The 72,089-nt window shown below is 43.5% G+C and overlaps 1 protein-coding gene across 2 annotated transcripts; it reads right to left on the bottom strand.

The window, feature by feature from the left end:
• Positions 1-19,470: 19,470 nt before the first annotated feature.
• Positions 19,471-67,899, bottom strand: SIAH3 (siah E3 ubiquitin protein ligase family member 3). 2 transcript variants are annotated; one of them, XM_013948439.2, is made up of 2 exons: positions 67,409-67,899; positions 19,471-20,272 (listed from the first exon to the last, which is right to left on the bottom strand). In XM_013948439.2, exons 1-2 carry the CDS (start codon positions 67,541-67,543, stop codon positions 19,679-19,681), a joined length of 729 nt encoding a protein of 242 aa, XP_013803893.1. In that variant the 5' UTR covers positions 67,544-67,899; the 3' UTR covers positions 19,471-19,678. The 2 variants fall into 2 exon arrangements, 1 of the variants encoding a protein (XP_013803893.1); XR_001293364.1 differs by lacking the exon at positions 67,409-67,899 and adding an exon at positions 43,637-43,756 and having other exon boundaries at positions 20,209-20,272.
• Between the last annotated feature and the right edge of the window lie 4,190 nt (positions 67,900-72,089).

The raw sequence follows: 72,089 nt of genomic DNA, 5'->3' as shown, positions 1-72,089 counted from the left end.
ATTTGCTTTTAGGTAGAAATTGTTGGAAAAATTAAGTTGCAAGCAGCCAAGCTTGAAGCAACGTTGCAAATGGCACTAAAGGTTCCTTACAATATGGTACACCTTTCAGAGTAATATACTCTGGTTTAAAGGGCAGGTGACAAACAATATCGTTGCTGCTTTTCCCTTCTACTTTAGCAGCTCAGATAGATAGATAAATTATAACATCTCCTCCACTCCTCTCCCCTCAGAATAGAACTTTAATTTTAAATTTCGTAGTGTGTTGGAAAGAAAACAAACAAAACCAAATGACAGAATGAATCCATTGGGGAAAAGAAAATAATGGAGAATCACTCAGGCGACTTCTGAATGTTAGAGGTGTCCACTTGATTTCATGGGTATTACAATTTTGAAGTGGTCAGAGCTATTTCGGTGTATTACAATCATTGCAGTTCAGGCATGAAGGTTCAGCATCCAATTTTCATTTTAACCTTTTTAAGTCCAAAATAGAAAAACATAAAAAAGAAAAACTCAGGTAATAGCATACTGCTTGGACTTTGGCCTGCCAAGGTACAGAGCCCACATTCTGTGCTTATACACCATTTATCTGAGTAAGTGGTAACAGTGGGGAGAGAGCACTGAACATAAAATTAACAAATCATTTAAGTCTGACAGAGCCTAAGTTTACTTTTGCTGCAAAGTGTGACCAGTACTAAAAAAGAGGGCACCATAGCAACGCAACTTCTGAATACTCTCACATCTTGTAGTCTTGCTGGCAAACTCAGAAAGCAATTGGATGTCTTTCTAAAATGTATGCTCTAGCTTGGCAAGGAGTTTTGAGCTCAGTGTAAGAATTACTGAGTGGAATCGAATGGCACTTTATTCTTTGAAGGAGCTCAGACTAGACAGTTAGCTCCCTCCTGGCCTTAAAATCTATGAATCTCATCCCAGCAGTCGCTGGCACCAGGAGCTTTGAGCCAGGAGGAGCTCTCTGCCACAGGGGATTTCTCCACTGGCTTTCTTCCATCATCCGGCACTTTATGGGGGACCAGAGATTATTTGCCTAATTAATAAATTATTTCTCTGTAACAGCTGCAGGACTGGAAGTGGATGAAAAGATATTTTAGACATCAGAATCAGGGAAAGGCAAGAAATGTCTTTTTTGAGGCTATGTCCTTTAAGATGTATATGACTTTAACTATGCTACTTAGATATAGCTTCCCAAACAGTGATTTGCATTGAGTTCAGGGAGACATGAACCAGGCAGAGGACTGCAGTGATACTCCACCATAGGGAGAGATAGGGCAGACTCAAGCTATCTAAGTTGCAACTGCAGTATACAGGACGGAAATGACTCAGGTCCTTCCCTGAAAATATGACTCTCTTGCTCTCTCCTTGGGAACCTCAGTGGCAAAAAGTGATGTGTGCATATACACTTGGCTTTACCACAGAAGGATCTTGTGACAGATCCTCTGTCAGATTAACTACATCTGGATGGATTCATCTTGCCATTTGCGAAGTAGAGCTCAGACTCTGAGATGGTCACTTTCATCCTCTGTGAAGAGAAATAGGCACCTTAAGGTGTGAGTCATCTCCTCCTAGTGTCCAAAAGAGGTCAGCTGAGTCAAAGGCTAAATGTGCCCATTTCTCCCTAAGGACAGTACAGGGAGCTGCGAGTGGCTAGCTCAGGTGGAGACGGCTGCTCTGTTGGCATCTCAAGTTAGAGGAGATGAATCTCTTATGATCCAGGCGAAAACTGGCCCTCCTAGCCTTATTAGCACCATCACATCTCTTCCGTTTCCAAAACCCTTCCCTAACCTTCCCTTCCCTAACTCTTCCCTTCCCTATTCCCAACCCTTCTCCAAATGCTTTCACTCCTGAAAAGCTGTGACAGTCCCCCTGTGCTGGCATGTCACAGAGGTGAGTAACTTCATCAGGGTGACCAACTTCAACTTCGATTGCTTCATAGCAAAGTAGAAACATCTAAAAGGTGTGTGTATGTGTGTGCAGTAATAAGATCTGATGTCTTATTGGGTCTATACTGGGTGCCTAATTAGATGCTTAATAAATAGGCACACAATCCTAGAGAATGAAGTGCACTACCTAAGTCAAGAGCCTCAGCTCCATCTCCAAGGAGGAGTGTAGGTGACTCCAAGGAGAGACTGAGAGAGCCAAGGTATGAGATCATGGGTGACTGGCAGCCAATTGCCAAAGCATGTCTAAGATCCTTCCCCTCTCCTCGGGGGAAAAGATCTGGCCAGGCTCTAGCCTTTCCTCCAGGCAGACAGTAAAACCCCCAAACATGTTTCTTTCTCAGGACTGTCACAGCTGTGGTCTGTAACGCATTGTTCACTGCCTTCAGGAGCACACCTTGCAAATGCATCCCACCAAAGACAAAGCTATTCAGGTAATGGAAATGATCATTACTTGTAAAATTACTGCAAGCTGATTTTCTCATTAAAATTTCATTAATGTCTTTTTTTTCTGACTGTGCTAAATCCCATACTTTTAAAAGCATTTCATTCTATTATATTTCCATTAACATTAGCCATTATATTAATAGCTTGAAAACACATGTTTGTACATTTGTGCTGTTAATGAGCACCCCCTCTTCTCAAAACATAGATATACTGTGCAAAATAAATGCTACCATAATGCTTTGTATTCCTCCCATGGATGTGTTTTAAGGGATCAGCAGGGTTTCCAGTTGATCTCAAAGGTCTCATCCGTGTTTGGTTTGGAAACAAAATGACATCAAGTTATTATTGTCTCTATCTGAGCACAGTCAGAGCCTGGCTGACAAAAGAAAAGTGTCACATTAGTGCAGGCTACTTCTTTGTTGTCTTCTCTTGGCTCCTCAACTGGGAGCCGCGTTGCAAAGTATCGTTTCACAAGCGCAGGGTTCATCCTGGTGCTCCTCAGTGGGGCTTGCTCTTCTGAGCAGCTGGTGTGTGTTTCTGCCAGGAAAAGGCAGTGGGTCCCTGCCTGGTGGCTGGGGGCATAGTCCTTGCTGGGCTTCATCAGGAGGGCTCCTCTATTTTCCACCTGGTCCTTGGAAATCGTCCTTTTCCTTCTGAATAACAGCGGTCCTTTACAGAGGCACTGCTGAGCCTCACTTGTCTGTGAAGTGGCTTGAAAAGTTGAGCGAGGGAAATTCATCAAGGATGTGTCTTGCTGTGAAAAGAAAACCTTGACATCAGTGGAAGCTGGAAAAGGGCCGTGCTCTTTGTTTTTTCCAGTATTGAATTGCACAGCCGGTTGTGTATAGAGGCTTAATACCCCTGCCACTGAGGTGTGGACTAGGAATAAATTCATTAGGGGCTTAATGGAGTGAAAGACTGCAGCAAGACTTCAGAGGGGAAGGGGTTCAAGCACGTGCTGCATTTAAGCATCTAAACATTTAGCCCACTGACTTTTGCACGTGTTACAAGTCTCCCTGTGCTCCAGCCCCTGGAGGATGTAAGTCATCTCAGCCCCTGACTGCAGAGTGTGGGCTTTTTATTCCAAAAGATGTAAATGCATCCCCTTAGGTGTGTTGAGCTCTGATGCTCCCGCCTGAGGGGCTAGTCAAGAAAGCAGCCTTCACAGCCAGTCCTGTTGACATTAAAGCAGGCTTTTATGGAAGTGAAGATTTGGCTGAATCAGGAGCCTCGGTGAGATCAGAATCACCTCTGGTGTGTGCAGATCATGCAGAAAATAATCCCATTAAAAAAAAATTGCTCCTAATGACCAGAAAGTTGATGGAAGGGGGAGGCGGGAGGAATGTGCAGGACCAAAGGAAGCAAACCAGCCGGTGGTGTCCAGGCACCCAGGCGCTCTGCCGGGGCAGGCAGCCAGCTTGCTGCAGATTTACACTGGTGCAAACGGGAGAAGCTAACAGATTGCTACAGCATCTTGAAAAACACCATAACCCCCAAGGAGTTGAAAAGGCCTCCTTCATTCAGCCTCCTTAGCTGTGTAGGTAAGCTTAGCGTGCTGATAAAGCAATCAGATAGCACAAAGGCAGCCGGCTCTGCTATTCAAGTTATTATGCAATCAGCAATGTTTACTTCCTTATACTTTCCTAATTAGAGTGAGAGAAAAAGCAATATCTGTGCACTCTGTCTCCTGGGAGGAGACTGAATTTTAACATGTAACTTAAGAAGAAGATAGATAGAGTTATCTGTTCCGGGATCCAGGCTAATCTCCCCTTTCCACAGGGCGGGGGTTAGGGTTAGGGTTGTAGGATTTGCAGTTTTAATCAGAGGAGCCTCAAGAACGTTCCTCATCTGCTTCAGATTACTCTGGCGACTCCATATCTTCCCATCCCTCTGAATATTGAGGAGCCTCAGACTGAATCCTATTCTGATGATGCTGCCAGACTTCTACGGCTTTATGGAAATTGGCAGTAATTTAGGCTGCTGCCTCTCTTTTCAGAACAAAACAAAGGTTTCCGTGGCATGGGACTCTCGCCCTGTTCCTTCCCCTTAATAATCCAAAAGTTCGAGGAACTGAATGAAAGAACGTTGCTCTACTGGCTGTGGGGATGGCAGTTCCAGCCCTGCCAGATCTGAGCAAATGTCCTGTCCCATCCCTCAGGGGAGGTTTGGCATGAAACAGACGCAGGCACAGACAGGACGAGAGGAGAGCTGAGTCCTCATCAATGAGTTCTGCCCCTCGGAAGTGGTAAGGGAAGATGAGACAGCAATTTATTTGCATTAGCCACATCAAAAATCTGATTTATTGTGCTTTCTAACATGAAATTCCAGCAACGAGAACTGTCAGTGCTCAGCATTTTGTAGGATCAGGCATATAGCTGTATATCTTGCTGTCTCTTACCTTATTTCAAGATTTTTGTCCCTGAGCATTTGGGGCCTGGAAGGGTGCAGACGGAGCAAAAACATCAGGGATTATTTTAGCTTCGTTTGGTGGTTTGCTGCATGTGCTCTGGCTCTCCTTCAGTCAGCAGGGAGAGCAGCTTGCCCCACGGTGCTGGGGAAAGCTGCCTGTCCCCAGCACGGCTCCAATGGGCACCTCTTGCCAAACGAGGCTGAGCAGTAACGAGAGTCCTTCCCTTCCCTTTGCCTTGCGCTTTCCTCCTTGGAAACGCCTAGGCTAAGACAACTGGCAATATGGGCTAAGAAGATTCTCCTGTGCAGCAGAAAGGATGTGCAAGGCAACAGTTAACTTGGGCTTTTGTCTTCTCAGGACCTCACCACCAGTTTATGCTCTCTACCTCAGCATGCCCAATGGCTTCAGAGGAAAATAATAGCATTCTTCTGGATTAGATGATTCAAAAACTGGTAAAGGAATATAAAAGGTTTTCTGTTTTGCTTTTCCTTTACCTAGAGGAGTGATGTCATTAATGGAGGCTAATATGTTTGGGGCAAATCACTATTTGTTTACAGAGAATGGAAATTAAATCCCATTCCCCTTATCAAAATAGAAACAAGCCACATGAGACATTTTCCTTGCCCAGAAATCCCACTCCAGTGACTTCTGTGATGAAGAAATATTGTCTCTCTGTTCACACAGATCCTGCCACTGCTCCTGCCACTGCTCCTCTGATTTTCTGCTGCTGATGCCCTTGTGGGGCAACTCTGGCTTTTGCAATCAGAAAATCCGATGACCCTCATGAACCGACACTGATCAGACCTTGAGATGAAGATAATATTCTTGGGCAGGAGCTAACAGAAATGGGCTTAATTTCTTCTCCCACTGGGATGTCTGGGAAGAAAAGATGCTTAGGATTGTTGCAGAATGTTTTCGTGATTAAAAAAATGTATTTTTGACAACTTGCAGATTTTTCCTGAAAAAGACATTTGTGCTTGTATGTTCATTTTGACAGTGTTTTCCCTTTATGCTTTAGTGAGGTTTGAAGTGGACTGTCTGGTTATATCCATGAGAAAGGGAAACAAAGGGGGAAAAATAGAGAAAGACCTGAAAGACCTGACCTTTTCAATCTTCTGAATGACCTTTTCAATCTGTTTTGACATAATCCCCTGTTGCAAAAACATTCAAAAGCATTGTGATTTAGGAAATCCCATCGTGATGGGAAAATAAAGCAGATTTCAGAACCTCAAAAATTCTCATGACACTGAAGTGAGTTGTCACTCTCCAGCCATCCCTTGTGCCTAGCATAATCATGCAGTTCAACCAGACCTCTGACTGGCCTTGGATCAAAACTCACCTGTGGGCCACCACATATTCCTGTCAGCCTCACATTTCTATCCACCTTGAAATGCATCTTTAGCTCTCTGAGAAAAAAATGAATGACTCACTCAACATTGTGGCATTTATATGGATTGCACACAGATAGGTTTATATTCCTGTTGGACACTCTCAGCCTATGGGTGCCAGGATCTCCATCGGCTGGTGCATGGGGGCTGCTTTGTATTCCCTGAAGTGTCCTGTTGCAGCCAGAAGGGCCCTGAGATGCTTGCATAGTACTTTCTGAGAGAAAATAAAATTTGCACAAGACTCTTGTAGCTGTGCAAATTGCTTTGGCTTAATCTCAGTCATGTTAGTGACCCTGGCTGGGTGATAACTGGCCTTTTTCCAATCTCTCCTGCATTGTTTGATGTAGGACTGAACAGCATTCAGTCAAAGCTGACATTTTTATAATAAATCTGGACGCAAATTGAGTTTACATTCAGTCTCTTTGCCTATAATGCAGTTTTCATTGATGCAATAAGTTTGCAGAATGAATATCTTCTGAGAGTCTTTATTATATTTGTTAACAAGAACAAGGCTGTTCCACTAGAGCATTTCCAACATTGTGTTTTAAATACTTAGATATTCTAAATACAGAGACATTTTAATTTCTTAGTTGCTTTCATTACTCCTAGTGGCTTCAAAAATCATGACTCCATAAGAACAGTTGCAGGCACAAAGAACTTATCAACTATTTGAAAAGAAGCCCTGCTTATATCCTTCCTGAATATATCCTAATTTTGTCTGTAGCTCTGGGAAAACCACTATTTTTTCTACAGATGTCTGCAGCCTTCTGCATTACACTGTCACTTCCAGAAAATAGGATTTCTCACCTACAGATGGCAAGGAGAGAAGAGGATAGCCGTGAACATTAGGTTGAAATTACTTGTCAAGTTTGATCAATTCACAGAAGGACAAAATCCCTTTTGAAAAGGCACAGTTGATTTCTGAAGATTAGTAGTGGTGTTCTCTCAGCTCCATTGTTTGGCTAAATTATACAAAGATGTGGTTTATTACCTAAATGAAAGATACGTTAGCATGTAGAAGGTACAGAAATTATTTGATTCTGTGCTGGACAGTGCAATAAACAACCCCTCTTCCCTACATACACACACAAACACACACATGCATTCACCTACCCGGGACTGATGACACAGAGGGTCTTTCTGTGTGTGTGTGCTTTCTTTTTATTGCTTTGTAAGTATTATTACTTAACAAAGCACTAGGGAAGGAGTACATGAATCTATTAGAGATAACAAAGCTCCATTATGACCTGAAACTCAGGAAAGACGACAAATAAATCTTTCATAATGTGGAATAGCTGGTCCCCAGCTCTTCAAGCAAAGAAAGAAGAGTCAATCTCAAAGTGAACACTAATCTGAAGTCTGCTGCTCTTGTGGTGACTTCTAGCTGCAGCAATTTCTTCTTATAATTTAGTCATGTCATGATGCATTAATTACCATCTGTGTGGCTCTGTTTAATAGGGACGTTAAGAGACAATACCTGGTTTGCTCCATCCTGGAGTATTATTTATAGGAGACAAGTGTGTGTGTGCCAGAAAATGGCTTCTGATCTGTTGTATACTTCATGGTCTACAGATATAGGTTGCCAGAAGGCCGGTAGTTGGCTTTCTCTGACAGGAAAAAAAATATGTTTCATAAACTAGCTTCCTGCTCTTATTTTCAGCCTGGTTTCCTTCAGAGATGTGGCTTATGTAGCCCTGCTGCACATGTATGTCCTACTAATGCCTGAACCACTGGGCAACTTCTCCCTGCTGCATCAGAGCTGGGGGAGGCTCTGAGTTTGTGCTGGCAGCCGCATCTGAGGCTGGGTTTCAGCTCGGTTGTGTTTGTGCTGCTCACAGACATGGGGCATAAGGGTGGGCAGGTCCTTCCCTCTGCCCTTGGCCACCGTGGCTCTCCCCAGCGAGAGAAAGCCCAAGAGGGACCCACACACATGAACTGCATGGGCAGCTGGGGAATTGGGAGTCCCGTGAAAGCTCATGTCCTGGGCTAACGGGGACCTGCCAGGTGGGTTTCAGGAAAATTGGTAACCAAATTGAGGACCAAAACTCCTAGTGGTGCCCACAACAGAGGCAAGTCTGCATCATGTGCACGCTCCTGCTGGACACTGGAGAATCCGGAAAAGATGGGGCGCTGCAAGACCACAAAAAATGTCCCAGGCTTGAGTAGACATTCAGCTGCAGCTTGCAACCCATCGCTTATGCAAGATGCATGTTTAAGCTTCTGGCCTCAATAAAGGAAGTGTGGACACTTGGACCTCCAGCACTTACAAATTGGGTAATATCAAAGCTTTTCTGTATGAGAAGTACCTGGACCCCCCCATCTTGGACAGTGTGAAATTCCTTCTGAAATGTTATAAAAGCACTGTCTAATCCACTTTGTTTGCTGATCACGTGCGAGCAGCCTCAGGAAAAATAAAACAACTCTTGCTTTTAGCCATTTTCTCCTTTGTCCATTAACATTTTATTTTCTGAAGATTAAGGAGAAAATTTGAAGACCCAAACAGCCTCATGTTCCTGAACACTTTGCAGCAGCAGACAGAAACAAAATGAAACAACCCTTTAGATTATTGCATTTTCAAAAAGAATCATAATCTCGTTGTACAAGTGGTGCACACCAGGCCCTCATTAACATGCTGGGCTATTTTTAGCCCTTGTTCTCGCTGTGCATGAAATTTGGCTGTATTAAAGGAAGTACCACCCTGCCTTCCCCAAGCATTATTTCAGTCCATGAAATGTACCCTGAGCCTTCCTGCCTCGTGTTTTAAGTCACAACAGTCTCATCTGCAAACTAGCAATTGCTCTGCAACGATTAGCGTATTCATTCATGGGGAAGTGGAAGAAAATCAATTGCCTGGTCTTCCTCCCCCATCATCAGCTCATTCTTTCTTGTCTGCTACAGAGTCTTGTTTATGCTGAAAGAGGCTGAGTCTTCCCTTTGGACCTTGTTGAAAGAGAGCCTAAGGTTGTGCTGAGTGCTCAACTGGAGACTGATGTTAACTCACAGCCCAGGATGCTCATCTGGAAACCTCTTGTTAATGCCAGCTGTTCAATGAATGAATTTCCCTGTTTGGTAAGGGGAATTTAGTCTTTTTGGCATAAAACACAAGGAAAAGCACATGGCATCATTCATTCCTAGTCTGATGTGCTTGAGGCAGGTTTCTAGTTTTCCTGGAGATTTGAGTCCCTATCAAAGAGCGGAGGTTGATGTAAATAATGTAAGACATTGTTCTTTTCCTCCCGAAGTAGGTGTCTAAATAAGTGAAACGAGTCACAGCCCCAAGTGCCTTCCCTCCACTGTCTACAAAGGAAATTAAGAACGACCTGTGCAGATGCAGGCACTTACCTTCCAGATATCTAAAATCAGGTGAGACGACATCCATGCTTCATGTCCAGCGTGAGAATTTGGTTCTTCTACTTTCTTCAAGTCCACTTTTTGTATGCACATATGGCAGGGAATTTCAGGTGCCTCCAATCTGGAGCAGATAAGGTTTTCTTATACTGTTTCACTGAATTGTTTAAGACAACCTTGATGTCTTTCACAGCTAGAGTCTAGGAGGAAAGAGTTGTAATGAGGAGGAAATTCATATGAGAGATGTCAGGTCAGCCGGAGATGGCCTGCTCTGAGAAGAGAGTCAAGGTTGCTCCGATAGACCATGAATATTCGTCTTGCACATCTGGTCAGTTTTGATCACTCAGGTCTATTCTAGGCAATTTCTATCAAACCTCATGCAAGCCTGAAACAGGTTTTGGCAATAAGAAAGCAAAAAAAAAGATTGATGTTAAAAGGAATTGACAGGCAATTGGGTTAGAGATCTTGCCTAGTTCTGAGCTTGCAAATAATCAGCCTGAAATTAAAGAATTAATCTGTGAAGGTTCTTGACAACTGATTGGGTAGCTCTAAAGCATATCCCAAGCCCACTTCCCTGTTAGTTGTGACCTGAGAAAAAAGTGAAGAAAAAAATAAACAAACCTCAAAAGCCTGCAAGCCATGAGGAGCAGCCTCATATTGTTTCTCTTTAGGCAAATGACAGAAAGAGCAGAAAATTCAGATAACCCTTTTCTTTGTTTCCCCACATTATCAGCTTTGAGTTAGACACAGAACCAACCTGCAAAAATTAGATTCCCACATGGGTTTTCAAGTGTCTTCCACCAAATGCAGGTGGTGCTGAATCCAGCTCAGCAGCAAAACAGGGAACAGGCCAGGCTGGAAAGTATTGGGTCTTGTTTTTTGCTTCTGGCACATATTGTGGTGATGGTGTTACTATTATTTTCAAACTGATTGTGACTGTAGAAGATTAAAGGTAGATAATAATGAATTGTAAGGCAAGCTTTGGTAGGCAGCACACTTTGGCAATTGTTCTTTCTTTCTAGTATTTCGTTTCTACCCTCTCATGATGCACTATCCTCTTCATAAAAGTAGCTTTGCTGTAGTAAGGGTCTCAGTTGGCATAGCTGTACATCGTTATGGAACAGATTTAGTTTCTTAGAGGACTGCTTTTCTAGAGGCGTTACCAGAGTGATACTGCTTGAATATTAGAATAAAAAATGGGCTTTTGAAGATACTGTCATTGATGTTTAGAGATGGGAACAACTCAGCATTTTGGAAGTTAAGCTAATTATTTGGATTAAGTGATCTAAACTGTAATCAAATCACAGAGTCCTATGCTCCAAAAAACCCTCTCTTCTCCTCTATAATTTTCAGCTAGCTCCAGTGAAGGCCATGCTATCTCACCAGCGCTGTTCCAAGCACCCACTCTTGCACTCCTTGATGCTTCTTTCTAACTAAGAGAATCTGGAAGCCCATCTCACAGTCTCTCACCTGTCTTTTGCCTGCTGCATGCTTTGTAATCCCTTGCACTAGTTTGCCTTGGGGTTAAATGTGTCTGTCCTGGGAAATGACATAGTGTTATGACATGTGGCAGTTAATACAAGGCTGAAAAGACAGCCCTCTAACCCTGGGGGAGTGTGAAGTCTTGTGCAAGAGTCAAATGCAACCAGTTCCCCGAAAACGTCTTGCAGAAAAAGCAGGGACAAGTGTCACACAGACAAGAAAGGCATAACAGTGCTGCTTGCCTAGAAAAGGCTTTGATGAGAGATGCATGAGCGAAGCAGGCCTCCAGTTTAATATTGCCCTGGGCTGTTGGGGCTTTCTGCATACCTGCAGTGGTGCAGTTTTGAAAATTTATTAGCACTCAGTGTAGATAAGCTCTGTCTCAATGGTGAAAATCAGACTTAACCATGAATGACTTGAAATTTCCTTGATCCCCGTCTACAGCAATGTACATTTAACAGGTACATTGTGTTAGTTAACATTAACATTTTTCTACTGGGGACAACAGGCATTTGAAATTTTCTCATCAGCAAAGACCTGCTAATGCTGTCCCTGCAGGAGAGGTTTAGGTACACTTTGTCAGCTGGGAAAGTCCATTTGTTAGAAGAACTGATCTGAGGGCTTTTGAGTCAACAAAGACAAGTGCAGAGTCCTGCACCTAGGGAGGAATAACCCCATGCACCAATACAGGTTGGGGGTTGACCTGCTGGAAAGCAGCTCTGCCGAGAAGGACCTGGGAGTGCTGCTGGACACCAAGTTAAGCATGAGGCAGCAATGTGCCCTTGTGGCCAAGAAGGCCAATGGTATCCTGGGGTGCATCAGGAAGAGTGTTGCCAGCAGGTCGAGGGAGGTGATTCTCCCCCTCTACTCAGCCCTGGTGAGGCCACATCTGGAGTACTGCGTCCAGTTCTGGGCTCCCCAGTACAAGAGGCATGTGGCACTACTGGAGCAAGTCCAGCGAAGGGCTACAAAGATGATTAGGGGACTGGAGCATCTCTCTTATGAGGAAAGGCTGAGAGAGCTGGGCCTGTTTAGCTTGGAGAAGAGAAGGCTGAGAGGAGACCTTATCAATGTATGCAAATATCTAAAGGGAGGGTGTCGAGAGGATGGGGCCAGACTCTTTTCAGTGGTGCCCAGCGACAGGACGCAAGGCAACAGGCACAAACTGAAACACAGACACTTCCATCTTAACATGAGGAAAAACTTTTTCACTGTGAGGGTGACAGAGCACTGGAACAGGTTGCGCAGAGGGGTTGTGGAGTCTCCTTCTCTGGAGATATTCAAAACGCGCCTGGATGCAATCCTGTGCAATGTGCTCTAGGTGACCCTGCTTGAGCAGGGAGGTTGGACTAGATGATCTCCAGAGGTCCCTTCCAACCTCAACCATTCTGTGATTCTGTGATTACAGTCTATATGGTAGGTGAGTTTGTCATAACCTGCAGCCTGGCCTATTAGTGTCAGCCAGTACAGATCTCACGTTTCTGGAGAGCCTGGGTTCAATCTCTGCTGGTTTTCAACACAGGAGGTATCACATGCAATTGCTGTGTAACAGCAACTGCAATTTAACAGGCTGTCATGTATCCAGTCAATCTTCCTCAGACTTGAGGCTGTCCCTGTCTTCTGTCAATCCAGCAGAGCAGCCATTTGAATGCTTATCCAGAGGAGGCTGGATAAATCTTTTAGGCAGCTTTCACACTGGTCACAGCTTGTAGTGGATATTTATCTTCTTTTTTTGCAGTCCTGCTTAAATGTTTCTTTGCAAAAACTCTAGAAGTGACTGAGTGGGGGCTATGACATACCTAAGTTCTGCTTACTGGAAGTCATTTTCCAATAATACATTTCACAAGAACCTGCTGTCTAAAGGCACCAGCAGTGTGTTTCTGCTTCACTCAGGACTCCCCTGGCTCTTTTTATTTTTTTTTTGCCTCAGCATTTCTTTGAGTATACAGGGTAGGAGTGAGACTGCCAGTCTTTCGGATATCTTCCACATCTCAGTAAGGCAAAATCACAAGCATTACCTGAAGTTCGGATTGAGTAATGATTGCTTTTAGTATCAGTGCTAGTTTTAAAGATGCTATTGGCCCTAAAAGTACTCACTGTATTATTATTTTATGCATTTCTATTATTTATTTATACTTCTGTAGTTCCCAGAGGCCTTTCTGTGGATCAGGGCCCCACCGTGGTAGGTGCTGTATCATCCATAGCAGCCTGCTGTCACTGCCAGAACCCAGAAAGGAAACTACATCTGAAACCAGGAGTCCTCTCATAAAGGTTCAAAAGGATCTGAAGTTTCTGTGCAAGATCCTGTTTTAATTCTCAAAGCTCAGGGAGGGACTCACATTGATTTCGGCTTCTGTTGGACTGAACACCTCTAGAATTAGTGGAATCTAGTTCTGTGGTTCAGTCATTTGCCAAGGTTTTTCTGGGAAAGAGCTAAACTGATTCCTGTAGGTAGATCTAGTGTTTCTGATGTGAAAGACAGGGGCAAAGACGTAGGGCTTTCCTGTATCCCTCCCATGCATGCACACCAGTGAGCCTACTGGAGTGTCAGTGGCTCATGCCCTGAAACCAGCTCTGCCTACAGTCAATATTTGTAGGTTCTTAAAGAACTATCTTATCCAAGGCTTCAAGCTAGCTGTGTGACATATATTATCTCAAATAGATGAAGGAGGGATCGTAACATGAAGAAAGGGTCTACATAGGTAGTGCCTGCAACTTCATACCACACCTAGTAATGCTTTGGCTTCACCCTTAAAAGTTAGGAGATACTGTGCTCTTGCAACAGTCAGCTGGCCAGGCAGTCTGTTCTGAAGAGAAAGATCCTTTCCAGGCTTGTTTCACACCTAGTAAAGTGTTTAAACAGTGTTTATTTTACTTTTTAAATTGATCTCACTTAATTGAGAAAGCAAGAATATGTGAGCTTCTCTTGAACTTAAACCAATAGGACTTCACTGGCCAGTGAAGTGGCTCTTCTGCTAAGCAGACATCCAGTATTTGGTAGTAAGGAAAGTGGTTTTAAGACCACATGAAAACTCTGTTCTGAATCTCACATTTTCATTTGAATATATTTATTGCTTTGTCTAAAAGCTCTGATTTTTCAGCCTGCACTGCATGGATGTTAAAGCAGTTCATCATTGTTGCCATGGAAGTTCAAAACCATTTATCTTCAGTAAGGTTACCTGATACAATTTCTAACAGCAAGAACCCCTCAGTCCTGGAGCTTTCTACAAGATTAAGTGATGTATTCAGATAGGCAATGTCTCAGGAGGAATTTCAGTTACTGGAGGATATAAAACTCATTCTAATCGAGGGACAGCAGGCTTTGTAATTGGTGTTTCCCATTTGCCTCCCATCAGGGTGTTTTAGGCTCTTTTTTGGAGCCTGGCACCCCGTTATGAAGGTACTGCAAGAACAGCCATCTTTCTTTGCAATGAGTATTAACCCTCAACCTCTTCTTGAAGATTATCAATGCCTGCTAGTCCTTCACACTCATGTTCTGGAGGGGCCTTCCAAAAGGAGGATAAAAAAGCAACGTACTAATCTGTTGCCTTTGTGAAGACAGAAAGAATGACTGAGTGGTCAGAGTGCTAACTAAGGATATGAGATATGGGTTTAATTTGCTGTTCTGTCAGACATTTCTTGGGTGGTTTTCAACAGACACTTTCCTAGCTTGGTGGGAATTATCCAGGTGAAAGATAGCAAAACTGTTAGGTGCCATGGCACCGAGGGACAATAAAGAGCTGCAGTTAGATGGGAATCCACTGACTCCCCTTTTTGGCTCTGGGCACTGAAGGAAACAAGAGGATCTGTGGGGCAGGGAAGGGGCAGAGCTTGTGCGCTTACTGTGCAGCTTCAACAAGCTGTGCAACAAGACTCCCAGCAGAATGGACACCCTTGTTCCCCCATGAAAAGTGTGAATGCAAAGTGACACTGCTCTGCACAAAGCATCAGCCCCCTGATGGTTTGCTACTTTCAAGAGGTTTGATCATTTTCCTGATGGTCCCCCACGCAACCTCACTATGGCCAGTTACCATTGAGTAATATTTCTGTCTGCCGGTGAAGCTCTGCTCTCCATTGTATGTGTACGCCTTTAGCGGCTTCAGGTGTTACCCTGTACTACTCTGCTGCGAAAATCACTCCTTTTCTGTGGGGTCACCCAGAAGTTGCTGAGGGGCAGACTTTTGTGTTAACAATTGTGGCAATAATATGTGTGGCAGAATATAATCTTTGTCTTCTGCCCTTCACCTAGCTGGTGTGAATGTGCATACCTAACTGGATTTTTTTTTTGAAAAAAGGAAATTAAAAACTTATGCTTCTGTCTGAACTGCTCACAAGCTGTGGCTCTTCTGTGTGAGAAGGTGTCTCTGGTGCAGCTGGAGCAGAAGTGCATCTCTTGGCTGTTCTGATGGACCATTCTCTGATCAGACAGTTCTTCAGGTGTGTTATGTGCTGGAAAAACAGATCTATCACCTATACTACAGTACTGTCAAACAGCCTTCATTCTTCTGACACCCAAAAGAGAGCATTCTGCAGCAGCACTGGGCAATTTATTATAACCCTTCCACTTTATTATAACTCTTTCATTTTCCAGAATTTACCATCCTTCCTATCATCAGTAGCTTACTTACCTGCATTCATAAAGGATGGTATGGATCAAACTATGATATCACAGTCCAGTGGGAAGAGAACTACTACCCTACTTCTCAGCAAACCATCTGACTGGCACTGTTATCTTGCACACAGAAAGTTCCGTTGTCATCTTCACAATGATGAGACTCAGGATGCTTCAGCTGATCTGTAAGGAGTCGTGGATGTATGATGTGAGCTTAATTCAGGATGGGATTGAGCTAAAAGCATCAATTTTGTTTTACTGCAGATCCAACATTAGCATTCATGGTGCATTTTAATAGATAGTGCAGAAGAACCAAAGTAGGTTTTCTCATGGGCCTGGTAGCAACTGATCTGGATCAGTCTTATGAAATTATTGTTGAAATTTACTAAATAAGGCACAAGACAATTCATCCATAAACACAAATATGTTAAACCTCCCTAAAAAAACAAACGCTATTTTCTTTATATCAAAAAAAAAAAAAAGGAACACTGCTCTGAGGCAGGCAGGAAACAGAATTTTGCCATTTTTTTCTATACCAAAATATGGGTACTCTCTTACTTCACAGCGATGTAGGGCTGAGTTCTTCACCTTTTCTGAAGCAGTTTGGAGTCCCTTAATGAAATACCTTGTGCAGATGCAAAATACTAGAGTAAAAATTAATTCTAGCAACAAAAAGTTTAGAATCTCATTTGGGAAGCCAAGCTACAGTTGCCTTTTAACCATGATCCGAGAGCTGTAAATAGTGTTATATTATGGGCACTGAAAGGGTGCATATAAACAAATTTTCATTGTTGAGCCTACATGTCAGCACTTTAGGATTTATGTCACATCATGCTGAATATTTGCTTCACCTTCACTTTATGGCAGTGAAGGGCTGCTCATAGGCTTTGAACTTTGAGGGGATTATGATGCCATCCATGTCAGAAAGCCCTTAAATGAACCTTTAAACTTTTGAATTTTATGCTGAAATGCTTATGAAGGCTGGTTTTAGGTACCCCTATTTCCATTTTCCTCGAAATGTGTCCTCTTTTTCTGTTCTGGGAGTCTTACTGGGCATATTTTCATGAGTACCCCAACATATCTGGATTTATGAAATCCTTGCCAGAGCTGAGGCTCTGCAGCTGTGGAAAAAGCCAAGCAAGGAGGTTACCTGGTTGGCTGCAAAGAGCAGTGAGAAAGATTTGAGCAGTGGTATCCAAGAGGCAGAGTGGGAGGAGCTGAGCAGCATGATGGGTTCTGCAAGCCAGAGGGCGAATCTCAGGCTGAGAGCTCAAAATTGGACTGAGAGGGGTTGTCACAAGATCAGGGGGAGGATTTCAAAGGGATTGGAGAGAATGAACTTTGGTGTCATGAGAAAGCTTTGGGAGCTTTTGGGGGGAGGGCATGAGGGGCATGAGGAGGTCTGTGTCAGGGGGTTCAGATTTCCACTGTCCCATCGAAACCAGAAAACCTTAAGCCAAGGCAGCAGCAATGGATGGAGATACATGTCCCAGAGAACTGCTGCTGTCACTTTCATCCTGTAAGAAATATATTGGTCCTTGGGCAGGGACATGTTCAAAAATATCGACAGTGCATTCTTCATTTCAGTAGATATTTCAAAAGCCATCTAGCTAGAAACAAATAATTTGGAATAAGTGAATACCTGAGGAACATGTCTTGCCCTAGAATTGGTCACGACCAGAAAACAAAAGCAGTGTTACTTTAGGTCCAGGATGTCTCTTACCTTAGCATGCAAAGAGCTGAGCAAGTTTAAGCTACTGGAACAGTTTTTCTTGTAGTTTTATGTTGTTGATTTGTTTTAATTCAGCAGCAGAATATTTGCCAGAGGAGCTAGAGAATCCAGTTTCAGTCTGCAAAAATGCCAATGATTGATTTATTTATTGCTGTCATTTAGGGAAAGGGCAGTAGTTGCTGGTTCTGAATATTTAACGTTACAGGGAAAAAGCAAGCCGTTCTGAAGCCTATGTGTTCCAGTGAAGTGCAACAAACCAACACGTTCCCCCCAAAATCTGGAGGTGGGAGAGCTGTGCTGGCTAGCCCCCGGCATATGTTTATGGGGACTGATGCTTCTTTTTCAGACCTCAACCTCCATTTCAATCCAGTTACGAGCAGCCTGTTGAAGAAATCCTGACATGTCCCTGTTATGAAAGCCCAGGTAAGGAGGTGAGGTGCGTCTGCAACTCAGACGCATACCCGCATAGCATTCATTTTGGGAAAACTGCAATTTGTTTTATTTCATGCACAGTTTACAATAAATCCTAGGAGAGCAGCAGGTGGGAGAGATTAGCATCAGCGCTTTTCTCTACCCGGAGCTAGCTATAGTGAAATGCTTTAGAAATGTTGAAGGACTATTCTTAAGTAGCTTCTTCCCTTTCTTTTTCTTTTTCTTTTCCTTTTTCCTTTTTCCTTTTTCTTTTTCTTTTTCAGGGGCTTAGGCAATTGGCCTTAGTGTCTCCGACTACTAATTGACACAACCTACCCAGCTACTTCTCAGAGAATTGCTCAATGTTTGGGTAACAGACAGGCCACAGCCACTCACGGGCAGAAAGGAAACCAGGAAAAGACAATTTTCCAGGCTTCATCACGTTTGGTCCTCCAGTAGAGCTCTCTCCTTTCACCCGTCACCCTGCTGCAGTGGGATTTCACTGCTAATGTTTGCTACCAAAGAAATGTTCCTGATTGCAGATGTGACTGAATGCTTGGAAAAGGCCAGCACATGTCTCCGTGTTTCCCCGAGAAGTCATCCAAGAGAAAAGCCCTTACAGAAGCCCATGCCCTCTTGTGATCCATGGTGTCTGTGAACCACTCCCAACAAAAGAAAGGGACAGTCCCCACCTCCTAAGTACATGGAAGAAAAAAAAATGATGTTATTTTTAAAGGAGAATGTTTCAAATCTCATAGCCAATTTGCAGATAGATATTCCAGCCATGTCATTGTTTTAAACCAGTATTTATCAGCATAAGCTGTGGGGCTAAGGAGCCCAAAATTCAACAGTAAGATCAATACACAACTTGGGACCTTCCTGATACTTTATTTTCTGAAAAACTCCTTTGAATGTTTAAGGAAATAGAAGCTAAAAAAGTGAATGCCCTGAGGACTGGTTATCAGTGATCTCCATCCTGGGGCCAGATCATCTAGCCAGCCTGTTACTCCCCATCATGATACAAGAGTACAATTTAATCATTTGTGACTGTCCACTAGCTGTAGTTGGTGATCTATTGCAGGATGAGGCTTCCCAGGTCCCGGCTCAGTGGAGATTTGTGAAGGTGGTGAGTTTTTCTTCTGGAGAGTTCATTATCTGGGTGGCGAATGTTGCTTCCTCATCCTCTGAAGATGAAGGGAGCTTTGAAACTGTGAGCTCCCTGGGGCAGGCACTGCCGTTCATCAGAGGGCTTGGTCGTGACTGCAGTATAAAAGTTAAATCATTATTGCTAGCACGGAAAAACAACCACAGGGCAATAAGCACTCAGTGCCAAGGGAAGGAGGGAGGGTAGTCACAGACACCCTCAGGCAGTCGGAGGCCTGCTGCAATTCAGTCCGTCTGAGGTCAATTCATCACAGTGCACCACTTTCTCTGAAGTTGCTTGTGATCAATGAACCTGCTGCAACTCGGGTGTTTCCGTCCCTTAATGGAATATTTTACCTTATTTCAGGCACCAAGGCCTCCTTAATACCAGGCAATTAGGCAGACAATGAAGGAAACACATTTTCATAGCATATTCACACCAAAGGTTTCTGTGAGTCACCCCAGGAGCACTTTCAATGAGAGCAGTATCAACTCAAAAGGCTGAGCAGTGTTGCTTGGAGGGAGACAACAAATTGATTAGCCTCTTTAAAATTTCTCATAAAATTGTATTAACAAAACAGTAAATACATTACACAGAGACGGTGACCACAGGATGTTTACATAATGCCCACTGTGGACGAGTACTAAATACCATAAAAGACCTGAGACCCCCCCGAAAAGTCTACAAGTTCTGGCTCTCACAAGGCATTTGGAGCATCATATTTCTCCTCCTCCACTTCCTCCTCTTCTTCTTCATATTTCAGCCTCAGCATTGTGCACTTTGCTGGTAGTTATTGCAATTCCTATTGCTAGGCTTCCATTATCGGAAAAGAGCTGAGCCAGGGAAGTGTTCAGCACAAGGCAATCCCCATCCGAAATGACAGAGTCAACACACTCCAGTACTGATCTGGGGGTTGCTTCCCACTTAAGTCGCCTCTGATTCCTGTTGAGCTCGAGCCGGTAGGTGAAGTTATCGGCTTGGGTCGGCGTGCCGATCAGCATCATTGTGGCAAAGAACTGGGGGTGACCTTCATACTTCTCCTGCTTCCTGAGAACCAGCAAAAACTGGTGGCCAAGGCAAGAGTGCATGATGATCCAGTCTGTGGGTGCTGGCAGGTGCATGTCCGTGGCCAGGAAGACAATCTCTGCTCCCTGAAGGATGTTGATGTGGTGTGTCTGTCTCAGATGAGACACCACCACCTCCAGGTGCCCTTCCCATTGGCAAGAGAAGAGCGGGCACGTGCAAGGCACCAGCTGGGGGTCATGCACTGCTTCGTGGTGGTGGCAGGGAGGAAGGCCGCCTTGCTCTGTGGACACCCGGGCAGCTGTGCAGCGATTCGACACATACTACAAGAAGAGAGAAATTACATGTAATAGCTGGTTGACAAGGAACCGGTGCAGATATACAAGGTGCAGTCCCAACAGATGCCAGTCAACTGAAATCCCACCTAAATGACACTGGTGAGAATGCCAGGAACTCATTGCTTTTGAAATCAGCTTGAGACCGGGGCAATCCAGGCCTGGATTTGCACAGCAAGGGTGCTGGCAGTTGCCTTGTTCTCCAGGATGAGAGAGAAACTGGTTGAGCCTTGATACGTCACTTTAAATGAAAGTGATGTATGTGTTCAAAGAGCAATTTCATTAGTTCAGAGAGAAAAATCTGATTAAAAAGAAAAAAAGTGCAACAAAACAAGGACAGCATGGGGCATTTTATAGAGTTACGGCTCTTGCAGCTCAGAACAAGGAAATGAAATATGTATAGCTTTATTATTCTTTAATGAAACACACTAGCGAATACAGGCATTTTTTCTGAAACAATATGCTTTATAACACACATAATTTGTGACATAAAAGTCAATTTTTATTGTATACGATGCCTTCATTTTTTTGGTCAATGTATTTGTTGCTTAATTGTGTTTTCCTCCATAAATCTGAAATGGTTCTCAAAGGTGGATAGATGGCAAATTCAGGGCATTTTTATGCTAAAGTTAATTTGGATTAAGGTAGGGTGGTTAACGGAAAATGCAGTAGCTCTTGCAGAATGGTTCCACGTGAGGACTAGGAAGCAAACCACTCTGTTTCTGTCAGGTGGATGTTGTTGAAGAGAAACAAGTAAGTCTTACTCAACCCAAAGTGTATGCACATGTAATGTTATTCAGGGAGAATAATGGCTCTCCTGAAATAACTCTATGCGTAGACAAACCCTAAGGCACAGGCATGATGGTCATGCTTCATCCTACCTAATTTTAAGCATTTACCACAGCCATATGAAACAGAAATCTGGTTACCTTAGACTGCCTGTGCAGTCAATAGAGGGAGGCAGGCACTTCCAGGGGTTGATTCAGATCTTAGGTGGAGTAATTCACCTCCTAACTGGGGTGCTGCTGGCAGGCACAGGTGACTAAGGATGGGATCCAATCTGTCTAGTTGCACCTAAGTTTTAAGCACATAAATGTAGGAAGACTTTTTCTCCCTCTGAACTCCTTTGAAGATGCTAATAGGAAAAGATATATTTATGTATAAGAAGTAACAGTATATGCATATATGTACCTATGTATACATATATACACATATGTGTATATATATACACGTGTGTGTGTGTGTGTGATGTGTATATATATACGTGTGTGTGTGTGTGTGTGTGTGTGTATTTGCTTAAATACAAGTTTTAGGAAAATTTAGGAAATTCACCTGGTACTCAAATGAGAGTGACTACACTCTACTATGAGTTTATAACTTAAGCTCTGTGGTTAGGTGGGATAAGTCGAGGCTTTTATGCCCATGCATCAGCACTGCCTCATGAAACCCTGTAATACGTCAGCATCTTTCCTCAAAAGATAAAGCAAGTTTCTACACAGGTGCTTGCAAAGGACAGCTTGAAAATACAAACTGGACATAACCCTGGGGCACCTGCTTCAACACAGCCTGGAACAGCAGATCTAAGAGGTGCAGACCACAGGATGTATCCCAACCAGGGCCATTTCCAGCACCACCACCTGCAGTGAGCAGTGTGGTGAGCACCCGGTAGGGAGCAGAGCAGGAGGGCAGTTGTGCAAGTTGGCAACTCAGTACCTGAGGCCCAACTCTTGTTTTCTCACCTTCCACCAGTGCAAGTATTCACAAAACAGCAATATCACAGAAAATCAGAAAATCCACTGCTAACGGCCAACCCCTCCCTTGGAAGCAAATAACCTTAAAGTTGTGATTTGAGGTTTTCTGCCCCATGTCTATTCTTTTTAACACATGTACCCAAAACAAGGGGAACATTATGGATCTAACATCTACCAGCCATGCTTCTCCTTACCATATCCAAAGTCATAGTGGATATGAGACTTTTTTGGCCATTTGGAGTCTATAGGCAATGAGACTCAAAGGCCTGTCTCTCACTGAGACTTATTTTCAGCAGACATTTGTTTTCACTGGAGACAAACATAATCCAGTACAATAGTAGCTAGATATGTTGCAAATTGTGTGTTGTCACATCTTTCTGTGGATACCTGGATGCCATTCATTACAGCTTTGACACAGCAGAGTAAGTGTCCTTACTGCAGCCATTTTTTTCCCCTCACAACTTGTACTTTTGCTTTCCATGACATTTTGGAAGGCAATCTCTTGGGTGAACTGTCCCAGTACTTAAACAAGCAGAGGTCCCTGGCCAGCCAGGACTGTTAAGTCCTGGATCTCCATTCAGCTATCCAGTTTGTCAGTAGCTGGCAGGGGAACACCATGGCCAGGCAGGGTTATGCATGCTGCTACGTGCATGGTTCTTCCTAAGACACCAGGAGTCAAAGAGCGGCATTTCTAATTCCTCTGACATTTGGTACAAGGAATAATAGACTGTTTAAGCACAATAATTGAACCATCTAGCTTTTTCTTTGGAGAATTATTACTTCAAACTATTATGTTACTGCTCTTTTTTTCCCCCCTTAGTTTTTTTTTATTTTGCTGTATAAAACTCAGGAATGTAAGTTTTCCAAACAGAGATAATGAATCAAGGACTGAAAAATGACTAGCATTATCTGGGAAGTAAAGCAGGTCATTATAAACTAATCAAGGTTTGTGACTTTGGCTGCCTGCTTATCGTGGTGGGACTGCTGGAGAGGTCTGGTTCCCCCTTAATTCTACATTAATTTTTGCATCCCATTAGGATGAAAGTTATGGTTAATTTAAACTCTTTTGGTGAAAGAGGCTACTGGAATGGCAGATCATAAAAGCCTTTTAAGAAAATCCCTGAAATGCTAATTGCCTCATAAAATGAATTCTAATCTCCCAATCTAATACAGTGGGTGTGAGCAATTACTTTCTCTCACCAAATTGTTAATGCAACATTAGTGATTATACTAATTAAAGCTAATGAACTCATACTCACATGCTGATAAACCTCTCAACCACTCGACAAGTTCCAGCCTTCTATCCATTTTATTTAACTCCTCTTTTGGAAGATGAATCTTAAATTAACCTCTTGAAAAACATTGAAAATTAGATTTTGAAATGTGAAGCTTTATAGAGTGTGTATAATTCCTCTCCAAAGGTTACCAGAGTCAGAGAAACCATTTCCACTGAGGATGTAATTGAATTTAAAAATGCATTTTCCTAATTTGATAAGCTACCCTAGCATGGAGTGCAATGGTAGCTCATCCATCTGAACTGTATTCAAGGTAAGAAAATACAAGTCTCTCCAAAAATCATGTTATAACAATCACATTTCAATAGGTCAGGAACTGGGAAAATAAATTACAATAAACAATTTAGTCAGTGGATCTCACTTCTTTCCTTCATTTGTGATTTTTTTGTGTGTGTGAGAAAATAAATCACAGTTCCCTTCAGCATACTCCATTTTTGAAACATTTTCATGAATCATTTCAGCAAAGAATTTTTGTTCTAAATTTTTTCAGTTCAGGTTTGTTCAAAATATTTGATATTCCAGCACAGACCATGTGGTCTATTTTTATTCTCTGACTAGGTGAGAGTAATCTTCAAAATCTAGTTTCTGAATTTTTGAATATTCCTTTTCTAAATTCTCAATTTTGTAATATTCTGACAAAAATATTTAAAAATTTCTGGTCTCTGTGAAGAAAGCCTCCAAGAAAATTCTATTATTTGAATATTCACTTACACTTTTGAAGTATAAGCATGACTAGTGGGATACTGTGCCCTTGCTGTTCTTTTGCATGGCTGTGAATTGAACCTATAAAATTGAAATGCAAAAGAGGCATAAAAATGATCGCATCAAACATTTAAATATTTAAATAAATATTTGTGGGCATTTTTTCATGTTTAATCTGTTCCAGTGTTTTCTTTTCATCATTTGTAAACTGGTTACCTAAGAAAATTAGGCTTATAATATTGTTCTGCCAGTCCAGTCCTTTTCTCAATAATCTTTTAGCCTGTTAGCCAATTTCAGTCAAATTTAAGTGTGATAGAAATCTCAAAGATATTAATTTTCAACCAGTTTTGTGAAAAGTGGCACAGGGTGGAGAAGAATTACTCTTTTGTGTCTCCAGAGAAGAATAGCTTGCCACATGAACAAGATTACATTGTCAGATATGAGAGAACATAAACAACTGCAGCTAGAGCACAATTATATTATTAGACACTAGAGAATCCACATGAGACAGAGTCTTTATGAACAGGAGAAAAGGCTTCAGTCAGAGTGCTCTTCATTAGACACAAGATAATCCAGCCACGAGACACAAAGCCACAGGAAACCAGGCTCTGCTGCTCACAGAACAATTTTCTCTTAATGATGTGGCTTATTCTAGTGTAAATCTTTGTAAGAACAATTCATTTGGCAAAGAGTAGATTTATAAATACCTGGTGTATTTTTTTAGGAACAAAAAAAAAAAAGAAAAGCTCATATTCAGACCTGGGACGCGTTGCTTCTGGGTCCTGCCCCAGCCTTTCTACGGACTTTTTTCTAAAAATTGGACAAATCACTCTAGGTATGATTCATCTGTTCTAACTTTGACATCTGAGGAGTAGATGGCTAAGTCTGAATTACATCAGCTCCTTTTATAGTCCATGAAGACCTCCAGAGTTCAATTCAGTTCATCCCAAGAGAGATCAAGTGCACGTTCCTCTGGATACCGCTCTTGAAGTGCAGGTGGGATTGACCCCATCCTCGGGGACAGATCTGCTGGTTTCCAGCTGAGGAGGAGAAGAGCAGCCCATTTCAGATGGGAAGGAGTTGCATGGCCATAGGGTGCTTCCGTCTTACACAACCCAGGACGGTGAGTAACATACTGGCGACAATGTAGTGGGGGAGAGAGAAGAGGTTTACACCTCTTCACACACAGGTGTAAACCTGTGGCTCCCTACCATTGTTACACCTCCAGTCACCAGTGACTCGATAGAAACTGGGGGGACTCGATAGGGGAGGGTCAAAGGATAGATCCAGTAAAGGAGCTGAGCAGCAAAACCAGGCTGTGGGTGGACTGCAGGGTTGGGATTCCCTCAAGACAGTTTCGGAAGTAGACATCCTATCATCCTACCTACCTATAGGCAGATGCTATCTGGTAGACACCCATATCTGAGTAAGCCACCCTGACTCCCTCTTGAGTTGAGATTTCAGCCCTCAGGGACACAATGTTTTAGATGTCCACATTTCCTAGTCTCGGTGCCTATGTTCATCAGTGCAATGAAAGTCTCCCTGCTCAGCTGCTGTCTGCCCCTGAAGATGCCCCACCTCAGAGAAGACCTCACTCTTTGGCTGACCATTCTCCAAGCTGCCCAGCTCTGTGCTTCCACATCCAGGCAGAGCTGCCATCTCTTGCCTGACCCTGACTGGGGCACGGCACAGAATGCAGGAACACATAAATCCCGTAGTACCCAAGCCATAGAGCATGTCTAAAGCATATGCACAGAAGCATTACAGAAGCACAGCTGTTACTCCCTAAACTCGTTACTCATTAAAAACATGGCAGTAATCCCATCTGAAGGTGTCAGCAGCCCTGGCCAAAGTGAGAAATGGGGTGGACAAAGAACTGAGGCACAGAGGGATTAAAGATCCAAATATACTGACCATATCTAGTTGTTCAGCTTGTATCACACAACTCCCAACTTTTCAGAGCAAAATTGCCTCATAGAGCACTTGATATCTTCCAAATGCAGCCTTCATTAACCTCAGATGCAGCTGCAAGTGAGAAATGGGATTGTGCACTTGCGTAGCCACAACCATATCATAGGACACACAAGAGTGCACTGTGCTGGCTCATCCTGCTGGGAATGTTTAAGGCTCATTAGTCCATCTAGCAAAACTGTGAAAAGTTCTAGTAAATCTAGAAAATCTGTGTGTGCTGCCCACTTTTCAGAACAGTTTCCTGGTTAAAGGCTTTGACCTAAAAAGGTTTCAAACCAACATTCCCCTGGGAATCCCTTAGTTGCATGCAGGATGTGGGAGAAAAGGTGGGACTTACACCGGCACTAGGTCACTGCGAACCCCCAAATTCAAGAATGGCAGGGCCAAAAAGAGGTGGAGAAGATATAAGTATGTCCCTGCCCCCAGAGTTGGGGCACCCAGCTGGGAGAGAGGGCTTTGGTATTGCTTCTCCCTCTCAGGACACCTTTTGTATTTTAGCTAGTGAACACTTCAGGTCAACTATGGTGAAAGTAGTGGAAATGAGGGCAGCAATGCCCATTTCATGGGGCATGCAGGTGCCAGCTCCCTCATAAATGCCTCGAGCCCTGAGTTCTCTGTTGCTCATCAACACATCTTCAAAAGGGAGGGCAAAGACTGCTGCTACCCCAAGCAGCCTCATAATGAGAGTCCTAATTACTGAACCGAGAGTGCTTCAAAACCCTCAGGAGAAAAGGAGGGTTATATCCTGGCCTCCGACCTCCTGGGAGAGATCTCAGACCCTGAGACTGTGGTGTAAGAAGAGGGTGAACCTCACCGCCACGTCTCAGAAGAATGACCTCTGCTCAGTTCTTTGAAGGAGCGCTTAAATGTCACCATTCTGCAATTTCCAGTGTTTCCCAGTGTTATAAAGGGAGCCTAGATGTTTGGTTCATACGTTTACTTACAGCAATGCACATAATGTGCAAAAAAAGCAGCCTTTTATATGTTTACAAACACTGCAGTGCATGCTGAGGAAAACGACTCACTCACTACCCAGTCAATAAGGCTGTCTGACAGGAAAGCAAGTGCTGTGAATAATCATCTTTTTCCAGACACTTCACACTTGTGTAACTGTGTTTTATTGGTTGATCACACACAACTGCAAACACTCATTAATTCACCCATGGCCCTGGTTATTTGCTTGGGGAAGTCAATGGTGTAGTCTGAAGGCCATCAAAGTGGAGCTTTCGAATGGGGTCATGCAGAGAAGACGATAAAGCTTGACAGGCAAGTCAGACGTGAGACCCAGCTCTAACCAGGAGACAGTACTCCTACTTTCTACCCCTACCCATCTTTTGTACATCCTGATCCACTGCAACTTAACCTATCTTCTGAGAGGGAACCCACATCTGCTCCTTTTGTGGGTCCAAATTCTCTCCTCCTCAGCCAGAGCTTTTTTGCTAAATTACAGGAGCCCTGGTAGGAAGTTGCTTCTGGGTTTTCCTCTGTGAATTAAAGCAGATAAGACTGTGAATTCTCATGCAATTCCCAGTTCCTGAATGCCTCTTCTGTGGCTGAGATTGCATGTTACTCAGCTGTAGTTTCCTCCATCAATGACTGCTAGTTTCAAAGTCCCATATGAATGAATTTTCTTCCTTTTTGCTCTCTGCAAACCTAGAACCATACTTCAGATTAAACATATCCAAAACCAAATTTATTAAATATAAATGCTCGATACCTTGACTCCAAGGGCTCATAATGCTCTGTTTTATCTATGGTGTAAAGTCCCTAGATGTCCCATTTTGGGAAAAACAGGTTGTATGGAGGACATTCCAGCACCACTCTGGATGCTCACTGTGCTTGTTGACAGCAGCTGGGACCTTCAGTGACGGCCAGAGGCTAGGAAGGACTCTGCTCGCCCCACTATTACAAACCCACCATTACCTACCTGTGCTAATACTGCCTCTGGATAAGGTTGTTCCCATTCTAAAACCTGGGTTCCTATTGTGTATAACTTTGTAAAACTTAAGATGTTTGGGGTGACACCTTTCAGAGCGGGTTCCTGATTCAGGCTGGCTTAAAAATGTATATTAAATTATATATGCACCCACACATGCACATACACATTTATTTATAATATAAACTCATAACAATTGCTGACCTGGTTTGGATGTCTCTGAGAATAATACAGTGGGGGTAAATGTGTTGTTTTATCCAGGTTAAAGCATTCTGGTACTCTTTCTATTTAAAAAAGTACTCTGAGGGTGAAATTTGGTAGGGGGAGAGGGAAGCCCATGCATTTTGAAGACAAGAGTATTTTTGCTGTCCTTGTGAAAATAGTCCCAAATTTGAGACCATTTTGAGACCTGCACATTTTTTGAAACTGGCTCTGAGGAGAAGGGGGTTCACTTTGTCCTGTTTTTCTTCTGTGGAGCTCATCACTGTGGCTGCATCTGTTGGAGCATCACAGACATCTGTTAATACCTGTGATGTGCTAAGATATAATGGCAGTATTATTTCCCAATTTAGGGACAAAGAATTGAGGCACAGAGGGAATAAAGATCCAAATGTACTGACCATATCTGGTTGTTCAGCTTGTATCACACAACCCCCAACTTTTCAGAGCAAAATTGCCTCATAGAGCACTTGATATCTTCCAAACACTTCTTTAACCTCAGATGCAGCTACAAGTGATCAGATCTAAGGCTTTACATTGAGCAACTCAAAAGCAGAGATCAGATGGCTGGCAGCCATCCACAAACAGTTGGCTGTAAATGACTTCAGTATCACACAGGACTTGTCAGGGGGCGGCATGAATGGAGTCCCGTTCTCCAGGGCAATGTGATATCCCCCTGCTACACTACCCTCCAGCATGCCATCACTTTTCTCATCTCTAGTTACCTTCCATCTTCTGCAACAGGGGACACAGCTATCCCAGCTGCAGGAGATCAGCCTTGAAATGTGCCATGAGAGTTTGATGCATTTTGCCTTTGGGGACAGCAGAGTGAAGATTTCTATAGCCCACATCTTATAGTTTCCGGCTGTTATTGCTTTGGCAGCACATGGAGAGAAGGTGAGAGGGCCCTGGGCCTGCAATTTTGCAAGAACGTGCCCATGCGTGCAGAAGAGGGTGGAAAGGTTCCAGCTCCCACCTTGGCCCCCTACCTACAGCAGATGCCTCTTGGCAAGAGCCCCACAGTGGCATTCAGAGTTTCTACTGAAACAATTTGTCTTTTTCTTTGTCTCTGCAACGTGCTACTTCTACATCTTTTCTTACTGTCATCCTCCTCTTCTCTGGCTACTCAGGGCCCAATCCCTTCTTCTCATCTGTATGGAAACTGCCTCCAATAATTTTCTAATTCTTAGCTTCTTTCTGCCTCATAAAAGCTTTACCACCCACTGGCATCCACCTACGTGCTATTTACACCCACCACACAGGGACTGATGCTCCAAAGAACTATAAAGGTAACATGAACAAACTAGTGAGTCTTTTAATTGTGGTCTTCATTAAATTTCTCTTCTGCTATTTTTTAGTATGCTAGTGAGATTTTGAAATCTCTCAAATGAAAGAAAAGAGAAGGAGGGGGGAAAAAAACCCTCAGCCTATTTTGTCAAAAGCTGTATTTCCGTATCTGAAATTAAGAAGTCCAAACCAGGGCTCATGTTGGAGATATATTTAAAATTTTAATTACACAAAATCCTATTCATTATGAATGCATCAGCTGAAATTTCTTAAGTACTGAATAATAGTTGCAGCTTTGGCAGTGGAAGGAATTATTTTCCCCACGATCAAATGGCAGCAAGAGTCCAACTTCAAGCTCATTTTGCTAATCTCGCTTTGCAACATAATCAGGCATGACTGGGTAACACAGCGCATGGGATGTGTTAATGGCTCTCCTCATGCTAATGACAAACCTCTGCACACACAGAGAAAATACTCTTTTAGGCCCTGTCTGCACTTTAGCACCATACTTCCCTGTATCAAAGAGGAATCTGAATTTTAGATGAGACAATAAATTTCCAGAGATTTTAGGAAAAAAAATTGATTTTAGTAGTAGTTACAGATGTAACAAAAATATGTTGCCATATTTTAAATATATTCCAGATGGAAAGAAAGACATTATTCTCAAATTCTCAAAACACCTTCTGTTTGCTTTTCAAAAATAAGGGTTTTCAGCATAAACTGTCATGTAGTCTTGAAGTGCAAGAGAAAAATATCAAGAAATTTGACATTCTTCAATACATTAAAAACAATATAGTTATAATGAAATATAAACAGGATCCATACTAAAACATTTCAGTCTCATACCCACTTTGTGAGGGAGACTCAGGCATAGACACTGGCAGGGTGTGTATGGGGTTATGTTCTCTATCTCTCATGCTTTAAAACCACATTCGATAAACATTCCCACCCCAGGCAGGAGGACACTGAAATTTCCCCTTAGCGCTGACCTCTGAAATGCACCTCTTGGGTTTCAAATTGAGGGGAGATGCACCGTCTCCTTAATCCTCAATCAAGATGGGTCATGGACACAGAGACCCCCAAAAAATTCCCATTTAAATCATCCCAGTTTAGTTGCTGTGTTTGCCTTTCTGCATGGTCTTATTTTGTAGCTAACTTGAGATCACTTTCTGTGCTTTCATTGAGGAATAAATTACCTTGAGGATATACAAGCAAAACCATATACATAGGCAATTCCTGTGGAGCATCTGGCACAGTTATTTCCTTGCCAAAATAAATGTGAAAAACATGAAGATAAAATGGAAGCATCTGGATCTGCAGAGGTCTGACTGGTTAGAAAGTTGATACATATCAGCTGCTTTGGGGTAACTGCCCCGTGTCTACTCTAAGGGCTTAACCAAGGTTGAATCTTAGATTTAATCTCTGTAATAACAGAAAAAAAGACATCCTGAGTAAATATAGTAGATCTCATGAGAGATGATGACTGTGGGAATGAATAGGATCAGACATGCTCGTAGTGTCCAGAGTAGCTTTGCTCAGTGCAGGTCACCTGCGACTTTCTCACATTTGTGCTCACTACGCTCACCCACATCACCTCTCCAATCTCTGCTGCTTGGGTTTGGGATACCCTTGCAGAAGCAGTGGCTTCTCGGAAATTTTGAAGAACCTTTAAAACTAAGGAACAATAGAAAGGGATCGCAAACTTCTACTGTTTCTAAAGAAAAAACCCACAAGACTCCTCTTGCCTGTGCTGTTTTGGCCTTTCTCAGAGATACCTGAGTGAGGAGCTACACCAAGATTGTCTCGGTTCTGAGTTACCTTCTGCAGGAGCCAGTCTGGAACCAAGAGAGACTCTGTCATGAGCACAGGGAGCTTCGCTGAAGTGCATACGGCTCCTGGGGGCAACTCCAGACCCTGGAGCCGGAGTGACAGCCAGCACCAGCAACACACATGGGAAGTATGGGCAGCTGCAGGCCAGCAACCTGGTCTTGCTCTTCTCCTGGTAGTCAAAGTCTGAACATAACATAATCATTAGACATGATCTGAACACTTCCATCTTCCAGTTTGGTGCCGGGGGACCCTTTACAGCAGCTAGGGAAACCTTCTCCTGTCAGACTAATCCACTCTTCCGCAGAGCTGTTCCTAACATATCAGGCTAGCTTGTTCTTAAAAAATACCACAGGACATGGTACCACAGCCACCTGCCTAGAGATCTCTTTTATCAGAGTATCAATAATAGTAGCACCAGAAAGCTTTTCGTAATTTGCAACTTGTATTGTCTTTGCTGCACAATGGGCACAATGTAGAGCCATAGTACAGAGTATTTGGTGTTGTCTTGCTGATGTATTTGGGCATGGAGATATTTACCGTCTCCTCTTTGGACTAGATGTAAATTTTATATCTTGTTTTAACTAAGGGTGATGCCTTTAGACACTATCCCCATTGGTGACAGGGGGAAAGAATTGGAAATCAAGGCACTTACTCTCAGTTCTTGCAACAGAAAGGTGGTGCATAACCACTATTTTTCACCAGATCTCTCCTGATGCAAACAAGGCTGGTTGTGGCTCTGGGTGATACAATGAACAGCCTGCATATATAAAAAGAGCTAATCCAAAATTTAGAATGATCTGAAGATATGCTTCACCCTTTATCCACTTTGTATTTTATATAAAGACTGTTAACAAAGTGCAAAACCATTATAGGCTTTAATTAAAAGCTGAGTGATAAAATAGTTCCAAGCTGCATCTGTTCTGTCTGATAGGGGAGGTGGAGTTCACAAGAGCTCTAGATCAGACCTGTTGCTTTTGTGTTTTACATTCATGCTGAGGAAAAAATTAATATGTAAAAGGAAAAAAAAAAAAAGAAGAAGAAATGATTACCCACTGTGCTCATAAACTTACCAGTTCAGACTGGATCTAATAACTCATCATCCAATATTCATTTATAAGTTACTACAGTAACAGCATGTCTCTGCAAAGGGCATATTTGCTGGTGTCATCTGAGATAATTAGACCAAATCCTCCTGAAACAATAGAAATGTTTCCCTTCCATCAGACAACCTCCAGCTACCACAATTATATGACGTTTAAATTCACTTACTGCTCTTTCAGGAACACACCCCAGGAGCACCAAACCATGACACAAGAATTCCTGGTCTTCTGGAAGGAGAAAGGAGACAAGGTGGTGGCTGCTAAGCATGCCAGCAACCTCTCATGGCATGACCCATGCCTCCAAGCCCATCCCAACCAGACACACATGCTGGCCATGGATTTGGTGCATGGGCTATACCACACCACTCCTGTAATTGTCACAGGGTAATGAGGAATTGCTTCCACACCAGGCAGCTCACAGCTGAACTGAGATCCTGGTCTGGGACCACCTAGGCTGAGCAGGTGGAAGAGCTCAGCATGCAAAGCTGCTGGCCCTGCTCCCTTCCCACAGCTCCTGCTGTAGCTGTTTGCGGGCTTCTCCCCATATGGCCTATGTCTCTGTAGTGATCACAGAGCAATGTAACAGCTTTAAGAGGCTCCTAATGTTATCTTAGGACTTTCTCCCGAGAGCTGTGTCTGGGAGAATGCAAGAGGGGCTTAAAGTCACATCTGCCTCCCTCTCCCTGCTGGGCAAGACTCAGGCACCTATGATGTGACACCTGTACAAGGAACAAGGATTAGCAAAATCTACCTGGGCATAATGATGAAAGCTGAGGTCTGGGTCTCTGCAAACATGGGTTCACTTTCCAGAGGCTCACTTCACCACCTCAGCTCATATCCTTCCTTAGCCCATCTGTCAAACCTACTTGGAAAGCCCTGCAGGTGACAACTGTCCTGTGCTCCAGGTAGGTGCAACGCCTAGCACAACAGGGCCCTGGTCTCAGCTGAGGTCTCACAGAGCACAAATGACAATGAAATAGTGTGTGTGCAAGCAGGCCTCCCATGAAGTTTATTCTCATTCACTTCATGATATTTACATCTCTTCAAAAGAGAAAGTACAGTAGTGAATGAGTAAGTTCTTGTTACAAGCCAGCCCCAAATTCTACATTGTTTTGTTGTCACTTGAACGTGGCTTGAGTTTGTGCAGTCTGTCTTAAGACGGGGAAAAACGAAAACCATCCAGAAAACCAAAGCAAGCCATTAACTTTGTGCATGAAAAACCAACTGCAATTTAGTTTTTTTTTTTTTTTTTGTAATGTATGCCAATATTTCATTGATATATCCTTTGTGGAAGGAAAAGGACATTTGCGTGGGAAGATTTGGCTTATGTCACAAATACTTCTTCTTTTAATTCTGTGCAAATCATAGCCTGTTCATTTTTCTTCCTCCCCCTCAAATTCTTGAAGAATAGTTCTTTTAGAAGTTATCTTCATAAGGGGAGGATGCAGGTGGAAAGAAAGGAGCAGAAAGGAAGGCTCAGTTTAGCCAGAGAAGAAAACGTTCCACCTACAGCAAGAAAATTATCTCTATTAATAGAGTGAAAGTTTAAAGGGTTTTGTTAAAGAAAAAAAACTAAAGCCTTCTAAGCTAACATTCATGCTTATGGAAAGGCACTGGATTGACAGCTCCTGAGTCTGCAGAAGTAACAGAGCACAGAGAGCAACAGTGTTCATTTTTTCCACCCTGGCTTGCCAAAATGTCTCAGATCTAAGACAAAATAGTCTTCCCTAGCCAGGAGAGGTAGGGTTGGTCTCCATGCTCAGTTAGGGCTGTCCCTGCCACCATGAAGTACCTCTTCTGGCAGTGCTTTTTGGAGGTAAGACTCCCCTGACATCCTCCCCAGCCCACAACAGCTACCTCCCCCCTGACTTACAAAAGCCAGGATCCGGCTGTGCCTGCTCCCTTATGCTCCATGGGCAAGGGGGGATGTCTCCAGGGGATAATGGTGCTGTTTGTCGTTTCCCGAGGCTGGATGGTAGCTGGCAATCTTTGGTTCATTACCCAGTGAAGCCACAGCTCTTGAGGTCTAGTTATTTTTAAAGTCAGGGAAGGACTTGATGAAAATCAATTAGCACAGGCTGCTTATGAGAGCAGAGGCATCATGGACTTTCTATTAGCTCCAGTTTCTCTGGCTGTCCATCCTAGGATTTCCGATTTCAGTGCAAGTGTAGTACTGTAGGAAGGGGGCAGAGGTGCTAAGTTTGTTATTCAAAGCCCTCCTTGCAATTAGATGTCCCTCCCCACACGCCTTCATTTGTCTTTTGAGAAGTTCAGCCAGTTCCTCCCTGTGCAGGCACCTTAATACTTGTTCTTATAAACTCATCTAGCTGTACAACATTCCAAACCTTGCATGTTGTACAAGTGAATAATTGTACAACTATTCTATTATGCTTATGGGTTTTGAGGATTTGGGGGGATAGAATTTTCTAATTTTGTTTTCTTTTTAGTGTATTTTCAGCTTTCCATAGAGAGCTTTTTATAGAGCTTTCTGTGTGACATGTTATTGAACTAGATGATAGGCCACTCATTTCAGCACATCAAAGGCATTTCAGCCTTTCTTTCCTAGGACAGTCCCCTTTCCTTCTTCCAAAGAGCTGCCAGGCTGGAGGGAGGAAAAGTGGTGGCTCAGTGGTAGGACATTGTGGGAAGAGCTGTATTTGCTAGCCCAGTTCTGTGTTGCCTTAGTGAGATGATTTGGCTCTGTGAGTGGTCAGAGGCCCTTCATGCCCCTGTCAACATAGCTTCCATCTGTCCTTAAAACCCTTCAGATCCCTCCTTTCCACCCTTACTGCATGCAATGACGGCTCAACCTGCAGTTTCCAAACCCCCAGTAAGTCCATGCTAACTCAGAATGGCATCACCACACCTGAAAAGCCACAGTCACATCATCCAGTAAGGAGAGGGGCAACATTATTTAGCAGAAGAGACACCTGTGACCCGTGTCCCACCTTTTGGGTGGGATTTGTCTCACCTAAATGTATATGTCTAAAAAGTAGATACACCCAAAGCTGAGTTACTCACCTGAAGCTCCCTTAGTAATAAAGATGTACCTCACTAGAGCAGTTCATCACCCCTGTCTTGGATTTCCCCAGCTTCAGGATAAGATGAAATTACCATACAGCACCTGCAGGAGATGTTTACTTCTCTTCATTGACCAGAAGTGGAGCTAGGGTGACTGGGCCAGGATTGGACATCTAGGCCTTGCAAAGTCCCACTGAATTCAGTGAAGCAGGAGAATCACAACTCAGTGTAAAACCAAGGGTGACAGAAAACAGCCATTGTGACTGTTTAATGGGTTTGTGTGATTGTTTAATGAGCTGCTTATTTGCCTAATGCAGAAAATCCCTCGAGCTGACACATTTTCTTCCCAGCTAAAGGCTGGTCATCCTAATTTTCAGGCCTCCAGATTTAACAGTGAAATAAAACTAATTTACAGCTTTTGCCATTATGAGGACAAATTTTCATCTCTGTCCTTCGGGTAAGAGGCACTATAACAAATGAGTGATTACTGACCCATGGTACCTATTAGAGATTACAGTTGGGTCATCTCATTTGTTGTTTTAACACAAGAAATTAAAGGCCCTAGCAAGGCTGTCACAAAAATTGAATTGATAATGAGATAAACACTATCTTTACCAGAGGCTCACTCTAGAATTACATGTGGGAAAAACTCACTGATGACAAGACCTTGAACTGCAGGCCTGAGTCACATGAGCCCAGCAGGCCTTTCCGCTTGCCCTGGCTACCTTCCATCACTACCTGGAAGTGCAATCTAGCCACAGCATATTTCAGGACTAGAATTAGTCTTCATATATACAAAGAAGCAGTTAACTGTGTACTTGTTTGGCCCCTTCTCCTCCATTGCTGCCTGCAGCTAAATTGCCCAACGTGGAGGTTTTGAATCAAAAGAAGGTAAAAGGATAGGCCAGTTCAATCCCAACGATATCTACCCCACTCCTGTGCACTTAGCCCGATGCTGATTGCAGACCAGGTCCCTGCTGCCAGGTAACAAAGCTGATCTCCTTCAAAAACATTCTTACTGCTGGGAAACAAAGTTTTAAGGGAAGTACCAAAGAACTTCGTGGACAATCCGACTATGCATTGTGTTTCATGAAGGGCTGCCCCTTTCCTTGTCTGAGTAATAATGAACACTAACAGGAATTTTTGGATGAATTCCTTGCAAACTAATCATTTAAATATATAGTAGGAAGGCGAAAACAAACCTTTAGCAGTCCTGTAGTCTCAAGCTCAAGACATAGGTATTTGACTTCTGCTCAGACCATCCTCCCCCTACACAGTGTGGGCTATATTTTGTGCATGGGTAGCTCAGCACCACAGCTTCTCTCCTGGTCTGCGACTCCAGGCTCCAGCCGTCCCACAAATCCACAGATCTGCAGACCATCCATGGCCTAGCAGCATTGCTGCTCCCTGCAGCCTACCCAGATGCACCAGATGTTTCTCATCATGTGACACAACACCCTGGCATGGTCTCATGTATTGAAGGAAAAGAAATCGTGAGAATTGTAAGAATTGACTACCACTTAATCAACTACTAGCTAGTAATTAGTTGACTAGTAGTTTCTTTTTTTTTTTAATCTAGTATCAGATACAAAACCATTGCAATCCCCTGAGTCCCTAGAGGTCTCCTGCTTTGTTTGCTTAGTGTATGCAAAGGCGGAGAAAGTGCTCAGACCAGCATCTTACCCTTGCTTTCTGGAGCTGGGTTATATCCTCCCTCTCCACCTGTGGGGTTTCAGCTTTGCACTCGGATGGAAGGAAAAAAGAGCTATAACCTGGTCCTGTCTGGACATTCTTCAATGGCAGAGCAGCAGAGCTGACTGCCCTGTTAAGTGTGGGCTCAGGGGAGCACAGAGAACCGGATTATGCCCGAATCCCCGTAGAACTCTACAAGGTTGTGGTGTGAAGCTATATGGTGAGCCACACTGTATACTGTCCATGTGTACTATTCATGTCTACAATCAGCTTCAGATTTAGATCTCTCAGTCCAGATGGTAAATGATCAGTGGAGGACTTAATACCTTCACTGTCCTCCATCCATAGCCACTTACAGCGGTGTGTTCCAGCACAACGGGGAAAACATAGCAATGACGGCACAGATCCTCAGCCTCTATAAACTGGAGTAGTCCCAGTTCTCACTAGCTTAGGACGTGGTTCATTAACATCATCCCTGCTCTGGGTCTCGTCAGCCCTGCTATGAGCAGCTAACTACAGGGAAGGCAGTGGAGAATCCATGTTTGCATAAAGCGCTAACGCAGTTACAGTGGGAAACCTCCACTCCCTCTGCCTCACTGCAGTCTCAGCTTGTTCACCACAAAAACGCCCTCTTTCTGGGCTGCTTTGTCTCTCTGGTGAACCTGAGGTTGCAATGGCAGCATTGCAAAGTCAGATCTGCAAGTCACATTTCCATTTTGCTTCCTATGTGAGCTTTCTCCTCATGTATTCGCACCGTCTCCTTTTACCCAAAGACCTGCGGAGGGATGTCATGCAAGCTTTTGGGCTTGCTCCAGCACTGTTCACTGAAATTGTATCAAGTATTGATTGGTAACAGATATATTACAGGGGCAATGCTATTGAGGATACATTAAGTAAATGGAGGAGGAGGCCCATGCTGCTTTCTTCCTTTTACTCTGTTGTGGTTTATCAAAATGGCAATAGGCAGCAGCAGAGATGTACACAATCTGAATCAGTTGTGGCTTAAACTGGCGAGAGATCATCCAAATTAATAGGTTATGGGAAAGACCTAGTGTTGTGCTAAATAGCCACGGGCACCATACTGGCCTCGGTTACCCAGGTATAAGACAGAGGTTACATGGATGACCTCGTGAAATTAGAATGGCTTTAGGAAAACAACCTTGTGATTCAAGAACTTCAACATTGCAGTGATCTTCCATATTGTTGTGTTTCATTTTCACTTATTATCACTGAATATTTTATTTTCTTCTGTGCTTAGAAAGGTGTCAAACACCTGCGACAGTGATGACTGGCTACTATATCAAGCCACACAACCAGGGCAGTAAAGTAAAAGGGTCAGTAAAAGAACAGGAAGAGGCAAATACAACTCCAGGCAGTGGACACCAAGGTGACATTGGCAGAAGATGAGAGGAAAGTGAATATTTCAGGATGAGAAACTGAAGTAAAAAAGGGTTTTAAGCAGCAAATTTACACTAATGTGCAGGTAAGAATACAGGCTAGGAGCAAAATAAATGATGACGTTTTCTTAACAGTCGAATGTAAAAATGAACATCGGTGATTTCAATATAAACCTAAACTGATTTGCAAATGCCTTTTTGCTGGAGACTCTTGCTACTGGCATTATACAGGTGACTGTAATTACAGGAATGTGTGCTGAAAAATTAGAGAAGCCTGTATATCAAATAACATCAGGATTACCTGAAACCATCTGAAGCTGTAATATGGCAGAATTACTGCTAAACTTCCTTCTCAGCCCAGTCTGGCATTCCCCTGATTCTGGATGGCATCACTTGGATATTTCTCTCCACTGACAGTAAAGGGCATTGAGGCTGACTAAGCCAAACTCAGATGCCAATGTCTGATGTTCAGGCTCCTACAGTCAGCTGGGATGAATCCCACCTTGATACCTTGCTCCCTACCTTGGCTCCTGAGCTTCTTGTTCATCCGTGGTCCTTTGGTTCTGTCTGTTCCTGATCTGTCTGCCTGGTCCTGCACTGGCCTTGCAGCAGCCTTGCACCTTCTTGCCTCAGATCTGTCCTCCAGTTGCCCCCATATTTGGGATTAGTGCATTTATGAATTTAGCCTCTCCTAATGACATCGCTGCTCTTCCCTGAGCTCTGCCCTAACCTAGCCATGAAATATGACTGTCAGCATCCTACTGTAACCCTAGATGGTTTTTAAGAAGCATTCCCTGGCCCTGAGGACAAGGGGCACAGCTTGTGTCCAAATGGTCAAACTCGCCTCTCAAATAGGGTGGCCTTCACATTGTGCCTAATGTAAACACTCCTGGTCCCTCCAAGGCCATGGCCACTGCCCAGGGGAGCACTCACTGGCACGGGACAACACTGAGGAGAGTGCTAGCAAACTCAGTGCAGGAATGGCTGCAAGCCAGTGCCCCAGTCTTGGCCTGCTGCGGCTCTGTACGAGCACAGTGTGGACACAGCCATATCCCAGTTTTTCCCCCCTAGAGGTGGCTCATCTTGTGCAGGCAAGAGGCACAAAGTCAGATCAGGAGAGTTTGCATGCTGCTTCCCAGGTCCTTAAAGGTTAATGGTCGCACAGGGACCGTCAGCCTCCAGGGTTGTCTTTTGGCACCCTTCCTAACCACTCAGTTATTTAGAAGGAAATAACAAGCCCTGTCCTGTGAAAGGCTTTTCTTTTGGCATCTTGAGTCAAGATGCAGTTACGCATCATGTACGTGTTTGTTTTTACAAGGAACTATGTAAAAAACCTCTCTTCCTTCCAGTGTATGTTGTGTCAGCAGCTCTTTTGGAACGATTTCAACTCCTTACTTGTATTGCAGCTCTTCTACAGTGAGAAGAGGGCATTCAGGCTTTACCTTCCCTGTCAGCTGAAGAGTCACACTACTCTACAAACTGCCCTTGAAATCAATGTGATTCCTGTATTAGAAATACTTTGCGCATAAATTGTAGGACACAGAGGCAGTGTGTATTACAAGGCATGATAAGCAGGCAGTCAACCTGCAGGATAAGCTCATTTCAAAATCTACACTGATATACCCACACTGCAGATTCAGTGTTAAAATGAGCTTGCCCACTAATTTGTGTACTTTAGCCCTAATCTGAGGATGTTAGTGGGTGGATGTGGTTAAAGAATGATTAAATAGGAATGGAAGTGGCATATGTACATTATAAAGGTGATACCACAGGGCTACATTTTAGTAGTTGATACCGCAGGGCTTGATTGTGTGCATGGTGATAAATAATTATAAATGGGTACCTTAATCCTGGAATAGTGGGACAGCAAGGGAAAGAATGAGAGTTATCTGTGCAAGTTTTCATGAACCACGGCATTAGAAAGCCCAGGGGAATGCAGTAAGGATGCGTCCAGAAGGTGTTTGTTTTTCCACGCCCACCAAGGAGAGGTACACCTCTGTGTGCAATTATTAAAGGCATATCTTCTGTGTTCACAAACCTGAGCCTATGAAAAAGACAAGCTTGTTTACCAGGAAAAGTATTTCTCTGTGAAAAACCTAGAGGCTCTTCAGACGTGCCAAATTGATTTCTTTGTCTTTTCTTCAAGCACAAATATCAATTAAGCTGAGGTTATGTCCTAGCTTAAAAGCAGGGTGAGATTTATGTGAACAATCAGTTTCAGTTACAGGGAATTAATCTTAAGTGTATAGCATGGGCATAGGCCTGCATTACTCTCCTTTTATGTCATTTGTTTCCTGACACTGGCACTCTGGAGCAAGGGTATCTCAAGTAAATTTGGCTTCTCATTATACATCCAAATCCCATCAGCACAACTACAGACACCTGGCGAAGGGTCACATTCAGTTGAACATACTCAGCTGTGTTTAGGTGACATAATATTTCACTCGAGGCATCTCAACGTTTCGTAGACATTGCTGGTAAAGGAGCCTTGGCTCTAGGGAAAACAGCAGATGCTGAGAGGCTGAACTAGTATCATCTGCTGGAGCAGTACATTTCTCATATGGCTGCATTACTGTTGTGCCATCCTCATTACTTCTACTATTATTATTTCTCCAGCACTGAGCATAACACACACCTTGAAAAAGGACTGCATAGAAAGGGTGAATCATATAAACACAAATTCTTAGCTGAGCAAAACCAGCACAGTGCCAGTGAAGCCACAATATACCTCCACGCTATACAGCCATGCTGCTAGGAGCACGGGAGTCATGGGGACAGAAGACAAGAGGCTTTCACAGTTTGGGTACTGACGTGAGGGAAGATAAATTTAGGATCCAGTCCTAGTTTCCGTTGATTGTGTTTTACAGGAGACAGTCAGTAGCTAAAAGAAGGCAGGCTGCACTTTCCACAGGAGACTTTGATATGGAGTCATATTTCTTCTGCCCTCAAGACACTTGCATTTTTGACTGCATGATGACCTTGCTTCCACAGGAGAGGTGGAGCATGATTCTGCCCTGATCCCTTCCGCCTTTAGGGCACTTCTGTGGGAAGTAGGAGATGAAGGACTGCATTCCCACTATTTAAGGGGGGACTGAATGCAGGTCTCCCATCCCGTGGGAGAGAGCTCTGACTTCTAAGTTGCTGTGCAGATGGTGGAGGAAGGCATAAGCACTAGAGTGAAAGCTGCTGCCAGGGCATTGTGTCTTCTCCTGCCTTTCGTGTTTCCATTCCATGTTGGGTACACTCACAAATTACTACATGATTTAGCACCTCAGGGAGCATGGGACAGCCTGGTTTTGGACCCAGAGAGGTAGAAGCGGGAGATGGTTGAGCTGAGCAAGATGGTGCCTTAAGAAGCCAGCTCTTCTAGGGGTGCGCACTAGGCACATAAGCACATTTTCAGTGCCACCTTTGTGCACAGTGGCTCTTAGAGTGTCTAAGTGATCAAGTGAATCTTTTGTGAACTGCAGCCTTGGAGTTAGAGACCAAATTGCATCTAATTGTATTTTAGGAGCTGAATCTTGCCCTGAGTCTTCAACATGTTCATGGACAGATAAAAGAAATATCACAACTTCCTCCTACACTGGCTAAGGCACCATCCATCATGGGAACTTATCCTTCACCCATATACTGTGGGCACATTTGCAGAAGAGCTATCCTGCTCTTTGATACCGCACTTGAGTTTGCAACAGATGAGTCCCATAAGGCCATCTGGGAAAAAGAAGACACCTTGAGTGAATAGCTTTGAAAAATGCATTCAAAAGGAAATGCTGGACACTAGAGGTTTCTGCTCTGGCAGTAACAATGGAAGCTGAACCTGACTGTGGCTGTGGCTACAGAAGAGGAGGGGAAGAACAAAATGAAAGTGGGCTAAGCTAGACGGGGGTTCAGTCTGAGATGCTAACAGAGAGGTTGCCTAACTGTGCTGCACACAGTGCTGGTGATACGTAAGCCACTTCAAATGGCATCAAAAGGGCAGGGCATGGCTCCATGACCCAGTAGTAGCAATACCCATCCTCACTACCAATGCTGATTTTGGTCCCCAGCAAAAAATAGCCTGCAGATCTGCACATAGTAAGTCACTTACACCCAACACATTTGTAACCTCCTCGCCTAAAAATTGAGCTGTCTATGATCCAGGGACACAATGTCCAGCTCTGATACAGACCAGCTACATAACCTTGGCTTGGACTGCTGAGGAAATTGCTAAGTTGGGAGAAAAACCTGTGAGAAAGTTTGTAGAGCAGAGACATGCAAGATAAGAATAGTGAAATGACAAACAAAAGTAGGATAGTTGAGATGGGGATAGGTAGCAGCTCAAGAATTCAAGAAGAAAAACACCACCATGAGAATATATGAAGTCCTAAAGAGAAAAACAGAGAGCTGGAAACTGGAAACTCAGCAGCACTGAGTATCTATCACAAGGAGTAGTAGAAACCAGTCTTTCCCCACCTGACTGCTGACTGCCTGGCCAGCAAAGACTTGCCAGGTGTCTTAACAGGGAGGCTGAGTATACCAATGTTTAGCCTACTAGCATGTTAAACCCCACCTATCTTTTGTCCATATCAACTAATAAATGACCATGTTATACTTTAAAGTTGTGTGCATCCTGCTTGTAGAGTCACAGCAAAAGGTGTCTGAACTAAGTGACCCAGAAAGGGAGTGTGTTACACTCTCTTCTTTCCAGCATAGAAATCTAGCACGACCCATAGAAGAATATATGGTTTCTTTGTTCATATTCTCCCTCCTCATCTTCATCTTTCCTCCAGTCAATGCAAATGAAACATTTCCATTCTGTTCTGATGGCATAGGGATTTACCACAAAGGCAGAGGGGTAAAAAATACACCCAGAATTGTATTTCCACTTGTACGCAAGTGGAAAGTGGTGCATGTAGTATGTCATGATGTTGACTATAATTAGGACAAAATTCAGATTTTTAGTAAGAGTCACAGAACAAAATACCTTTGAAGATCTGGAAAGTGAGGAGATCCCTCATATGGAACAGATACTGTCTTCCAATCTGCAAGGTTAGAGTATCTACTCTCTCAAAAATAGAAATCTGTTTAAAGTTTTATACCCTGTGTTTTAAAGTTTTGAGTTCACAGAAAGGTTTCAAAAGTAGCTCAAAGAAAAAGTGAGATTCATCTTACCTAACATCACAGGCTTCCGCATAAGAGAGAGTCAGTATGGGCTCCCCCCAATAGTCAAAGGAAATAAACAGGCATGGTCTTCTGTGCTAGTCTCCTGATGTGCTTTAGCATTTAATCTGGGTGTACCTCTTTCCCTCCATTGGGTAAAACGGGGCCCTGCATTTGGTCAGATATCTTCCATCTTTGGCATCAGAAATGAGCAATCTGCAAAGAAGGGAGGAATCACTGAGGGTGCAGAAATGAAAAAAAAGAAGGGCAAATAAGGTAAGAAATGGTATGAATGTAATGAAAGGAAAGGAAATCTGAAAATGGAAGGTTGCATGAAAATAAACCCAGCTCTGTAGCCCCTGGCAATCTTGCTGAAACTTGGAGGAAATGGGAATGACACTTCCAGAACTCATGTGTCACAGAACAGATGAAGACCCACAACCTAAAAGCAACCACTTTATCGGAAGTTTGTAACACGTGATTGCAGCAGCCACGAAAAAATGTTCCCAATTTGTAAGAGATCGCAGCAATATTACTATTGTAATTGTGAAAATCCCGTTTGAAAAATTCCTGTTTGAACCTCAGCCCACTGGCCAATCACTACAGTAATATGTCTTTAGGGCTATTCTTCCTGTCTTCTTCTTCTCCTTCTCCTTCTTTTTCTTCTTCTTCTTCTTCTTCTTCTTCTTATTATTATTATTATTATTATCATTAGTGTTTCACAAGAGCTCCTGAGGGTTTGGTAGTGTCCTGGTATTTTCTGACCTTTAAGCCACCTTCCTTATACATGCACAAACTTCTTCTTGTCTGGTTGTGTATGATGAAAACTCTCAGGAGGCCTGACAGGCAAATGTGTTGTGTCATCACTTTACAAGCTTGCTGCCTGAAGTTCTGGGTTTCTTGCCATCCTCCACTGCCTTGAGGCGAGGCCATGTGATAGACCAGGTGTGATAATCCCAGACTGATCTGATGCAACCTCAGGGCCCAAGTTCAGGAGCCTCCTTTCGCATAAAGTGCACTTAAGGGAATGTGGCAGCCCACTGTTTCCAGATAAATGCAAAGGAAACAGGAATGACTAAAATGGATCACTCTGCCCTGCCTTTGGATGTGGTGAAGGACACTGCATTAGCAAGTCTCCTAGCCTAGAGGTTAACATTTCTGAGCACCAAGCCAGCACTGGCACCCTTAGTATCTCCTTTCTCTACCTCCTCTGAGATAAATTGACCCTGTCTAAGTAAGAAACTACCTTCCTAATCTCATTAGAATCAGCTTAGATGGCAGAGAGGGTAACAAAATTAGAGTTTTTAAACCATTATGTCCTCTCCACAGACATCTGCACTGATACAAGCCTGTAGAGAAGTAAGGAAAGCTGAGCTATGTCTGATCTCATTATAGCTTTAAAGAACAAAATGCTTGATGGAGGGGGATGGGATGGGTTTTCCCTTGGCCTGGTCTATGGCCGAGGGAAAATGATCAGATGCTACTCAAGCCCAGAATGGTTATATCCTGTTTCATTTTTTAAATTAAAATGATCTTCAGTTCCTCAAATCTTTTCCTAGGCCCCATATACCAACTAACATATACACTTGTATACCTAGTTAGGTAGGGTGCTTCTAATTTCATATTATGTGTATCATGCCATAGTGTTTTAATCCTGTCATCTGCATCTTTTTTGATGTAACAGTTCATTGTAATATTTTACATAACTGCAGTTGATATATTGTATAGAAAAGCCAGAAAGCATGTCTGATCTCTTTGCTATGACAGGCAATAACTGAAGTGATATGGTTACTGTACTCAGAGAGAAACATGAATTCTGAAGAAAAGCTGGACTGGATGAAGTAGAAGGTAGGACTGGATTTTGGCTATTGCAAAATAGATATCTATATGACAGATGATGTAGTAGTTAAGAACTGTATCATGCAACCTCTTTGTTAAAAGCACTGACTTCTTACATGGGAACTTTTCACAAATTTCTTAATGTAAATCAGGAAAAAAGTTATTGTCAAAAATTCCTGTTGATTTATTCAAAGTGAAACTTAGTATGAAAAGAATTGCTTTTATTTATAAATGTGTGCTAAATTAAGGAGATCAAAACCAAACCAATATATTCTAAAGATGTTGCAGTTAAAGGGTTTGATTACATCAAAAATTATAGGTTACAAACACAAAGTCAGCATCTGGAGCTAGATATTTTTAGTGCAGACAGATATATGGCTGTGCCCAGCAAAAGAAAATCAAGTAGTGAACCCAAATGCTGGACTGCTGATCAGCCACATGACTGATCGCCCTGTTTAATCCCTGGCTCTGCTCTGGACCATTCCAACTATGTCTCTCCAAGACAAAGCTGCTGTAGCAAAAGCTAACCCCAACCCATTGAAGAAGTCAGTGGTGTTTAGCTTCAAGCAAGAGCTTGCTCCTTGTCTCTCTTTCATTTAGCAGTATAGACTGCTAAATGTTTGAATTTCAGGCTCTGAAACTGTACTTGCTGTGTGCAAGCATCACTTCTACAATGCATTTACATAGATGTACAAAAATGCACATGCGTGCACACACGCACACAGACACTCATCTTCCTCACTCCAATTTGGCAGAAACCTAAGTCTATTCCTGAAATGCTGTAGCTGAAATATAACCCCAAAAGATTTTGCAATGCAGATAGTTTCAGTAGTATGATTTATAGCACAGCCCCCAAAATGGTACTGTTGGTAACAGGTTGAGATGAGAGAGCAGAAACTTTTCAAGCCAGCCTCATCACTGAAGTCTATCATGAAACTACCCTCTCCATCTAGAGATATTTAATTGCTCCCTGGCTTTTGGCCTCATTAAATTCCAGATAATTAATCCCCAAGTAGTAGGTTTTCATTCTGCCCCGAGACACTTCAACAGGTTTTCTTAGCCGTGGCCCTGAAATGATCATTTCCTACTCTCCGTGCTGAACATGCTGTGCCAAGCAGTTTAATGCATGTCCATTAATAGCAGGCCACTTTGCTATATTAAGAGGAAAAAAAAGATGGAAGAAAAGTACAAGCCATGCAATATCATCAGTTTCACTGTGAATTTCAGTGATCAAAGGAATGCAGATTTGACCACTTGCGGGAGAATTGCTTTTCAGGGAGCTCTGTTTGCAAAATGACTGGAGAGTCACACTGATTTTCCGAGCTACTGCTACTAGGTCACCATCACAATCCTCTCCAGCCAGAGTGGTGTCTGCTGTCCAAGGGGGAAATGACCATACAAGTCCAATTCACTCCAGTCACAACCCTTTCAGCAGCATTACACCAGACCACTCATTTTACAGGATGTCTTGTTATTGGTTATATTGTCCTAACATACTATCTAACACATAACTCTGAGCAGCTCATCCTCTTCCCACTGTTAAAGTCAGAGAAAGCCCCAAACTGGCAAAATTAAGCTCACCTGAGAAGCAGGAAAGTATTATCTGTAGTGTTTGAAAATGGTGGATATCCCCACAGCTGGCAATGTCCATGGAGATTTTTTCCCTATAGATGCCTGGTAAGAATTCAGATCACGTCATTGGTAAAATCAAAGGGCCTAGCAGAAAGACTCGCTTTCATCGTTGTGTGTGTTTTGGTTCCCAGATTCAGTCCAGGACACCTATTATCCATAGACGCCAGCTTCCAGTGCAATCAGTGAATGTAAACATTCATCCTGTCCGGGTTAGGCAGTTGTGGTAGGTAGTCTGACTACAGCCTGGGCACTCTCAATGGTTAATTGCAGTCCTCTGGGAAATGAGCTCTTCTCTGTTGTACGCAGTGGGGAGAGCCTTGCAGTCTAACCACGGTCCTTCAGAGATATCTCTTCTTGCCAGCACTGAAGGTTGGGGCACAGGAGGCAAAGCTCAGTCCAGCATCCTTTTCCTCAATGAAGGCCCATAAAATTTCCCTCTCACTAAAGGGAAGGGGCCAAAACCAATTCCATCCTTTCAGTATTGAAACTACCTCTCAGTTCCACTCATTTGCCTTTATTCTAGTTCAGATCTCAACCCCAGAAGAGCCCAGTTCTCTAGTTTTGGTTCAAAGGCAGCAAAAATCACAGAAAATGAGCATAATGCATTCCCAGTTGTGAAATCTGGATGCAAACCTTAGCTGCGATTTAGTCCTAAGTAAATTCTAGCACAAATTAATTTCAGTCAAAGCCTTTTGCTGCAGGTTTTCCCTCAATGATGGCCATTGGCAGAGGCATCGTTGAAAGGCAGCATCCCACAGGCAGTGCTAAGGCACTTGCTTCAGGGACAAACAGAAGGCATCTGGCATGAAATTTGCACATTTGCCCCTGGAGACCCAACAGCATCTCCATTTTTTCTGTAATTCAGATAACAAGTTTAATGTAATCTTCGGACAATGGAACACACATATGAAAGTAACTTTCTTAATCATTTTCTAGACTGCTGGGGCTGGTACTACAGCCCTATCAGGAACTGAAATGTCCTCACAAGATTCATAGTTCATACACTTTATGGTGAGATAGGGAATAGTGTGTGCCCTTCAACAGGCACCTTTTCTGGGCTATAAATGTAATCAGCTTATGTTTACTCTGCAGTTTCTTAGCACCGTATCTCTATTTGTTATATATAACAGGTGTCTGGACTGATTATCTCTGAGAACTGCATAATTAATGGCTTTCTGTGCCTTCAAAATCAAACGCATTTTCATCAGCCTCAAAAGACCCCTTCTTTCTGCTCATACAGAGTGTGAACCTGTAAGTGCTGAGCCCCTGAAACTTTCCCTGATTTCAGAAGAGGTTTCATCTCTTCTTCCACAGAATAACTGAGAATGCCTCCTTGTTGAAAAGAGAAGAGACTGGGACTTTCTTCTTTCTGCATCACAGACCTTGCTTTAATCTCAAAAAGACTTTGGTTATTCCAGCTCTAAAATGGAGGTAACAGTATTTGTAAGGACAACTGGAGTTTCTACTTGAGGAACATTTTATGGAAACCTGGCTATTTGCCAAAGACAAGCATGATATTTTCCAGACCAATGAGCCATGGCCTCTCTACTGCAGCAAAAAAAAAAGAGTAAGACAATCCAGTCACTAGAAACAGGAGCTTCAGCATTCAGTTAGAACAAAAGTAGAGCATTAAAGTGTTATAATATTGCCAGCCACGTATCCCCAAGGCTGAGGAAGCAGAAAGCTCACAGTTGGTCCCTGGTAATGGCCCAAAAGGAGCAGGACCAGAGCTGCTTCAGGAGCCCAAGGAGCAGAGGCTCTGCAGGGAAAGGTGCTCTCTACTGGCTCCTGATGGGGAAAAAAGACTGAATAGGTCAGGCAGCTTTTCCTTTTCTGTGGTACGACACTTCAGAGCTGTGGTCAAAGTACAGTTTTGATCAAGGGACAGTAAAAATCTATTTTCCCTATTGGGGAATGAAAAGAAAAAGAGCAGTCTAGCAAATTGGGAGGAGCATGCTACAGCTACTGTTGAAAAGAGAAACTGTGGAGAGCTGGGATGCTGGTGCTTGGGGTAGTGGTGATTGAAGACATTGCTGGCTTTTAGAGAGTGCTGAAGGCACCAGGGTGGGTTTGCAACCTGGGGGTGATTTTCACAAAGCCTCAGAGGGCAAGAAGTGCTGAAGGGCTGTCTGGATGCAGCTATCAATGAGGGCTGTAGCCGCACCAGAAAGAGCTGGAATCGCTGTGGATGAAGGGAGAGAAACATGGGGGAAAGCCACTGTGGAAGGGACAGGTTGATGTGGTGAACGCCTAGGGAATGCAAGACTATTGCAAAGCTGTTCGAGGAAGGGGAGTCTCAGTGAATCGATACAAACCTCCATTGTCGATTAGCTGTGATTGATTTTTGTGAGGTTATTTCATTGCTTCTCCCCCCCCAGTAAAGTTACTTAGGATTGTACAATAGATGCAGTGTTTCTGTGGGAATATCAAAGTTCTGCTGAGCAGGATGGAGGAGATACTTAAATTTCCAGGCTTCTGTGTGGGATCTCAAGTTGCTGCTATTTCTTTAACATTCAGGAGAAAGAAAACACTAAACAACCCCTCCCCTAATTTCAGCCTTCCTAGATAATTAAATGTAGCCTTTTTTCTGTTAGCAGTACCATTTCTTAAAATATCATATTTTTCCCATAGACATGTTGTGTTCTCCACCAATGAAAGTCATTGTGTCCAACATAGAGGTCTTTCTAAAAGACATCAGGTAGCTGAATTTATGGCCTTGAACTCCTGAATGGGGATCTTGGCTTGGCGTTTGTTCAGCTGGCTTGATGAGATTACCATAATAGCTTCTTTTAGCTTTAAAATAAGTGAATTTATGCATGCGAGGAAAAACATTTCCCTGTGCTCTCATCAAAGCTTCCCCCTGTTGTTATGCCAGCAAAGTTTCGAATCAGATCCCTCCTTTCCTTTGCCCCTGCTGCCAGTTTTGCTGGCTGTTTCCAGATGTGTGTCCTCAGTGATGTACAAAATGTGCTGTGAGGACACAAAGTTGATGACGAGGAGCGGAAGATCCTCAGTTTTGCAGTTTGCACTTCGTTTAGGCCAAAGAAGACACAAACATGATGCCCTGCAGTTCTTGGGGGTTAATGACAAAGAGGCAGCTTGGCAATCCCCGGGGATGGTGGTATGACCCTCCTCTGAAGGATTAGCACTCTAACGCCCCAGGAGGACAATATCCCTGAGCATGCTGCAGAAACGGAGGAAACATTTAACTCATGTGATTCCCATTTCATCTGGTAAGTTACAGCAGAAGGAACCCTTGAAGGACCACACTGTTATTAGGTCCTGGCAGACACATATTGTCCCCTTCTCCCCCAATTAATATTTGTTAGCATTATTACTGAACCCAGATTTGATGCATTTTAGGCCACACGGTAATGTGTTGTTCATGATAACAGTCTCCTCTTCCTTTGTCATTACAGGCCAGGAGCTTTATGAAAGTCTTTGATAACTACTGCATCTACAGATGGGTTGATTTATGCTCCATTTAATGAACCTTGTTCTATTGCATATTGATTTTCTGTGTGGTTAATAGTTTAACTTAAAAATGATGTGAAGGCCATAGCCATGTTAAGCTTGTATGAACAGCAAAACACCCCACCATAACAGAGCAAAAATTGCTGTGACCTGCAGCTAGTGCATCCTTTCTCTGTTTGAGAACCTGCTTAAGCGTCATAGCTAACAAATTCTCTCAAATAATTTTTCTCAGAGGTGAGCTCATAAGTAAGCTAATTAAATACCAAATGGGTTATTGCAGATGTAATTATTGGCCATGAGAAGTTATGCATCTCTGACATTTCTCTCTGTAAATATGTTTTAAATAAGTCATTGGTAGTTAATTACCATACTGTAAAATTAAGGCAAATAGATGTATTTTAGATGCTATAAGGCAGCTGCTTTATGGTAATTAAATAACATCAATGCTTAGCTAAAAATCCTGGAAAATCAGGAGCATCACTTCATGGTACAACATTTATTGCTTCCCCAGCCATTGCTTCTGGATTAGAGGAAATGCGCAGGATATGTCTGCATTAGCAACTAGGACAGCACAAAGCAGGAAGGAGAGAGGGGTCCATTTGCTGCTGGTCATGCTATTTCCAGGCATTTCCACTTCAGAGCTGTGGTCAAAATACAGTTTTGATTGAGGGATATTAAAATCTATTTTCAGGGCTACTCAGACTATTGCCTGGGGAAGGATTTACCTCATTAGGTATATGCATTTCTTTTCTTTCTCAGCTTTGGATTTGAGAGGAGGGCCCACCAGAAAGCTGGCTTCTGCTCCTCTCTTTGCTTTAGAATAACAGCAGCCTCTCACGGTAAATGAGATTTGTACCTTTTTTGAGATTTGGCCATTACACTGTGCTGCACCCAAGGTGCAATTCACCTGGTCACACAGACTGGCCAGCTCATGACTGGCCTCAGCCTTATCTTGCACACTGGACGTGAAGACAATGCACGAAAAGTAGTCGTCTGGGACTGAGAGAGCCTCCATACTCATTTCATATGGTGCCAGATAGGGTGGAATATATGATTCTCTGGCAGGACAAATGAAAATGTTACCTTTGGCCATGCAGTACATGTACATCTATTCCCAGACATACTCCTCTGTTCTTGCTTTACCCCATCCTCAGGTAGTTCACAGTACCCCCTTGAATTTTTTGCCAGTTAAGAACCTCCTGAATCTCACTGAACTGACAGGCTTTTTTATTTATTGTGTGACATTAGGACATTTTCTATGAGAGTTAAACCCACCCTGAAATTAGACCCCAGAGACTAGATGGCCTGTGTTGTGGGTACTGCAAATTCTGCCTCCACTTCAATGCTGTGAACTCATCATGTCTGGGATTACATGAGGCACAGTCTAATCACTGGTTGGATGGAGACTCACCAAGAAAACCCAAAGAGATGGAGACTATTTTTGTTTCAATAGGCAACCTCCCTTCCTTATGAGTGAAGCCTAGCTAATGCTGCCTCACTTGTTTTTTTGTTGGATCATTGGTGTGGTGAAATATAGATGATAGATGACCAAACTTCTAAGGATTTGTCTTTGCTAGGAAAAGGCACAGAGGTTGCTACACTGACATACGCCTTTCCAAGAAAATATCTTCAACCTTGATGTAGGTGATGATTGAATTTTACTCTGGCCAGAAGCTGAAACCAAAAGCCAACTTTGCTGTTTTCATTAGAGAAAAAGTCAAGTTGTGTATCAACATACTTGCAGATCTACCCTAAAAACCCAATACCCTCTTACAAGAGAGGTTAGGGAGCTACAGTGTGCCTCATGGCATTTACCTCAGATCATTATTTTCTGTCTCCCTCCGCCTCCTTCCACAGTGTCAGGTGGAGAGGGCATCCTTCACTTTCCTCCTAAAGGCAGGCAGGGATGGCCTGCTGTGTAATGCTGCTGCAGCATGTTTGCTTCATTCCCTCTCAGTGGTGGCTGCATATTAGCCATGGATTAATGAGCCCTGTAAGTATTACTTAACACTCCTAAAATGCTTTATGTTTTCTAAGTAAAGTATAGACATCATTAAATGATTAAAGTAAAAAATAATAAACTTCGGTGGCTACAAATAAGCTTCAACATCCTCATTTCCATATTTACTGCCCGATTCTGAGCTCAGGAGAGTATATCCCCCTCAGTTTCATGGACATCATAGGGTTCAGCCAGTTCACAGTATTATGGCAACTGGACTAGTCTTGTGGGTGGGTCCCTTATACACATACAGCAGCTCAACCTACAGCAGTCAGATTTGAAAAATTTGGCCTCCATCCCAAATCACCTAACTGATGTAGGAGAACATTGTCCCCCACCTCATTTACAGAGAGAGAAACCAAAGGCACAAATACCCAGCAAAGCACCTCAGCTAGCTGCGAAGGCTACATGGTGGACCACTGCCTCACGTGGAGGTACTCACTAGCTTTGAACACAGACAAACCACAACAGCTTGGCAGGATGCTTCATTGAACAGATCCTGTCTCTTGCAGGGCTTTTTAGTTCAGGCACAGCACTCGTCTAATGCATCTATTTAGCCTCTGAGCTCAAACTGGCTTATATCCAGCCTCTAATGTGTCCTTGCTCTGTCCTTTCTTGCACCTCAGGTTCTGGGACTAGCAGGGACAAGAGAAGGTCCAGCCTGTCAGTGCCTGCTTGTACTGGTAGGTTCAAAGGTTGTGTTCATACACTGAGGGTAAAAACAGGCTTAAGTACAGAGATGAGCACACCAGACCTCTGACTTGAGCACTGTCTGCCACATTGTTAGCTGTAGCCTGGGCTCAGCGCACTGGGCTCAGCCACAGTGAAGGTAACTGAGTGCCCTCCAGAGACCTCAGCCTAATTTTACCAATGAACTCATAAATGCATGTTAACAGGATGGGTGTTGGGGAAGTCTGGTGATGAGATTGTCCCACCAAGGTAAATATAACTACCAAGAGGCAGATTTGTTTTCCACAATGGAAAGGAATTAGCTGTAAAACTGGAATTAGTGGAGGACTACTCAACTGTAGAAGGCCAGACTAGGGTCTCGCTCCTGTTTCAGCTCTTGGCTGCTTGCAAACACCACGTGGCATAGGTCTTATTGGAGCACCTGAGCTGTAAATATGTGTTAGACAGGACAGAAGCTGGCTGCCACCAACTGCACAAGTTGCCTGGAGAGAGCATCAAGACCCCTTTGCATGAAAAGCCATGCAGAAGTTTCTTCTGTGTTGTAAAAGTTAAGAAGCAAAAGTTATTATTAGAACAAGAGCTGAAAGGCTGGTTTCAGCATCAATTAATTTTCCCTATGAGTGAGTAAAGAAAAGGTCTTCGCTTCCCCAACATCTGCTTCACCAGTCTGAGTTTCCTTGCTATAGGCTGTTGATTGGCTCCTGGCAAATTAAAGTTACTTTAGTTAAAGCAGCAAATAGACAAAATACCCAGATGCAGCTTGGATTTATCTGTGAATTGGGATTTTTCTTTTCTAATCACTGTCTTGCTATTAAAAATTCATTAAAGACTTAAAAATTATTAAGAGATACCTCACCATAGCTCATGTTCCAGTTTAGTTGCAACCCTAAATTATCTCCAACTGCCTTGTGAAGCTACTGGAGAGATTAAGCTGGCCTCAGATCTGTTTTCTGATAATGCCTTCATCTTTTACCAACAGCATGAAAGAAAATTCAGTCTTTAAAATCAGTTATTTACAAGCCAGTGGTTATGTTTATGCAACCTTGCATGACCTTAACATTTTTGAGTCTGCTTTTGGAAATATTTTCTGTGTCTAAAGAAATCCAGTAGAAGTTTAATTTATTTTTAAAGCTGTATTATTTCCCGTATGACTTAGACTCCTGAAAGTCCAGGCAGAAGTTAAAACTGGAAGAAAGATTCCAGTGTGACTCTAAGGGAGAAACTAGATGAAGTGCTTTGAACTGCCGTAAGCATTTGTATCTGTTTTCTTGAGGCACTTTAAATCTTGACCTGGGTGTAATCATGAATTGCCTGCAAGTAAATGCACCCCTATCGGTAAGGAAAAGGTGTCTGCCACTTGCCGCCCTCTTTGTGTTTGCGCTCTATCAATGTTGGCGTGTGCTTGTGGGAAACACATCTTTGCACCTGCTCTCCAACATGCAGATAAAGGCACGTCTAAGCCAGCTATGTATCTTGAGACAGACATTTATACAGGCACAGGATACTGCTTGATACAGCAGAGGGAAAGAGGTTCTCAAAAAACATTCATTAGAGCAATGACGAAGAGGAAATTAAGTGAGTTAGACAAGCATCTGACCACATTACAACTATTTTGCAGGACTGTGAGGAGAGAAAATGAAATGTGAACTCCTCACCCAGGCCAACAAATCTTAAAAACCACCATAATATTTTTCAAGGACCAATGCCTCAAGGCTCCTGTCAGATATCCTCTGGTGAAGCTTGCTAGGGCAGTCTCAGGCATTCCTGATCCCAGAGCCCGCACCACCACTCTGCTGGGAGTTATGTCCCCATGGCCAAGCAGCATGTGCCAGCATTTTGACTGTCTCTTCAGTCTAGCATACTAATGCAAACTCTTCTAGTAAACCGTCCAAGGAACCTGACTGGGGGAGGCATGAGGAGTAGGCATACAACCCAGGGCAATGACAGCTTGCTGGGGACCAAGGGAGTCATATGGGTTGGGTAACATTTTAAGTTGCTGCGAGAAAATGCCACCAACAGATTTCCATCCTGCAAGCCATAAACTGGCCCAAAAAGGCCAGATAAATAGGCATTTCCTCATCTTGAATGCTGCTATCTCATTCTAAGTTGCCAACACATGGACAGCACCAGTGGCCTTCACTGTTAAAAGAAAAATGTAAGAAACAAACTTCATCGAGCCTGGGAACAGACTCAGAATCTAGTCAGGGAGCAGAAATGACACTACCTAAGCAGACACTCTGCTTTGTACCTCTTTGTACAGCTAATTAACACAGCTCACATCTCAAAAAGCAGGTCTGAAGCATTAGGGAAAAGTAGCAGAAAAATAATCATGAAGAAGTTAATTGAATAAACCCAGGGAAAGTTTGTTCTGATGGCAGCCATTCCATAAGGAGAATGAAAGGCAAATGTGGTGGAGTGGGTTATTTGCTTCACATTATTCATGCAGCACTCTTTGGGAACTTGTTTACCGTTGTGCCACAGTGCAAAGTTTTTGTAGCTAGATGTTGAACAGTCTGACTTCTCCCCTTCAGAATTTATTTCGTATATAAGCACCAATAAGGGTGGTTATCCCAAAGCATATTCAGAAATACAACTTATTCTTTTGTCATCCTTCTTCTGTGACAGTGACTCCTTTCCATTCCAGACTGAATTCATTACCTGGTAATCTCTCAGGGCTTTGGACCTACTGCAAGGATATGTATCTCTGACTAGTTCTAAATTACTAGATGCTTGTAAAACTGGTATAGCTCAATACTTTTTCACTGGTGTCAGTGTCCTGTGCTGATCCACAGACTCCTGGCCATCTCCCACATGTCTATCAGTCTTCCTTCTTCATCCTCTTCAGGTATTTCCCACAGTTTGTCTTAGTCATTGATGATGTAAATGTCCGATGAGACCCTTGTACTGTGGCACCCTTGTCTGCACACCAGGCTCTGTTTATATTTAGGGTTAAAAATTCAGAACAATTCAAGTTGGAAGGGACCTCTGAGCATCATGTGGTCCAATCCCCTGTTCAAAGCAGGGTCAACTACGAAGTTAGGTCAGGTTGCTCAGGGTCTTGTCCAGTCAAGTTTTGAAAATCTTCAAGGATGGCAATACTACCTCCTCTATAGGCAATTTCTGCAAATGCCTCACTACTCCCATGGGAAATAATTTTTTCCTCATATCTAGTCAAAATATCCCTTGCTTCAGCATAAGTCTGGTCCTTCTTGTCCTTTCAGTGTGTACCTCTGGGAAGAGTCTGGCTCTGTCTTCTCTATACCATCCCATTAGTTAGCTGTAAACAGCCCTTGTATCCCACTTAGCCTTCCCTTCCCCAGGCTGAACATGCCCAGCTGTCTCAGCCTGTCCTTGCGCCTCCCAAGCCCCTGACCACCTTGGTGGCCCTCCATGGGGCTTGCTCCACTACATCAGTGCTTTTCTTGTATTGAGGAGCCCCCAAATGGACTCAATACTCTGGATGCAGTCTCACAAGTGCTGAGCAGAGGGTAATAATCATTTTCCTGGACCTGCTGGTTACACAGACCAGAGAGTGATTGGCCTTTGCCACAAAAGCACACTACTGTCTCATGTTCAACTTGTCCTCCCACCAGGATCCCCAGGGCTTTCTCTGCAAAGCTGCTTGCTATCTACTCAATCTCCAGCCTGTACCTTTACAAGGGATTATTCTGTCCCAGATGAAGGACCCTACATTTACCTTTGTTTCTCTGCCTTGCCTGGCAATGGTGACAGCATCCATGGTCTGTTCAGTTGTTTTGCCTGAAACCTCCATTGTCAATTAACCCAAAAAGTTATTCCATACTTTTCTCTTGAGTAGAAGTTCCTTGTAGCGGAAAGAAATTAAAAGCCCTCATCCTTCAGTTGTGTTGCAGGACTTTTTTTTGCTGTATCTGAAATTTCCCTCAAAGCTTGCTTTCAGGGAATGGAAAACAGGTTGTCTTATCTGAACCTGTGTAAACTAATAGTGAATATATTTGGTGGTATAGGATCCAAATTTTCTGGGTTTATCTTAAGGAGACACTGCTATCCTGATGAGGTTTTCTTTTGGACAAGTCAAAAGAACTGTAGGGTATTGGCGGAGTTAATTTCACCTAACCTCAGCCATGTAAAAACGAGGTGTCTATCCCAAGCTAGTCTTCTGGTCTTGCTTGATAGTCAGTGACGAGAAAGGCAGGCTTCCTTTAAGGGCAATTCATCCCTCCAGCCTTAGACTCCACAAGTTGTTGTATCTCAGTCAGGGATGTCCTCAGAGGAGCTCTCAAGTAGCACCAACAGAGAACTCACGGTACAGGCCCACAGGCAAAGCCTGGTCCTCATTGATCTGTTAATGCAATTTGTATCTGCCTTTTGTACCGTAGGACTCCAGCCAGCTGAGATAACAGGTCTCTGCATGCATCAGGCATCTTCATCGGAGCAGCTGATGCAGGGCAGCAGTGAGACAGTACTTCTTCCAGGCTGCACTTCCCTATTACAGAGGAAGATGTCTTGAATCTCCTCTGCTCTCTTCAAATGAAGTGGGTGAGTTTGCTGGACTCCTGCAGATTTTTCAGGTCTTTAGCTGGATTTAGCTTGAGTGCCTTTAGAATAAATATATCAGAATAAGGCTCTGATCCTGCAAAACATACATATTTTTGAATCTGTGCACATGCTGAACAGTAAACCCATGAGCAATCTTGCAGAGTTCACGGCCCTACTCTGATACCTAGCTCAGCATACGCGTGTTGATAGAGATAGGTGGCAATACAGCGCAGTCTGATACCGCTAGTACTGTCATCCCGCTGTTTCCATTTCAAACTCCCATTTCCGCAAAAATCTGAAGGTGACCTTAACCTTCCCCTCCTGCCCCAGCTGCCATACATAATCCCTTTGTGGTAATTTACTCCATTTTCAGACTTATTACTTTGCTTATTTTCCACGTGGTAGTCCCTAATAGTGGAAGAACATTTTCATTCTCTGCTGATGTGTTGTTCTGCTCCATAGCAGCTGCCTCTCTGCTCGTCTGTAGTGTTTATTTGTTTTCTGTGCAAGGGGAGGCTACTGATTTCATCTTTTTTTGTCTCATTTGTGCTCCATTTCTCTGGTTCTCTTTCCATTTCAGCTTCATGTGAGAGAGAGTGTGATCTTGTTTTTAAGATAGTCACTAGGACCTGTGTTTCTTTGCCGCACATTTCCTGGGGGATGACGGTCAATCCTCCAACCACTTTCTAACTCAGTATCTTCATGTGTAAAATATCAGTAACACCACTAAAACTCTGCAAATGATTTATTTGTTAGTGGGAAGGCCAAACTGGAAGAAAAAAAGAAATTCATTTTGGATCAGCTTGGAATGAATTGCTGTAGAAGAAAAGAATAGAACCTAAAGCGCATAATTTGGTGTGAAAATAACTGATTAATTCATTTGCAGAGTTGTTTCAAACATTTTTCTACTTTAAAAAAACTATACCAAAATAAGCATACAAGGCATTTGGAGGTGTCTGGCACTCTCCCTCAATGCCATTTCTTTGTTGTTGCTGAGACTGAAGGGGAGCGCTAAAGATAAATCCATTAATGCTATATAAGATACTCTGAAATGCCTCTAAATAAATAAAACAGCTTCAAGTTGTATGCTGCATATGTGTCAAACAATTCATCCGCAGTGCCAGGACACTCTTCCCACTCTAAATGAGACTGCTGTGGGAGAGCTGAGCGGGCTGTTGCAGGTGGTTACTAGCAGCAGACCACCCAGAGTCATTTTCAGGAGGTCTCCACGCACCACTGAAATTTTACCATTCAGCACAGCCACAGCCCTACAGCCCTGTGCTCAAAAATCCTTGGGGGTAAAATCTTCATGTGAGGTCCTGAAAACCAGCGGCAGCCACTGCTCTGCCAACTGTTTGCTCCTGTCGGATGGGAAGCAGAAGGGACGTGTGCCCACCTTCGTAATGCGCTGTTCAGATTACTGGCTTAAATCCCTGCTAAAAGGCAGAGCCACCACACCAAAGAAGAGGGAAAATATTCTCTTTTGCCTGCTCTGGTGAATAAATCGTGATCGCGACTCACAACACTAGGCAGACAACAGGCAGCAGTCACATCTTCAGCTAGACCTGTCTCTTCAAGTCCTAATCACCAGGGCATATCATGACAATGTTTTGCAGGCACATAAAGCACTCGGCTTCCTCGCCATCTGCATCAATGAATGCTGACAACAAGATTTCTCTGCTTTTTGTAAGCTCTCCTTGTCAGCTACTGCTTTATAACGGGACTTCATTTGTCAATAGGTAAATCGATGGCACTGAGCAATTTGAGGACTGAATGACTGTGATTTCTTTTGAAGAAGCTTAAAGGCAAATAAAGGATCCAAAGTTGCAGCGAAATTAGTGATGCTTTCCTTCAGCGGGAGTGAAAAAGGCCAAAATTAGATTAGCGACAAGCAGACAAGGAGAATCTTTTGCTTTAAGAATTTTTTATGGCTGGGAACAAGCAGGGTGAGGAGGAACAAAAGCTCAGGAGAAAAGGCAGTTAACAAAAAGACACAAGCTATGAAAAGAAAGGAAAAATAAAGCAGTCTGATAAGGTGTTTAATGTCTCAACATTCAAGCTTTTCATTTCCAAATAAAGCTCACATGGCTATAGGCTGGAAGTTGCTCCCATTTTTAGAAGGATCCAGATGAAGAGCTCAGACCCAGGCACCCCCCAACTCTGCCAAAAGTTGGCATTAGACCCAGATCAGCTGAATTTAGCTGCCCAGCTCTGCTCGGTTTGTGGCCTCCATTCTAAAAATCATATCAAAAGTGAGACCAGCATATTGCCTAAACCTTTTCAGCTTTCCAAAGGAATTTGCTCCCTTCCAGCTACACGTGTCCTGTTCTGCACCTGGCTAAGAGACACCAATTGCCCATTGGGTGGGGAAAGTGTTGGGGTGTTGGGGGGAGACCTGAAGTCTCAGCTTGGAGCCAAGCAGGACAAGGATCATCGATTTGGGCTTTCTGCAGCATAGGAACCATGGAGCTGGCAGCTCCGCTTCCCCTTGACAAACAAGGCCTTTCCCAGTGCTACTGTTCCCCAAAATGGTACATTCATACAGAAGTGTTCGGTTACAAGGAGTTGGCATTTTCTAGCACCACCCCCCCAACCTTTCGTCAAAAAGCCCCTGTCCATTTTCAAGTGCAGATGTTTCTTGCCTCGTCCCAGGAGTGGGCCTTATCCCTGGTGTAGGGGAGACAGAGCACCACAACAGCAGCTCCTTTACTGAAGTTCTTGGGATCTGCTGTGTTTTCTTTAAATTCCCTGACTTCCAGATTCCTCTGGTAACTTCAGCATCTCAAATTCCATCCAAGAAGTTTCTAAGTGCCCCCAACTATGGAGAAAAAATGAGCTGTGAAGCCTTTGATAATAGAAGAGAATCTTAATGAATAAACCAAAAATATTTTATTTGTAAATTGCAATTTTAAAGCTAATTTCATGATGCTTGGGAACCTGACCCAGGATTTTTTAATGTCTGGGGCTTGCAATGCCATATTCAATGCATGGCTTCTCTACTGAGGCAACCAACAAAGTGTGCTAATTAATGCCAATTGTGGAGATTTCCGGGTGTGACTTACGTCTGCTGGGAACTGCACTGAGACCTCATGACTCATTTCACATAATCAAGGTTTTTATTAAAACATCTCTCTTTCCTCTGCACCCCGCGTGTTAGCAACAGCGATTATTCTGGGGCAGCGTTTCTCCTGAGGGAGGTATTTGGGCCATTATGTATAACTCAAAGCACTATACTGAGAAATTCTTGATATACCAAGCCATATCAGAGTGGGTGGATTAGACAGCAATATGTGGCTGTGCCTGATATCTACATCTAACCCCTGCTGTCAAACACTCTGTTGAGGGGAGAGGTATTTCTTTAATATTATAATAACTGCACTGTCTCACATTGATGACATCTGACTCGAAATGTCCTGCAGTCAGGTTGGGTTTATTATTAAAATTCATACAAGCCGTTCCACCCTCAAAATCAAATGTGTCATCCCTAGGTAGGAGCGAACTCAATATTTAGTCACTCCATCCCATCTCCAGAGCCACATCATGACAGGCAGCGTCAGTTAACAGCAGTAATTAATTTTCCACAGCAGTTTGGGGGGGGGGGGGAAGGGGAGGAGCAAGCTTCCGAATATTAACATGGAAACTTCTGAGGCAGTGATTCGTCCCCTCCCTCTCTTTCCCTCTGAGGAGATGTCGCAATTGCTGTTCTGAGAGACCAAATTTAAGCTCCGAGCTGCTCTCATTTTCAGCTGTAACGTCTGTGTTACACACTTAAAACGAAGCCCAGGCTGCTCTGTTTGCACCTTCTGCAGGGTGTGCATGCATGCGTGCGTGTGCACGGCTCTATGAACTCAAGGTTAATGGGTCACAGCAGAGGAGCGCGCCCAGGATGAGGCAGCGGCATTAATAGACTGCCTCCCTGGGGAGAGCTGCTGGAGCATCTTCTTGCACCCCTTTGCTGCAGGAAAAGGGCTGCGCGTGAATCGTTACGGCTGCATTTGCAGACAGCTGTGAACAAAAACACAGAGGCTTCCTGAGTGTTTGCTGTTAAGCTGATTTCCAGTTTTACCTTCTGAAGCCTGTTCGGCAGAGGCAGCGTCGAAGGAGAGGCAGCAAATCAGCGCTGCTCACTGTCTTCTGCAGGGACACGGTGTCCTTACAGAAGGATTTCAAAGTCTGCTGCAGATTTTGCTGTGCCCAATATTGATGTAGCAGTGGTCCTGAGCTGCGGGTGGACCCACATAGCTTGGTGAGAGCCTGGGTTTGCAGGCAGGTGGTGGGCTGCCAAAGCCCCTCTCGCGGTGGCTGTCAGGTTAGTGCTGCTTCAGGTAGGAAAATGTCACTTGGGCTCCCCAAATTACAGGAAACTGAGGGTGTCTCTGTTGAGATGGTGGCAGAGGATGGCTAGGGATTGTCAGTGGTACATTTCAGAGGCCCTCTCTTCCCTTGCCCCAAATAAATAAATAAATCTCGTGGGGGTATAATGCACCATAGCACTTTAATCCCACATTAAGGTCTGCTGGGGATAAAGTGGATTACAACACTATTTGGTGCCACTGCACGCAGAGCCCAACTGTTATAACAGGATTCAAATCCCTTCCCTAACTCAGAGCAGATTTGCTTGTTGCTTTAAAAAATGGCTATAACACAAATTGGCCCAATAAACTGAGCTACGACCCTTTTTGAATGTAAGGCTAAACTATTTTTGCTTTCCTTTAAATATGGTTCTTTTCATAATTTAATGAGTTCCTTTAAGTCCCACAGAGACCAGGAAGAGTGTTTTTATAATGAAAGTTGCATTTTCTCACACATTCAGAAGAGTTAAGATTGCGTACACAAAGCTAGTAACTCCTTGAATAAAGACAATATTTTTTACATAGCCATACACAGCGCCTAGCAAAATGTCAGGGCCTGTCTGGGGTGTGATTACACTACAATAATGTATTATGTAAGACTGACCTGTGGGGCAAGGAAAGAAGTCAACTGAGGGAAAAGAAAGAAAAAGGAAGATCAGAGGGTGGTGGAGAAGACTAAAGGACTTAGTCTGTTCTGCCTACCAAAAGGCTAAGGAGAGATAAAGTTATTGCCTATAATATATCAGAGGAATTAATATTCCTGGTAAATACTCTTCTGGCAAGTATCAGAATGGTGAAAGAGCAGTGTAAGTGAAAGGACAGGCTTAACGCAAAAAAGCCGGCAGCATAACCTGGCCCTGGAAGGAAGGTGGAAGAGGGCTACCGGCACAGGGACTTGTGGGACCAGCTTCCCAAAAGTAGGAGCTGCCTCATGGAGGAGCTCAGGACCCTGGCCCTGCTCCATCCCTGGCACTTCTCCGTCCAGCGCGCCGCACTTCGCCGTCCCTGGGGTTTCTGGCTTCGTGGTGCTGGGAACCGACATGTTGGACACGGGTGCCCAGCTTTGCTCAGGAGTGCAGTTAGGAGTGCTTGGGGGGACTGTTATTAATAGGGGAAAAACAGAGAGGCATTCACTGAGCCGTCTGTACGTGGAGCCCAGCGAACATTACTTATTCCTTCCACACACTGAGAGCGCATAAAACTTTCCCAGCAAGCTGAAGCCTTCAGCCAGCAGGATGCTGCTCCTCTGAGCAGCTCCCTCTAGTTATGATGGCCTCGAGGAGAACAGTCACTGGGCTGGTGAGCTCACACTGCCTTGTCTTGCCTCTCCAAGGAGAGACTTCAGGGTGACTGCATGCTTGAAGGAAACCCAGGTTACAAGGTAATGCATATAATATGATTGAGAATGAAGGTGACCTATAGAAGTGCAGTAAATACATGATTTTCTCTGCTCAGCAAGTGCATTTTGATTACAGCTTAGCACCAGGTTTCAAGGTGCTGTTAGCATTCTTGGGAAAGCTTGTGAAAGGACAACGTGCAAAAAGCAGCAAGGAGGACAAAGAGGCTGCAAAACAAAACCCAACTCCATCTGCGCCAATACCAAGCATGCAAAATCCAGAGTGATGGTTGCAAAATTGTCTCTCCCTGTTTAGAGCCGCCTGTATCAGCCTGTCGTACAAAGGGAAAATAGCAGCAGATCAATAGAGGTATCTGCACTGACGTTCTTAGAGTTTTCTCTCTTAAAATACACTGGATAGCTCATAAGCCTTCTCAGTTAATGAGCCTTGCTGCGTGAAGAAAGACACATGTTTCTTTTTAAGTGTGTATTTCTCTGCCAACTTCTGGGCTTTTCCTAAAGGAAGAGGTAAATTAAGGCTCTTGTCTTGGTCACGTGCCCAGGTGGCCATCTCGGTGGCAGTGTGCTGGCATGGGATTTCAATGACTCCTTTAACTCTACTCAAGGTTCCTCTTGATTTAGGTTCACAACTGTGAGAGCAGCACCACATGCAACATTTCTCTGGAGGGTCCTAGGGTTCCCCTGTCCAGGGCCACTCAGTGAACATTTTATATGATGCCAGATCGCTGATTCACACACATGATCAGCAACCACAGACCCTCAGCAAGGGCTGGATCCTACTGCTGCCACTGAACACTCCCTTTGACGGACAGGGGCAAGAATAGAGGTCTTGGTGCAATTTGACTTTAATGGAGTTATGCACATTGGCACTGACTGAAGACCTGACCTGTGTGAAGGATGTCAACCTGCATAAGCACACACAGAATATGATGCCTGTCATTTATTATTTGTTCTAGTCAGCCAGGAACCCGCTCATTTGGGTGGTGTGGAAATATAATAAAATAATCCCTTTGCAAAGGGCTTACAATTTTAGTGTAAGCACAAATATTTAAGCCTTGGAGGGAAGGGAGAGAAATGACATTGCTCCTAGCCTTTGTTTCCTAGCAGGCTTGTATTCATCGACCACATACCTTAATACAGTTTTCACTTCACTTGTCAATTGTGAAGATAGATTTGGGGGCTGTCAACAAAATATTACAGTTGAAATGACCCAGCTAGAAATAATAGACTATGAAACATCAGAGTAGTCATAATACTGTAAACCACCACAGAGGAATACATTCAGACTTTTTGTTTTTCATGGCCCCTCACATGTTGTTCAATCCAACAGGACAGCTTGGGGAGGATTCTTCTGCCCCAACTTCAGATGTCTCCATGCCAGACCACTGTGTCTGAGGGACTGACTGCAGCCTCCTCCCTGTGTGACCCTTGGGGAGAAACGAGCACCACGAGAAGCAGATTCACCTGCCTTGTCTTAGACACCAATTTTAGGACAGGACACCTTGCCTGCTGGAGGTGTTTACCTCTCTATTGCCAGAGAAGAGAAGGCAGGATGTCTAGTTCAGACTTCAGGGTCTTACTTGGAGACATCTAGAGTCGGCCACAGGCTCCTGCCACTCTCTGGCACTGGTAGGTGAGGGATTTAATGGGTGCCTTTTGCACGGCACTCAGCACAAAAGCATCCAACCGCCTTTCACAAAACTTTCACAACCTGTTTCACAAAACAATGGTAAAATAGTGAAAGAGCTATTGGGAAACTGAGCAAGACATCATGAGAGTGAACCAGTCCTAAAACCCTCCTTTATTTACCAGGTTGGATGCAAACTGTGTAACTGAGAAGCACCTTCAAAGCATATTTCACTTTACACTTTATTTTCTTTTTCAGACCAGGAAGGTTTCTTGTCCACTTTCACATCTGCCTGGTGTCACAACAGGCACCCATGGGAAAACGCATACAACTGGCTTCCCACTGAAACCCTATCACATGAGGGAGAAGATTCCCTCGGACACTTCACTTACATGTAGGACCCTTTCCTAGAAGCTCCCATTTATTTCCAAGAGAGCTTTGCCTCTAGAGCCTGATCTCAAGAGCAGCAAAGTCAGTACTGACATTGCTCTTCTGTCTACTGGGTTTTGGATCTGAACAGTGAAGAGTTTGGACACAAGGGATTTGCCCTTATAGTGAAATGCCCCATATATTTAATAGAGAGGCACTGAAGCATCAATTTGTTTCAGTACATCTTAAGATAAAATTCTGCAGCTCCTAGTACAGATAATCTGCAACTTGAGAGAAACTGAATTGTTTAAAATCAGTTCTAATAGTAGATACCAGGAGAGCAGTCAGTGGGTATCCCTTTCTCTGTTTGTGGGGCCTCATCACACAATGACACTGGCACTGAAATTGTAATGACTTATGATAACCATTTTCTGTTTAGGTTCTTTTTTTTTATAATTGAAATGATAGACGAAAGTAGCAGGAGACAATCATATAAAAGGGGTCAAGTACAGAAGCATTCGTTTAAAAAAATCTCTTTATGCACTCAAGAATGCGGCTATTTCTTTCAGCAAAGTGCTTATCCATTTGGACGGCCAGATCCCTTTAAATAATAATAGGGCTGCGGGTTTTTTAAATAGCTTGTGTTGGTGGCGACGGAGGAGTGCGCTGCGAGTGCTGACATGAGAAGTGAGGCAGCATTCGAGCGCCTGCCCTGGCTCCTCTGCGCTGCCGCCAGGCTGAGAGCAGGCATGGAGGGAAACCCTCCCGGAGCTGCCGTTGTGTTAGAAATGACCTTTCTCCACTAGCACTGCCTGATACTGGAAATATAACTCTGGGATATCTGCCCTTTTTTGGGGTGTTGCTTTTTGGATCTGAAGGTGGAAGAGCCAGGATGTTGTTTGCATGCTCTGAAGAGGGACCTACCCCATCGGTGGACCTCCCTGCAGCGAAGACGCCCCTCGCAAGTTCCTCATGGGGACTTCAGCAGAGCCAAAGATAAGTTGTCCTGACATAAATTCATTTCTGAGTTTGCATAAGGCTAGTAGAGCAGCACTACAAGTCAGGTCTGCAAGGACTTCCAGCACAACAAGATTTGCTTCCTTAAAGTTGGTCATTCATTACCGTGATAAAGTAATTAAAGTGTCCCAGTTGCTTTCTTCCCCTGCTGGTCCTTCTCTACATGTGGTTAAAAACATTAGTGCTTTGGCATAGGCAGAGCTGTTGCCGCTTTACCAGTGAAAATCTCAAAATGTGCAAATAAGAGAAATGTTTTATGGGGTCTATAAATAGTTTTGCATTAAGGCAAATGTAGTCTCCTGCCTAAAATAGCTTCACCTTGCAAACGGCTAAGGACACTTTCAAAGCCAGAGGAATACCTTCAGACACCCGGCAGGAGACAAAAACAGCCCTTTCCATCAAAAGGCAAACACGACCAACAGCCACAGCCCCCCCCCCCCACACACACACACACTGCCTCCCCCTGTCTCTTCCCTCCCACTTGCTAATCAGCAGCACACCGTACTTCGGTGTCAGTCTGGGGGACGGTCCAGGCGCCGGTCTGGTATCCTTCCACAAAAAACACCATTTATTCAGCAAACTAACTTTTTTCAATCATTTTTTCCCAGGAACTTGCAACCTGAGTATTTGTAACACAAATGTAAGGAACTGGGAAACTTTGCTGATTCTGGGACGGGGGTGGGGAGCAACGATGTCCCAAGATTGCTTTCAGCAACTGCTTGCTTTCCCTCAGCTCTGAAGTAAATCCTGCAGAAAGACAATACGAACCCCCTCTTCGCCAGGGCTGCAAAGTGTTAACAACACTCTCCCTTTCTCGCTCGAGCATCATTTCATTCCCCACGGAGAAACACCAGCGGAAGGGGGGGGAGGGTGAGAAGAGATCAAGAACAGACAAATATTTGTACCTCACCTTTAGGCTGTGTGTTGGGTTGACAACGCAGACGAGCTGCCCGGCAGCTGAGAAAACCCTCTTTGCCTTGTAGTGTTGAAACCTCAGGTGGATAAGATCTAACACAGCCCCAAAGCACTGGGTGAAGAAAAGCATCACAACTTTTGTTGTTGCTGCTGCTGGCGGCAAGCAGGGGAAGCAGCGGTGGAGCCCCGTAGTCCTTGAGCCCAGGGAGGGAGTGCAGCCGGCGGGGACTACGCTCCAGCACAGCTTAGCATGCCTTCATATTCATCATCAAAATAAGACGGGAAGAGGCTTGCAGCAGTGGGTCGGCCAATGGAAAGGACAGAAATGTTATCCTTGAGGTCCGGAGACAGCCAATAACGAATGCCTCCCCTCCAGAAACTCCCTGATGAATTGAGCCTGGTGGAGAATGTATTATTGAACATTACCATACATCAGCACGTTGCATTTATCTTGTGATTACAGCCAGTCATATGTAAGGCTGTGGAGATATGCAGGCAAAATTGATTGCTTAATGTCTCCATTTATTAATTGACTTAATTTAACAAAAGAGCTCTCTAAGATGAAGCCTAAATGCAAAGCACAGAAAAGAAGCCCACCAGTGAGACTGTTAGAAAGTAGCAAAATAGATTAAATGGACTGTATTTTACTGAGGGAAGCAGCACAGCAGAAAAATCAAATATGCGAAGAGAGTTACAGTTTCTTCCAGGGGTTAAGCAGAAGTAGATCTCACTCTATAAATAGATTCACGTCTGTGCATTTTGTGGGCTTCAATTTGTTTTTTTACCCCTCTGATGTTTTCAAAATTTCATATTCAGCTACTTCACAAGGAAAACGTTCCCAGCACACTAATAACATCCCCCCCCTAAAAATAGGAGAGGTCAGGTCTCAGGTCTGGTGTAACTTGGAATAACTCCATTTAAAGTCAGCAGTGTTTTCCTGATTTACACTCGTTGATGGATCAGGTCCATTGGACACAAAACATAGCAATTACTGGATGCTGGAAATATGAGAGCACAGAAAGGCACAGAGCATGCTTCTAAAAATAATGAAATACATGATGCGTAAGAGCACACACACAGAGAAACTTGCACAGAGGGAGAAGTGGCATCTAAATCAACAGAATAATTAAACATGCAGAAGGCTTTTGCTTGTCATTCATGTGCATATTGGTGGGTAGGAAATTACCAATTAGCCATTAGATTGTCCTAGACATTAAAAAAGGAATTAGGAAAGTGCAAGGAAAATAACATGCTTTTGTATATTATTACCAGGGTGTATCCACGTTGGTGGGCAGGGATCCTTTTCAAGCCATTGAGTCTCATTAAACTTGAGGCCCCATAACCAGGTTTTCCAGGAGGTGAAGGCACTGAAGCAGCCGTGGGGATCAGAAAGCGCATTCATTTTGTGGGACAATCCTGTGTGATATGTTGCTCTGCTTGTTAATAAATCAAAGAGGGCTAATTTAATTAGCTCTCTGCCAGAACTTCCTATCAGGGTGATATTTAGGATTGTTAGCTAAGTACTCAGACGGCTTATTTAGCCCTGTGTAATCCTTCTCCCTTCAAAGCAAAAGAGATAAAAGTAGCTTTTCTTTCTTCTTTTGCTTCTCTTTAAGTGTGAGGCCAGCACTGGGGATCAGGATTCTGCTCAGGACTGAGTAGCCCACATACAAAGTGAGCTTCAATCTGTGACCGAATTGTCACAACTGCTAGTTCCTAAATCAATACTGCAATACGGGCTCTGCCAGACTGCAGAGAACCTTTGTATGAAAAAAAGAAAAAGAAAAAGAAAAAGAAAAAGAAAAAGAAAAAGAAAAAGAAAGAAAGAAAGAAAGAAAAAGAAAGAAAGAAAGAAAGAAAGAAAAAGAAAGGCTTGAGTAGATAAATAAGTGGGATATTGTGAATGCTGGAACAGCTGACAACACAACCCCCCCACACACCCAAAAACATTAAAAATAGGAGGAATATGTATCTCTCCATTCTTAGCATTTGCTTGTAAATGAAAACAGGAGATTTTTTTTTGCAGTGCTGAAAGAGACTTTGAGCATATTTTCAGACAGGCTGAAGTACAAGTGAGTGAATTGCTTTGCTTCAATGTATCCTTTTTTTCTCTGTTCCCAAAGTAACTGTGAGTATCTATTTATCTATCTCTTATTTATTTATTTATTATTAATTTGCAGATTGTAGCTGCACAAATACTTTATACCAGAGATCTCAGCCTACAAGTTACCAGCGCAAGTGTTCTGTATCAAGGATAATTTTGCTCTTAAACAAGCAAAAGCTGCCTGTTATTTATGTTTGTTATTGCTACTTGGACCTCCTGAGACTGTTTGTGTTTCACTGATATTGCAGCTCTGCCCACAGCCCGGTGCTCACTGTGCTTTCCTGGGAGGCAGAAATGCTGTGTTTCAACCCATAGGGACAGAGGACTGTCTTCATCCTAAATGCATATATTGGCCACTGGGCCAGTACGGGAAAAAGGGGTTGTCATTCTCGCAAATAAAATAGCAAGCAGTTGTGTGCACTAAGATGTGTAAATCGGGCGTTCGCCACTTGAAGAAGAGCATGGGGACCTTTGAGAATGGGCAGTGCACACTGAGGCAGAGCAGTTTGCACCTTCACAGTGCCTAAATCCCTGCCTCACACTGGGTTTATGTGCTCAAATATGAGTACTAAGTGCCTAAAAAATCTGGCTCTTGGAGAGCAAAGATGCCTCCAGAGGCCTGTACGTGGATGTCTCGATTTTGACATGTGATTTTCTGAAGAACAGCTCGCTGCTAGGAGTATTTGTGGAAAACAACTAAAACAAGTGCTCAAAACATCTGAAGGTAACTCCTGGTCAGCATGTGAGCTCATGCTCATGGCTATGCTTTTGCAAAATGTGTCTTACCCACTAGCTATGTGGCACAAGCACTTTATGTTGTCCATATTCCTTGTGTCTCAAGGCCCAAACATAGCAGCAGTTTGCTACATTTCAACAAGTGACTTAGCATCAGCTTGACAAGGGACCCCACATCAGCCATGCTGAGGCAACTGGCTGCGTGCATAGTCTCGTACAAGTCGTAAAAGTTGAGCAATGCCGTTGGTCACGTGGATATACATCCAGGTCCTTCTGCTTTCCCACGCTCTCAACCAGCATCACTCCATTGCTTTGAATTCACAATGGTCCCAATGGCTGCATCTACATTAGTAAATTAATCCTGTAATTGTTCATACACATTAATTGTTGTCATGTACTTGGTACAGTTTTGCCCTGGGCCAACTAATACATTTGCAGGCAATGCCTGGGAACTGCAGGTTGTTAGCCTGGATCAGTTCCCAGTGGGCACTTTGGGTTTGGACAACCTGCTTGGAGGAGGGAAGAAGAGGAGAGAATTTAGGCTTATTGATGTGATGCCTACTGTGCTACTTGACCTCAGAAGATGGGCCCTCATTGGCTGTATTTAGCTGTATAGAGGTAGCCAGAGAGAGGAGAAGCAAGTCCACAGGCAAGATGCACTTGATGAACCCTGTTTAGCTGCTGGTTGCTAATTTCTAGAGATTGTTGCCATTATTTCCCAGGTAGTTAATTCTGTAACATGTAAGTCATGATATGGCAAAAGACCACAGGCTAAATCTTCATTAGGATCCAGATTTTGCCAGATTTTGCCTGCTTCGGAGCAGGACTAGCTTGGCCGCAGCTCCTCACTCTGCCGTGTCCGCCGCTAGCCAGCCAGGGGCCTCTTTCCCCCATGACTGGGCTGGCAGAGAGGATGCATGGTAAAATGACAGAGACTGCAAGCAGTAGTGGTGAAATGAAGAGAGAGAAGATGGTTTCATCTTCCCTCAGCAGCTTCAATAGCTAAAATTGCCAGGTTTCACTTCTCCCTAGATCTTTCTGAGGTAGATGGGTTTTGTTACATATTTTTCTGCATCTTTTGGATGCAAATGTAATGTATGAAGCTTCATCTGCTCTTCTGGATCTCCTGGTAGGTTTTGAGAAGAGGTGTTTGCACTGTTAGTTAATGTTTTCCTCTGTTGTCCACCAGACCTTTTAAATAAGAACATAAGAAATGACCTACCAGCTCAGGGCAATAGCCCATCCAGCCCAGTGCTCTTGTCTCCATCAGTGACTGCAAGAGATGGCATTTTGGGACAGCATATAAACCAGGGCAACTATCCCTTGTCCGCTCTCCTTGTACTCCCCCAGCATCCACAGCTATTGTACTAGGGGCATGAGAGGGTTCATCCCTATAGAATCAAACCCAGAAATTTTTGAGGCTGGAAGCAGTGTTGCAGCCCTCCCAGCTGACCTCTCTAAAGCACATGTCACTTCATTCTGACTGCTTCGGTTGCTCCTGGGTCAGAGCCTGTCCTTGTCAAGTAGTCTGAGTTGAGAGCTTCCCTGGAAGGAGATGTCATGGCACCTCCCAGTAAGTTCTTCCAAAGGTTATTTATCTTTACTGTTAACATTTTTATCATACTTCCAGTCTGAATTATTTTCTTGCTTAAGCTTCTCTCTGCAGAATGTCAGCATGCTTTCTCTTGCTAAATTAAGGCAGTCTCTAGCATCACAGATCTTCTCCATGTGAAAGAACAGTTTTTGCCTAAACTGTTCTTCAGAAAGCAACAGACAGTGTTTCCATTGCAAAGCACCTCCCTTCCCAGAGATCAGCTCACTCCTGCAGCTTCTCCAT

The sequence above is a fragment of the Apteryx mantelli genome, chromosome 1, assembly GCF_036417845.1.
Source record: "Apteryx mantelli isolate bAptMan1 chromosome 1, bAptMan1.hap1, whole genome shotgun sequence".
In the NCBI taxonomy this organism is placed as follows: Eukaryota; Metazoa; Chordata; class Aves; order Apterygiformes; family Apterygidae; genus Apteryx; species Apteryx mantelli.
The sequence above is the reverse complement of the archived record's forward strand: the minus strand, read 5'-3'. Positions and strand labels throughout refer to the sequence as shown.

Bases quoted from the DNA above. Each gene is read 5' to 3' on its own strand.
- SIAH3 (XM_013948439.2), bottom strand. From the start codon at position 67,543: ATGCTTTTCTTCACCCAGTGCTTTGGGGCTGTGTTAGATCTTATCCAC. The intron at 20,273-67,408 runs GTGAGGTACAAA...CTCTTCTTGTAG, and splicing joins ACCCAACACACAGCCTAAAG to TATGTGTCGAATCGCTGCAC.